This window comes from Ammospiza nelsoni, chromosome 9 (assembly GCF_027579445.1).
Source record: "Ammospiza nelsoni isolate bAmmNel1 chromosome 9, bAmmNel1.pri, whole genome shotgun sequence".
NCBI classification, from domain to species: Eukaryota; Metazoa; Chordata; class Aves; order Passeriformes; family Passerellidae; genus Ammospiza; species Ammospiza nelsoni.
In genome coordinates this window covers 2,670,780-2,741,763 of record NC_080641.1, presented here as the reverse complement: position 1 = coordinate 2,741,763, position 70,984 = coordinate 2,670,780, and the positions used below count along the sequence as shown (strand labels likewise).

Below are 70,984 nucleotides of genomic sequence, written 5' to 3'. Positions count from 1 at the left end.
GACAGATCGAAGTTTGCCTTCTTAGTTCCAGCGATTAACGAGGCTGAAACTGCACAGAGATATCAATGGAGGACATTGCCCCAGGGCACGCACAATTCTCCTGCCATATGCCAGTGGTATGTGGCCTGTGCCTTGTGTGGAGTTGGCAAGCAGTTTCCTGATGCGTGTCTGTATCATTATATGGACGACATTTTGATGGTCGTGTCCACCCAGGATGAGCTGCTGAGGATTCAGCCTCGGTTGCTCGATGCTTTGCATGCTCATGGACTGCAGGTGGCTCCAGAAAAGGTTCAAAAACAACCACCTTGGAAGAACTTGGAGGTCAAAATTCTGGAATGGACGATCTGTCACCAGGAGGTGCAATTTGTGCATTCTGTGAAGACACTGAATGATGCTCAGAAATTGGTAGGTGTCATCACTTGGTTACATCTGTACTTGGGGCTAACTGACGCACAGCTGTCTCCTCTGTCTGATTTGTTGAAATGAGACTCTGATCTAAAGTCAGCTCGCACACTGACCCCTGAGGCACTTAAGGCATTGGAGGTGGTTCAGCAAGCTGTTTCAATGCTTGCCAAGGTTATCGCATTGATCCCTCCGTTGCTGTCACTGTGTTCATCACCACTCCAGATTCGTATCCCACGGGCATCATTGGCCAATGGAGTGACAAATGGTCTGATTCCTTGCACATTCTGGAATGGGTTTTCCTGTCCCATCAGCCGCAGAAGACAGCAGCTGCATTGTTTGAGCTGATTGCTCGCTTGATAATCAAATGCCGGCAACGGTGTTTGAAATTGATGGGTGAGGATCCTGCAAAGATCATACTCCTGGTGCAATGGGAGGATTTTGACTGGAGCTTTGCAAACAGTGTGTCCCTGCAGAGTGCTCTGGAAAATTTTTCAGGGCAGGTCATTTATCATCTGCCCAGTCATAGGCTACTGCATATGGCGAAATCCACACAAATTTCTTTGCAGCCCAAGAATAGTCAGGAGACTGTGCAAGGACCCACCGTCTTCACTGATGGTTCAGGGAAAACAGGAAAAGCCATTGTTACCTGGAGGGATGGATCTGAGTGGCAGGTTCTGGAAGGCCATGAGGATGGGTCAGCCCAATTGGTTGTAACTGAGGGCTGCTGTTATGGCATTTGAGAAATTTTCCCAGGAACCTTTCAACTTGGTCACAGATTCCGCCCATGTGGCTGATATTGCACACCAGTTGGGTCATTTGGTTTTGAAGGAGGTCGGTAATCCTGCCTTGTTTCATTTACTGAAGACCTTGTGGTGTGCCATTCAGGCCTGGGTTCATTCATTCTATGTTCTGCATGTGAGTAGTCACACCAGTTTGCCAGGCTTTATAGTGGAAGGTAATGTGAGGGCTGACAAGTTGGCTAACCCAGCGTGGGGAGCGCCTCAGCCTGATACACTCGCGCAGGCCAAGGCATCCCATGGGTTTTTCCACCAAAATGCACATACCCTGCAGAAGCAGTTTCAGCTGACGCCAGCTGAGGCTCGTGACATTGTCAAGTCATGTGATGACTGCCATGCACTTGCTCCGCCTTTGCCGGCAGGGGTAAATCCCAGAGGCCTTAGGGCCTTGGAGCTTTGGCAGACCGATGTCACCCAGGTTGCCGAGTTTGGCCGGCTCAAGTATGTGCATGTCACGGTGGACGCGTTCTCCTCTGCGATGTGGGCTTTGGCTCACACTGGGGAGAAGGCTCATGATGTCCTTGCCCACTGGAGGCAGGCCTTTGCCGTTCTGGGCATACCTTCTGCAGGTCCTGCTTGCGCATTGCAAATGGTGTGGCAGTTCCTGCAGTTGTGGGGTGTCTCGCACAAGTTTGGTATCCCTCATTCTCCGACTGGTCAAGGTATTGTAGAAGGCACTCATGGTACTCTGAAGTGAGTTCTTCAAAAACAAAAACGGGGAATGCAGGGTGAAACCCCGCACAGTCGGTTTGCAAAAGTTTTGTGCGCAGTCAATCATCTCACAGTGCCACAGAACTCAAATAATCCTGTCACTTTGAATCACCATCTCTCGTTGCAGGCTGCGGACAAGGCACATCAGCATCGAGCGAAGGTTCGGGTGAGGAATTTATTCACCAAACAGTGGGAAGGTGCCTATGACCTTATCGCTTTGGGGCGCAGGTATGTTTGTGTATCCACAGATACTGGGGTATGCTGGGTACCTTCAAAGTGTGTTTGCCCTGACCTGCAACCGCAGAGACAGAATCCAGCTGATGAGCAAGATGGAAACTGTGACCAACCTGAAAGGCATCAAGCGGGTGAATTGTCAGATGCAGATGATGAGAGTGATCACTCTGATGATTCCTCTGCAAGTGGGCACTGAACATTGTTCATGTTTTCTTTTTCATATTGTTCATTTTCTTTTTTTCTTTTTTAAATGGAAAAGGGTGAGATGTCGCCCTGGTATTTTAAGATTTTCTAAGCCTTCTGATGTTGACATTCTTGTAGTGAACTTTCTCACACACTTTCTGTAAATAACTCATTGTTTTGCATTCCTTTATGGAGGAGGAGATGGTTCATGCACTGTTGGTTTGTCCAGTGTCATTGGAGAGATGGGACAGTGACCCTCCAATCCACTGTCACTTTTGGAAAACTGTAAATGTTGGAGTCAGAAAATAAACTTGCCCTTTTTACTTCACCTTGAGAACAACGAGGTGAGCTTGTGTTCTTTCGTGTCCTATAGTGACACTCCTGGGCTAGCGACTCCCTCTGAGTGGGGCCTCTCCCAGCCAGGAACTCTCCTGTTTGCTGCACTCAGGGATCCTGAACAAGGACGGAGCCTGGGCCAATCCCCCCATTCCTCCAGGCTCAACCCTTCGCCCACTGGGTAGATGCCAAAGCATCCACAGGGAACATTTCCTGCCTTCAGGGGAATTTCTCACAGGTGCCTTGCACTGAAGGTGAGGGTCTGTCCGAAAATCTTTCATTTTTGCCTCACAACTGTCATGAAGAGAAAAGACACTGAAAGGTTAAAAACTGTTGAGCCAGTTGGAAAGAAAGTATTATGCTTATTCAGTGTGTTCACAGGTGGTGTTTGCAGAACATGCCATGCTGTACTCGAAAGGGGCATGCTGCCCTTTCTGAACAATGGATCTGGACTTTCTCCCTACCTCCTGACCTGGCTGGTCTGAGCTCTGGAGTGGTTCCCCCTCTCCAAGGGAAGACCCCTCTTTCCTGTCTTCAACCACTGTGACAGACAAAGAGAGAGGTGAGTCTCTTCTTCAAGGAACCAAGACAAGAAAAACCCCCTTTGCTACCCCCTGGCACCCCCCTGGCACCCCCTTGGCACCCCCTGGGACTGAACCCCCCCAGCTCGGGGGGGGGGGGTGTGCATGAAGGGGGAAAACTGCCCAGAATAAACGCACCTGCGAAACATTCAGCCATGAAAACAATGGAATAAGCACCCCCTCCTTTTGTTGCTATTCTTTTCCCCTCCTTGGAAACCTTATTTCGGCCACCCTTCCCCCAATGAAAAATGGTATATTTTGGGGTGCAATCTGACCGTGCTTTGAGATCTCCCTGGGACATGCACCAGTGAGCTTCGACGGCTGGACCCCTAAAGGATAATGACACGTTTCGGTAGCTATACCCCACCTGACCTTCTTTCCTCCCTCTTCCCTTGTCTTACCCTTTTCTTCCCTAGATTCCCTAATCAAATGCTTATTCAGCTGTGGTTATTATCAATAAAATTGCATTTTGTTGATTTGTTACTGCAAACCCCCTGTGCCTTGTTGGTTATTTTGCACCAAAAAATCATCCGTCACCCGTTCACTCGGGCGGATCTCAACAACTGACTCTTAGTTTCTGTGTGCACAGAGGAGTGCCTGTGCTGGGGAAACGTGGCAGAAATGCTGCTCTCTGAGGGGTTTGAGTGCCTTGGATAGCTGAGTCAGTCATGCCTGTAAGGAAGGTCAAGTCACAAGGTCTAATCTAAGTTAAATGCTGCTAAGAGTTGCTCTTTTGCTAAGTTCTTAAGTTTAAGTTATTAGCTAAGTTAAATACTGTTAAATGTCATTTCTCTGTGGAATTGCAAAGTCATAAGTTAAAAGTTAGGTTAAATACTGTTAAGTGCTGTTCTTTTGTTAAATTGTCAAGTTTAAAGTATCAGTCAAGTTTATGTTAAGTCCTGTTAAGTTTGAGCTCTGTTAAGCTTTTGGGCCATATTCCTTTTATCCTTGCCCTCACTGTCCTTGTGTCACACACACACAAACACACACACACACACACACACACACACACACACAGGCAGTTCTCGGGTAATTTCTGGTTTGATTGCCTGGATTTGGTTTGGTTTTGTTGTTCCTTGTTTCCTTGGTGTGCCTGAAGTGTCCAGTCAGGAGCAGAGTGATTCTTACCAAGGAACTTTGCCATGCTGTCCCTTAATATTAAATCTGGTTTTGGCTGATCCCTTGCTGGGGACTTTTTCAGCGCTCTCAAGCCCTCGTTCATACCAGGGTGAAGGAGCCCTGGCCCAGGCTCTGGCCCTGGGGAACACGGGGACGCTGCCGGGGGGTCCCTGTCCCCCTGTGCCACCCCCAGGGCCCCAGCGCCCCATCACCGTGTCAGGCTCTGGGGTCGATCTCGTGGAACATCCTCTGGGGGAGGCTGCGGGGCCGGGGGTGGGGGGACCTGGGGGGACAGGGGACCCCGCTGTGCACGGGCAGGGTTGGACTGCTGTGGGGGGAGCTGTGAGGGGGGCCGGGGCAGAGTGACCTCCCCAGGGACCTCACACAGCCCCTGTGATGTCACACAGCCCTCTGTGATGTAACACAGCCCTCTGTGATGTCACACAGGCTCCTGTGATGTCACAGAGCCAACTCTGAGATGTCACCCTGTGATGTGATACTGCTGCTCTGATTTGGTGGTGTTCACAGGTGTCCCAGGACAAGGGAAAAGAAGAGAATCTTGACTCCATGTTTCAAAAGGCTGATTTATTATTTTATTTTATATATATTATATTAATAGAAAATTATATATTAAAACTATACTTAAAGAATAGAAGAAAGTAATTCATCAGAAGGCTAGCAAGGAGTAGAAAGGAATGGAATGATTATAAAATCTTGTGACTGACCAGAGAGTCCGAGACAGTCCTGTGATTGGCCATTAATTAGAAACAGCCACATGAGACCAATCAAAGATGTACTAGTTGCATTCCGCAGCAACAGATAATTATTGTTTACCTTTTGTTTCTAAGGCCTCTCAGCTTCTCAGGAGAAAAATCCTGGCAAAGGATCTTTCATAAAATATGTCTGTGTCACTCTGTGATGTCACAGAAGACTCTGTGATATCACACAGTCACACTGTGACATCATAGTCTGTTTTGTGATGTCACAGCCAGTTCTGTGATGTTACTTAGTCACCCAGTGATGTCACAACCCACTCTCTGGTGTCACAGAACCACCCTCTATGATGGCAGAGTCTGCACTGTGGCATCACATCCTACTCCATGACATCAGAGCCAGCTCTGTGATGTAACAATCCCTTCAGTGATGTCACAAAACCCTCTCTGTGATTTCATACTGCCACTCTGTAATGTCACAACACACACTTTGACATCACAGCCTGCTCCATGATGCCATACAGCCATGCCATGGTGTTACAGCTTGCTCTATGATGTCCCACAATCCCCTCCATGTTGCTGTATCTGCTCAATGACCTCACACAACAAACTCTGATGTCAGAGCCCAATCTGTGACCTCACACAGCCCACTCTGTGCTGTCACACAGCCCCTTGCTGACATCCCAGCTGCTCTGTGCCTCTATGACACAGCTCCAGAGGAGCTGCTGTGACACAGCCCCCTCGGGGACATCCCACAGCCCCTACCAGTGCTGAGCCCCTGTGAGCTCTGTCTGTGCCCTGCTGGTGTCCCTGAGGGGCCCTGGCAGTGCCCCAGCCCTGCTGGGCTCTGCACAGGAGCTGCTCCTGGCCAGAGCTTTCTCTCTGCAGCGCTTCCCTTGCCAGGAGCTGCCTCTGGGCCAGGAGCCCGGCCCAGCTCAGCAGCACAGACACAGCACAGGGACTTTAATGAGCCTCTGGGGCTTTGGTGCTCTTTGCATCAGACTCAGTCCCTCAGAGAGGGCTCAAAAAACTTCTCAAGGACTCAAAAAGAGAGTGAAACACTGAAGTTTCTCATACTTTAAATAGATCCATCTGAGGGACAGGACTGAGAAAGTCTCCCCAGGTTCCAGGCAGAGCAGAACACTGGTGGCATTGATGACAGATGGTGACAAGCATGGAAAAGGTGTCTCTGATGCTGAGCAAACCTGTGTCTCTGTCTCTTCAGGCTGTCGGCATCCCCTGGCTGCCCCACCTGGCTGGGCCCTTCCTTTGCTGACAGCTCTGCCTCCTGCCTGCCCACACAAAGCCTTGTGCTGCTCCAGGCTCCTTCTAGGGGATGCACCACAGCCCTGCTCTGGCAGGGAAATTCCTTTCTCCTGGTGTCCAGTCTGGGTCGTCCCCGCTGCTCTTGGAATTATTTTTTTCTTTCTCTGGTTCTTCTCTACTATGTGAAAAGGATCCACCATCTATGAAAATGATAGTGGAGCCCTGGAAAAAGTTAAAGATAGAATCTAAAATGTTACGTTTTGTGCTTTCCCAGATCAACTGCACCTGCGTAAGCAGTATGATAAATTATATAATTGTTAGATGTGATGATTGTTTAGTAATTAAATATAATTATTATATAACCAGAAGAAGAATAATGAGAAACTATTTTGGAAATTCAGAGAGGGGCTAAATTTATGTATACAATAGAACAATAGAAGTTTAATATTTAACATGAAAGTTATGTAATGATAGAATATAAAACATGATCATTTTGGATGTTTGGTCAGAGTCAGATTTGGGTTGAATATACCCCTGACACTCAGAGCTCTTAATAAAAAGCACCGCATAAAATCCCCCGTGATTATGTTTTTGGACGTTAACATTTTGGGACCCCCAGACTGGACACTTGTGGGTGCTGCTGAGCGAGTTCGTGACTCGATCACGCTCCAGCCGGCACCGAGGGATTCTCGGGGAGCCCATCGGCCGCAACCGCTTCCGCCGCTCACAAATGTCCCCGGGAGAAAGGTAAGTTGCTTTTTACTTTGGTTTGGATGCCTGCCAATAAGACGCAGCAAAAGCTACGCTTGGTTGGGCTAAAGGAATTCCTGTTGGTGTAAGCCTAGGCGCCGTTCCGTAAGACAATCGCGAAAGTGTTGCGGGTTCGGCATTTGTGGTGTATTTGAAATGGAGAAACTTAAAGGGATTTTGGGCAGTAACACCCCTATCTGGCAAAATTCTCCTTTGGGGCACTTATTAGCACATTGGAAACAGGGTAATTTTGGGGAAGAATTATGTAAAACTAAGTTGATTGATTATTGTAATTCATGGTGGCCAGAATATGCCTTGGAGAATGGCGAAAAATGGCCAAAATATGGTACTCTGCAATATAACACTATTTCATGGTTGATGTTGCTTTTTAAACAAGAAGGAAAATGGGATGAAGTACCATATGTTGATCTGTTTTTCTACTTACGGGGAAAGCCAGAATGGCAGGATGAATGTGGATTATTAGTGGTTAAAACATCTGCAAAGTGTGGGGTTTGTGAGGAACGTTGTTTAGAACACTTGGCATTAAGAGAAAGCTTGAGTAGAGAAAATTATACAGATATTGATTTACAAGTAGCTCCAATAGGAACAAGAGAACCTAACCCTATCCCACCTGTTTCACCTGTTTCACCTGTCCCTATCCCACTGCCTGCTCCTCACCCACCTAGTCCTGAACCTGTCTCATCTAGTACACCTTTCCCTCTTTATCGTCCTCTCCCATCATCACCTGATCCCTCTTCCTCGAAAGATGAGCAAAACCAAACTGTGATAGAAAGGAGAAAGAGGTATGCAAGTGAAAAAGATAGCAATGGTAATGAATCAGTGACCCCAATAGCCCATAGAAACCGGGGTCGGGCAAAGCTCGCTCCAGTTGTGCATAGAGATGGCATAAGCAAACAAAAACGGACTGTGATTGCCCCCTTGCGACAAGGTGTTGGAGTGGAAGGGCCAGTATTTGTAAAAGTGCCTTTTTCCCCGGCAGACTTAGTTATTTGGAAACAGTCAGCCAGAACTTATAGAGAAAATCCTGATAAAGTGGCACGCGTAGTAAAAATGGATATAAAAACTGAAAATCCTGACTGGAATGACATACAAGTAGTATTAGATACTCTGATGGATTCTACTGAAAAAGAAATGGTACTTAAGGCGGCAAAAGAGAGGGCAAGAGAGGATATAGTAACAGGGAATTTAGTTGTGAATTGCCCAATTGAGGATCCAAATTGGGACCCTAATTTATTGTGCCTATGAGGAAATTATGGAAATATCAAGAGTGGATCCAAATAGGAGTTCAGAACGCTGTGCCCAAAACCATAAATTAGTCCAAACTATATGAGGTTCGACAGGAAAAGAAGGAATTTCCCACTGCGTTTCTGGAGAGGCTTAAGGAAGGTTGCTTGGAAGGTATATAACAATCGCGAAAGAGAAGTTAGTAAAAAGGAGCAGCAGAATGTTTTGGCAGTAATACATGGAAAAGGGAACCCAAATTTAAGGGGACGTAACAGGAATCATCAGGGTAGGAGACCAGTTACCCAGGGGTTAAGCCTGAATCAATGCGCATATTGCAAGGGGGTGGGACATTGGAAGCGAGATTGTCCAGAATTGTTTCACCAGGACAATCAGTTCCAGCAGGGAAACGCTGCCAAAGCCATGGTGTTAGGAGAATATAACTAACTGAACCTGTGGAACAGGTTCAAGAACTCACCACAAATATACAATAGAATTTAACCCACCAATATTTCAAGTAAGGAAACCAAATAGGTGAATATAGGTTAGCGCAGGATTTGAAAGCAAGAAATAAAAAGGGCATTTATCCAGTGGTAACAAATTCTCACACATTGCTAACATCCATAAAGGGGATACATAAGTGGTTTACTGTAATTGATTTAAAAGATACCTTTCTCTGCATACCCTTTGACAAAGAAAGTAGGAAACTGTCTTTGAGTGGAAAAACCCAGGGAACGGAAGAAAGACCCAGCTCACCTGGACATGACAAGAACTCGCTGACCTTATTTGAAAACTAACTGTCAAAGGAACTGGAGATTTGAAGCGAAATTGGGCAAGTACCAAGAGACCAATACTTATTGTTGCAGTATGTTGATGATATACTAATAGCTACAGAAGAAAAAGCAACCTGTATAAAGGTAACCACTGTGATTTAAATTTCCCAAGGGCAATGAAAACTAGGTACTAACCATATCCAAGCAATTTGTGCTATTCCAGAGCCCCAGAATTTACATGCTGTGAGTCTTCCTTGGGATGGCAGGATGGTGTCGCTTGTGGATCATGGACTAGGGACTGATTGTGAAACCCCTGTATGAAGCTCAGAAGACGCAGCCATTCACCTGGGGCAAACCACAGAAAGAAGCCTTCCTAAAATTAAAGGAAGCACTGATAACTGCTCCAGCATTAGGGTTACCTGATCTGTCTAAAGATTTTCAGCTGTTTGTACATGAAAGGCTGCGCCTAGCACTAGGAGTCCTGACCCAACGTCTCGGAAGCTGTAAAAGGCCGGTGGGCTACTTTTCCAAACAACTCGACAACATAAGTGCTGGGTGGCCCCCATGTCTGGGGGGAAGTTGCAGCTACTGTGATCCTGATACAAGAAGCCAGGAAACTTACTATGGGAAGGCACATAGATGTCTATGTACCACACATGGTAACCACTGTCTTAGAGCAAAAGGGGGGCCGATGGCTATCTCCCAGCAGGATGATGAAATTCCAGGTAGTCCTGACTGAGCAGGACGATGTCACATTAAAAACGACTAACCTTTTGAATCCAGCTTTGTTCCTAGGTACCACAACTGAAGAAGGCCCATTAGAACACGACTGTGTAGAAGTAATAGAGTACACCTATTCAGCAAGAGAAGACCTGAAAGACGTTCCACTAGAGCAGTCGGAGTGGGAGCTGTTTACAGATGGGAGCAGCTTCGTGGAAAACTGAACCAGATACGCTGGATATGCAGTAACAACAGTCAATACAGTAGTGGAGGCAAAGGCATTACCACCAAATACATCTGCCCAGAAGGCAGAACTGGTTGCTTTAACCAGGGCACTAGAATTAAGTGAAAGGAAAAAGGTAAATATCTGGACTGACTCAAAATATGCTTTTGGAGTGGTGCATGTACACGGAGCACTGTGGAAAGAAAGAGGACTGTTATCTTCTCGGGGTACCCACATTAAACATCAGGATGCAGTCCTGCAATTGAAAAAGGCAGTACAAAAACCTGAACAAGTGGCAATCATACACTGCAAAGCACACCAATCAGGAAACTCCAAAATCTGTGAGGGAAATTGAAAGGCAGACTGGGCAGCCCGACAGGTTGCTCGGGAGGTACAAATAATAATAGCATTGATACCTTTGAAGCTTAATGTATCCCAATTCAATTTGCCTCCAAAACCAAAATATTCAGTAGAAGATGAGAGACTGGCACGTTTGCTAAATGCACAAAAGAATTCAGAGGGATGGTATGTGACTGCACAGGGACAAATAGTGGTACCCCGCTTGATAATGAGAGAGGTTCTACAAATTAAACATAACGAATGTCACTGGGGAGCAGAGGCATTGGTAAAATTGCTAAAGCAGAGTTTAATTTCAGTACGGATGTTAACAATGGCAAAATCAGTAATTTCAAAATGTGATATCTGCTTGAAAAACAACCCAGTGGCCAGGCGACAGGCACAGCTAGGAAGAATTTGGATAGGAATAGAGCCAGGAGACTATTGGCAGGTAGATTTTGTAGAACTACCAAGAACCCGAGGATACAAATACCTGTTAGTGGGGGTTGACACATTCTCTGGGTGGCCAGAAGCCCTTCCCTGTTGCATGAACCAAGCAAAGGAAACGGTTAAGTGGTTACTACAGGAGATTATTCCCAGATTTGGGGTATCCCTAGGGGTATCATCAGATAGGGGACCCCATTTCATAGCTACAGTAGTAAGAGAGGTAAGTAGGTTGCTGGGGATAAACTGGGACCTCCACACACCGTGGAGACCCCAGTCAAGTAGACAGGTAGAGAGGATGAATCAGACACTAAAAAGGCAAATCAGTAAAATATGCCAAGAAGCCAAATTGCAGTGGCCCCAGGCTTTGCCAATAGCACTGTTGAGGATTCGGATAAAGCCTAGGAGTGGGATGTCAGTCAGTCCTTATGAGATATTTTGTGGGAAACCATATGAATCTCCTGAGCCTAACCCTAATGTACTCGTCACAGGAAAGCAGGATGTATATAATTATGTTCTGTCTCTTGGGAAAACTTTAGCTCGGCTCCGGAGTATCCTCGTGTGGAACAGACCACTGACTCACGAGAACCCAGTTCATAACATACATCCAGGAGACGAGGTGTACATCAAGAACTGGAATGAGGAACCGCTGAAAGAAAAGTGGAGTGGACCCCATCAGGTACTACTGACCACCTTTACAGCAGTCAAAGTAGCCAGCGTGGAATCCTGGATCCACTATACCCGAGTGAAGAAAGTCCATCCTGGATCACAGACTGTATAAACTCTGGAGTGAACAAAGCCTGCAGATAAGACGTGTTTAATTGCTTTCAGAATGCTATCAGTAATTGTGCTAACATTATGGTCATTAATGTCTTTGGGATGTGGAATGCAAAATGATGAACTAACCACTCTTCATTCTAGAATGAAGAGAGAGGTACAAATATAAACACAGGTGATAAAGGTTTCTAATGCAGTTCGGGCTGAGAATGTAATGATCCGATTAGTCAAAGATTTTGCCAAAATGCAAAACACCAGCCGAATAACTGCCTGTCTGCCAATACCAAAGGCAGCAGGAGACCCAGTAAATTGGGGAATCATAACATCAAAACTACCTGAAATACAAAGGAACAAAACAATTACATGTAAACAGGTACCTGAATCGAGGCAAGTTACAGAAACAGCTCTGGTATGGGAATGTGAGGCCAAGGATAGGAAAGATCAGATGGAACCTTGGGACAGTGTGTGGTCTGTGAGTAGTCTTCAAAGATTCCAATATATGGCAAACACCCCTTGGTGTATTAAGTGGGAAGGCCCCGAGAATGAAACAGATCCAGCAATAACGAACACTGACACTAGTAGCAGAACAAGGGCAGACAAAGTAAGTTGGTGGGCATGTAATAAAACTTACGACTGCACTTTGGATGATGAAGAGATAAAACAGATGCCACCCCTGGCAATAGCCCTACAAAGTGGTTGTGCTTGCAGAGAGATTAAACATAAACAAGGCAGAGTGAATTATAGAGTAATTACAGGGTATACCAGGGTTACAGTCCGAGGTCCAGGACAATTTGTATGGGCAGCAAGTGATGGTACCTGGACAATATATCTGCCTGTAGACGGGAAAGTAAAGGAGATTACTTTAGGCCTGCCAACCTTATGTCCAATTTGGAAAAAGTCCCCATTTAATGGAAAACATGAACTTCTGCAGATAAGAGCAAGACGAGAAGTTGTAGACAATGAAGATCCAGATGACACTTGGCAAAAACCCTTTAGTGGAGTGAAATTTGGATGGGCCCTAGAGTCATTGCTTGGTCCTATAGCAAACTATCAGAGTAGAGAGATGCTCTACAAACTTACAGGTCAGGTAGATAGACTGGCAAAAGTCACCTGGGAAGGATTTAAAGAATTGAATATACAATTACAAGCCACCACAAAAATGACTTTACAAAATCGATTGGCCCTAGATATGTTACTCCTGAAAGAGCATGGAGTATGTGGATTTTTAAAGGGACGAGTTGATCATTGCTGCGTTCATATCCCAAATGTAACTGCAGATGTAGAATATGACATCAATCAGTTGAAACAAATAGAGCATGAAGCACAAGAAGAGCAAAAGGATTTGGCTACAAGCTGGTTAGGAAAAATCTTTAAAGGATTAGGGGGGAATGTGGGTTCATGGATTAAATCTATAATTGAGAGTGTGATAATCTTACTAATTGTATTCTTAGCAATTTGGTTAGTTTACAGCATCTTAAAGGGAGAGATACAGAAGAAAACGTCCTGGAACCAGAGGATAATGAAGGCACTAACACGAGATCCACGCCCACCATCTTCTGGTTCTCCAGTTCGTAACAGCATCCACGACAATGTTTACATCAACCCTGGATTTGAAGAACCAAGTACGAACTGAGGAATAAAGGACAGTATCAAATGAAAACATTTACACCTATAGTGAAGTGAAAATGCTTTCAAAGCAGGGAGAATGATAGTGGAGCCCTGGAAAAAGTTAAAGATAGAATCTAACATGTTAGGCTTTGTGCTTTCCCAGATCAACTGCACCTGCGTAAGCAGTATGAAAAATTATATAATTGTTAGACTTGATGATTGTTTAGTAATTAAATATAATTATTATATAACTATAAGAAGAATAATGAGAAACTATGTTGGAAATTCAGAGAGGGGCTAAATTTATGTATACAATAGAACAATATAAGTTTAATAATTAACATGAAAGGTATGTAACGATAGAGTGTAAAAACATGATCATTTTGGATGTATGGTCGGAATCAGATTTGGGTAATACCCCGATTCCCAGAGCTCTTTAATAAAAAGCACCGCATATAATCCCTGTGATTATGTGTTTTTGAATGCTTACACAAGGAGAAAACTTTTGTATGGAAAAATGGGGAGGGAAGGAGATTGGAAAATACGTGGTTTGGGTGGTGTTCAGCACGTTTGAGGCATGGACTTGCGAGTCTTTGTATGATCACGTATTTGATTGCCGCCCGCAGGATTTTGAGGAAATCGAGTATGCCGAGATGTGGAAGTACACTTGTATGAGTTTATACCCAGTATGAACCGTCCGACACGCGGCAAAGAGGGGAAAGGAATGGGAACCCTTTGACAATCTTCCACCTCTCTACCTTGTTCCTCTACCCCAGCCCGGACTGGCTTAGGCACCACCCATGCCTGCATTGCCTCTAGAGGCAGCAATCCCACTGGGTCAGGTCTCGGCACTGCCGCTCCCACCGGGGCCGGCTGCAGTGCCTCTCCTCCACATGAACAAGCGGCGGCACCTCCGCTCCCATGTGAGCAACCGTTGCCGCCAACCCTTCCCAAAACAGGTAACCATCCCCAAAACCAGCTCTCCCCTGGCCCATCAAACGAGGCAGTGAATGAGGAGGGCAACCATGGGAGACAGTGGGGATGAGGAAGAGAAGCCTGGCTTCTTCCCTTTACGGAGGTGCCGACGGCTCCTGGAGTGATCGGCTTCATACATGCGCCAGTTGATACCAGAGATGTGAGAATGTTCAAGAAAGAGATGGGAAAATTAATAGATGATCCTTTGGGGGTGGTGGAAAGGCTAGATGAATTTCTAGGGACCAGCACCTACACCTATGAGGATCTCCAAGTGATCCTGAGATCGCTGTTCAACAATTAGGAGAGGGACATGATCAGACAAGCCGCGATCATAGATTGGGAAAAGAGAAACACCACTGGGGAAAGCGGGAATGAGAGATGGCCAAACCAGAAACCATTCTGGAATGCCCAGATGGAGAAGGGGAGGCAGAAAATGATAAATTTGAGAAATATGATAATTCAGGGTATCAGGGAAGCCGTACCCAAGGGACAGAACATGAGCAAGGTACTCAGGGAGTGCCAGGGGAAAGGTGAAACTCCCATGGAATGGTTGGAGAGGCTCTGCAAGTGTTTGAGAATGTATTCAGGGACGGATCCCGATTCTCCGATCGGGGCGGTTTTGCTAAAAACTCAGTTTGTGGCAAAATCCTGGGAAGGCATTCTGAAAAAGCTAGAAAAGATAGATGGTTGGCAGGACAAGGGGTTGCAGGAACTGCTTCGGAAAGCCCAAAAAGTCTACATGAGATGAGACAAAGAGAAACAGAAGATTCAAGCTAAGATATTGGTAGCTGCGGTAAGGGAAGCACAAAAACAGGAGCAGGACAGAGAAACGGCAAAGAAGGCGCAGGCAAAGAAGCAGAACTCTTCCCAAGGGAAAGGATCAAATGATCAGAGGAGAGATTTTGAGTGCTATTACTGTAAGCAAAAGGGACACATCTGAAGGAATTGTCCCAACAAAGCCAAGGACCAGGCAATGTTTCAGGAAGATTAGGGGTGCCAGGGGCTTTTCAGTTTGGGGTCCAGAACACTGAGGGAGCCCTTGATAAAATTAAAAGTAGGACCCCACAGGCAGGAGATGTGGTTTATGGTAGACTCAGGGACAGAACAGACAGCTGTGCAGCAGCTGCTGCAGGGGTGCTCCCTGAGCGACAATTCCATGATGGTAATCGGGACAAAAGGGGAACTCTTTGAGGTCCCGATCATAAAAGATGTAGAAATAGAAATGGAGAACAAAAAACATACAGGAAACATATTATTGATATGGGATGCGGTATTCAATTTGCTGGGGCGAGACATGATGGTTGCCCTAGAAATCAGCTTCGCAGTGGAGAATTCCCAGCTCAGGGTGAGGATGTATAAACTCACTGTCCAGGATGAGGAGAAAATAGATCCAAAGTTTTGGTATGTCCACGGGGAAGCTGGGAGGTTGGACATAGAGCCAATCCACGTTGAAACTGAGAGACCAGAGGACCCTTTCAGTTGTTTGTGGACGTGAGCAGTCACACAGCACATGGGGTGCTGACACAGGACTGGGCAGGGGTCAGGAAACCAGTAGGTTACTTGTCGAGGCTTTTGGACCTGGTCAGCAGAGGCTGGTCCACCTGCTTGCAGGCGATAGTCACCGCAGCATCGCTGGTAGAGGAAGATAAGAAGGCCACCTTCGGCGCACCATTGGTAGTATTTGTACCACATAATGTGCAGGGCATACTATAGCAGAAGGCAGATAAATGGCTCACTGATGTAAGGTTGTTGAAGTATGAGGCCATTTTGATTCACTCACAGGATTTGGAATTGCGGACAATGACTGCGCAGAACTCTGTGCAGTTTTTGTTTGGGGAAGCTTCAGAGGAGCTTGTTCACAGTTGCGTGGAGGTGGTTGAATTACAAAGATCAGATAGGATTTAGAATAGGAAGAGCTAGATGAAGGAGAAAAATGGTTTGTGGATGGATCAAGCAGGGTGGTTGATGGGTAAAGGAGATCAGGATACGCAGTCATGGATGGACAAACGGGAAAAGCGATTGAAGCAGGTCCCCTGAGTGCCAGTTGGTCAGCACAGGCTTGTGAACGGTATGCAGTTCTGAGAGCCTTGGAAGGACTGAAGGGGAAGAAGGGAACAGTTTTTGCAGACTCTAGGTATGCCTCTGGGGTGATTCACACATTTGGGAAAATCTAGGAAGAAAGGGGGTTGGTCAACACACGGGGCAAAGGACTGATGCATGGACAACTGATCCGGCAAATTTTGGAAGCAGTAAGGGGGCCAGAGGAAATTTCAGTTTTCCAAGTGAAAGGACACCAGGCAGGGATGCAGTTCCGAACACGGGAAACAATTTGGCAGACCAGGAAGCCAAGACCGCAGTACTGATGATGGTAAGTACCCTGGAGATGGAAGGGTTCAAGGTCCCAGACAACCCTCCTCAACCCTCCCAAAATGAGATTGAAAGCTATGAGAAGATTGGGGGGAAACTGGAGGAAGGAAAGTGGAATTTACGAGATGGGAGAGAATTAGTCTCTAAATGTTTTACCAGAAGGATTTTGAGGAAACTGCACCAGCGAACACACTGAGGGGCAGAGACCCTGGCAGAACAAGTTTTGAAATTTTTCAGGTGCAGGGAAATTTATGAATTGGCCAAACAAGAGGTACAAGGATGCCTGATTTACCAGAAATTAACAAGACTAAGGCCATCCTCGGGAGTCACCCCATCGCGTATCGATGATTTGAAAGGATTCAAGTCAATTTCACTGAATTGCCCAAAGTGAGGATGTTCAAATTTGTGCTTGTAATCGTGGACAAATTGACCCATTGGGTGGAAGCTTTCCCCAGTCCACAGACAATGGCTCAGACGTGTCCAGGAAATTGCTGGAGGAAATTGTGCCCTGATATGAGGTGGTGAATTACATTTATTAGGACCAAGGAACTCATTTTACGTCAAAAATTATTAAGCAGATGGCAGAGGCGCTAGGCATTCGGTGGGAATACCACACTCCGTGGCATCCCCAGAGCTCAGGATAGGTGGAAAGGATGAATCAGATCTTGAAAGCACAGTTGTGTAAATTAATTTTAGAAACTCGGATGTCCTGGCCAAAATGCCTACCTTTAGCCTTGCTTATTATCAGGAAAATGCCTCATTCAGAGATGGGGCTCTCACCCTTCGAGATGCTATATGAAATGCCATATAAACATGGGATGCCAGTGGGACACCCCAGACTTGAGGACAGCCAGATTCAACCGTATTTGGTTGTGATACACAAAAACTTCCAGGAACTAAGAAAACAAGGGATAGTATCTCAGAGTGCTCCTCTGGATTTGCTATCCACAAAATTCAACCGGATGACAGAGTGCTTGTGAAAGTGTGGAAAGCTGTATCCCTCTCTCCTCGCTGGGAAAGTCCTTTCCTTGTGCTCCTGACAACAGACACAGCCATTTGGACGGTGGAGAAAGGCTGGACACACGTGTCTAGGGTGAAGAAAGTCGAACACCAGGAGGAAGCGCCCAAGTGGAGAGTCACTTCTTCCCCAGGCAACTTGAAACTCAAACTCCAACATCATTGTAAATGACCAACGGCGAGCGGATAGGTTGTATACTGTCTGACTGTGTATGCTATCCGTTTGTACATTTCAAGTGTGAATATTGTCAGGAGGTGTTTGTAGTACACTGTAGAAGGGGACAGAGGCCGAAGGGGTTGTGCACTCAGTGTCTGAAGAAGGAGCTTGAGCTGACTGACCAAATCCTAACCCTAGCCACAAGCCTAGGAATCATTGAATTAGATTTACAGGAGTGGTTTCATATTTTTCAGAACAGGGTGCATGGAAAGCTTAGATCAAAGGCAGAGGTTCTGGATGTGGAGTGCTGGAAATCAATCAAGGTACCGTGCAGCTCAGATGCTGTCAAGGTTTCACGGTGAGGCGCCTTTAAAAGGAGGTATGCGGCTAGGTCAGAGAATGTGTTCCCCGAAGAATACTCCTGCTGCCACGAAGATGGTCTTCCTCGCCGCTGGTGGCACCCCAGGGGGAGGAGGGAAGGGCAGAGGAGTACGCCTGGTGGGAATCCTGATTGGCCTGAGCCTAGTCGTGTGCAGGATGCAGAGTCTGCACAGTGAGGTCACAATGAGAGGTGGAAACGAGAGCTCCGCAGATGAGTGTGGAAGTTGCACTCAGGTGGTCCGAGTTGAGCAAGGGGACGGGAAACCCTCAGCATACCAAGCCCCGGAGGAGTGCATCAAGGAGCCTGGCAGGTACTGTTGGAGAAACGGCATGAGGGTCAAATTATGTAAATTGGACAGAGGGATTTGGTGTATCGATCCCAAGGCAGGGTCAAGGAACAGGCAGTCAGACAAGCACAAACATCAGATACGGAGAAGGAATGCAGAAATAATGTCAATCCCTATTTGCAACCAATGTAATCGAACAATGTGGGTTGGGGGAAAAACGGAATCAATTTTTGTAGTGTATCACCAGGTGAATCCATTGTGTTATGACAATGCAAGGCTAGGGATATGCATGATGAATGGGAAAATGTATTGGATGGGAAGAAATGTTAAATTTGATAGCAAGTTTACCTTGTGCAGGGAACCAATCATATTGGATTTGGCACAGGCAAATGATGATAGGGTGTGCCTGAAATATGACAGGGTTTCTGATTCGTGAAAAATAAAGATGGTGAGGATCCTGAGAGAAGAATGAGGGAGATCTCTCAGGAATTGAAGAGAAGGGGGTCAGAACTGAGGAAGAAATGAATTGAACAGAAAAGCTTAAAACTCCAGGAGAACGGTATTAATTACTTGAGAAACAATACGCTGATGGGGAATTACCTTAGGAACCTATTACCTAAATAGGAACATATTTATTGATTTGATGCAATAAATAGCAACTCGGATTTGTGGGGGGCTGAAGTCAGCAGAGAAATGGCCATGGAAAGAGGAAGGTTTGGCTCCAGAACAGCCTCTGAAATGGGACAATCCAAGGGTCTCAAAATTGGCACAGAGGCCTGAGGGGTGGATTTTGGACCAGAGGGTGATTGGAACCATGTTTTATCAGTCAGGAAGGAAAGGAATATACCGAGATGGTGGAATACACTCCGTGTATAATTACTCTAACAGTAAATTCAAACAATAAAGGCAAGGTTGGGCAACTAGAACCCCCTCCGGGGTACTGAAGTCAGAAAAATGAGACCAATTGTGAATGGAACAGAAAGATAGGACTTTGCTGGGTCAAAAATCCGGGAGCCAACCCTTACCAATACTTGGAGGGCCTGAGAGAATACTGGGGAGACCCAGGGAGAACAAACCTTCGATGGAAAGCCCCGGATGGAATTTATTGGATTTGCAGGAAAAAGGCATACAATGAGTTATCCCCGAGGTGGAAGGGGTCATGCACTCTGGGAATGATCCGGCCAGTCTTCTTTACTCTCCCTCGAACAAAAAGTAACCTACTAGGGGCTCCTCTGTATGAGACCCTGAGGAGGGAGAGAAGAAGTCTGAAAAAGATGATGCCTTTCATAAGTGGCAAACAAACTTGGGGGGAGGAAGAATGGCCAGCTGCAATAATAATTGATTATTATGGGTCGGCCACGTGGTCCATAAGCTCAAGATGGAAGCTACGGGTATAGGACTCTAATTTATCTACTGAACTGGCTGATTCGGCTGCAGGCAGTGGTAGAAATTGTATCAAATCACACCTCTGAGGCCCTGGATTTACTTAGTCGGCAGCACACCCAGGTAAGGGCATTTTTGTACCAAAATCAAATAGTTTTAGACTATTTGCTGGCCAAAGAAGGGGGAATGTGTGGAAAAGTCAATGAATCGGAATGTTGTATTGAAATTGATGATTATGGGGAAACCATAAGAGGATTGGCAGCCGAAATTAAGAAGGTGGCCCATGTCCCAGTCCAAAAATGGAATTCAATTTTACAATTATCCAGGTGGGACAGATTATTTGATGAGGCCTGGTGGAACAAAATAATATTCTTTGTCCTGTGTTCAGTAGCAGGAATCCCATTTCTCCCGTTTCTAATTCCTTGTTCCTAGATTGCCATTGTGAGTCAGAGAGGAGCAGAGGGAGGAGCTTCCTGAGTTGCTGCTGAGTGGCTGATTATAAGAGGTGTCTGGGGAGCACGGAAACCCGGAGCGCGGCGAACAGGAGCGGGCAAACAGGGGTATGGTGAGTCTCTGGGGCATATATGAGGCAGTTTGCGTGGCAGTTCACGCTGGCAGGGCTGCCAGCTTTCTTGCTAGTAAGGAGTCCTCTGTGCTGTTTGAGGTCTTTTTGCTGCCTAGTTGTGTTTGAGGTGTTTGTCAGTAATGGTTTCTACATGGTCTAAAACTGTAGCTGGTATAAGTGACCAAGTCGAGCCCTCCAAAAAGGATGTGTCTGTACAGACCCATCCATGCCCAGAGTGTTTGTGCTTATCGGTGATTTCAGGGAGTCTTGTGGAGGAGATCTGCCTGCGGTGTGAACAAGTGAATGACCTCCTTTCACTGGTGGCTGAGCTTAGGGAGGAAGTTGAAAGGTTAAGGAGTATCAGGGAAAGTGAAAGGGAAATAGACTGGTGGAGTTCAGCCCTACCATCTTTAAGGGAGGCTTCTGACCAAGAGACTGAGGACTTATATGCCTGCCCCTCTCAGGCAATAGAAGGGCACCTGGTAGATGAAGAGGAGTGGAAATGGGTCCCCATTCGGGGAGGTTATAACAAAAAGTCCTCCCCATCCCCATCATCCAACCAGGTACCACTTCAGAATAGATATGAGGTCCTAGATCTAGAAACCCAACTAGATGATTTAGGAGAAAATGAGAAAATTGTCTGCCCAGTGAACCCCCCAGTTATGATTCATCTGCAAGACGGATCACTACCTCTAACATCAAGAAAAAAAGAAGGGTAATCGTAATAGGTGATTCCCTTCTGAAGGGAACTGAGGGCCCCATATGTTGACCAGACCCATCCCACAGGGAAGTCTGTTGCCTCCCTGGGGCCCGGGTGCAAAATATCACTGAGAGACTTCCTGGGCTGATTCAGTCCTCTGATTATTACCCACTGCTGATACTCCAGGCTGGCAGTGATGAGATTGATAAAAGAAGTGTCAAGGCAATTAGAAAGGACTTCAGGGTACTGGGTCAGGTAGTTGATAGGGCAGGAGCACAGGTAGTGTTCTGCTCAGTCCCTTTGGTGGTGGAGGAAAATGATGAAAGAAACAGGAGAATCCGCATCATCAACAAGTGGCTTAAGGGTTGGTGTTGTTGGCAAAATTTTGGATTCTTTGATCATGGGGAAACTTTTACAGCATCTTCTCTGCTGGAACCAGATGGGGTACACCTCTCTGTTAAGGGCAAAAGGTTTTTAGCTCATGAACTGGCAGACCTCATTGAGAGGGCTTTAAACTAGGTTTGAAGGGGGAAGTGGAAGAAGATGAGCTAACTGGAAGCAGGCCCAAGGGCTGCAAGGCTAAGTTAGGGCTGAAGTCAGTAGCCCAGCTGAGGTGTGTGTATACCAATGCACGCAGTTTGGGCAACAAACAAGAAGAGCTGGAGGCCATGGTGCAACTGCAGAGCTATGATGTAGTTGCCATCACTGAAACATGGTGGGATGACTCGCATAACTGGAGTACTGCACTGGATGGATACCAGCTCTTCAGAAGAGACAGGAAAGGAAGAAAAGGTGGAGGGGTGGCCCTTTATATTAAGCAGACTTTCGATGCCATGGAAATTGAAACTAAGGGAGATGGAGTTGAATGTCTATATGTAAGAATTAAGGGGAAGGCCAACAAGGCTGACACCCTACTGGGGGTCTGTTATCATCCACCCAACCAGGAAGAAGGGGTAGATGACTTATTCTATAAGCAGCTAGGTAATGTTTCAAGATCATCAGCCCTTGTTCTTGTAGGTGACTTCAACCTACCAGACATCTGCTGGGAACTTAATACAGCAATAAAGAGGCAGTCCAGGAAATTCTTAGAATGTATGGAGGACAACTTTTTGTCGCAGCTGGTGAGTGAACCCACCAGGGGAGGAACTATGTTAGATCTGCTGTTTGCAAATAGAGATGGGCTGGTGGGAGATGTAGTGGTTGGAGGTCGCTTGGGGCAGAGTGATCATGAAACAATAGAGTTCTCAATATTTGGTGAAGTCAGGAAGAGCACCAGTAAAACTCTTGCATTGGACTTCCGGAGGGCAGACTTTGGCCTGTTCAGGAGACTTATTCAGAGTGTCCCTTGGGAAGCAGCCCTTAAAGACAAAGGAGTTCAGGAAGGGCGGGCATGCCTCAAAACAGAGATCTTGAGGGCACAGGAACAGACTATCACTGTGTGCCGAAAGATCAGTCAATGGGGTAAACATCCAGCCTGGCTGGGCAGGAAGGTTTTGGAGGAACTCAAGAATAAAAAGAGGATGTATCAGAGTTGGAAGGAGGGTCAGGTCTCTAAGGAAATATTCAAGAAGGCTGCTAGAGCATGCAGAAAAAAAATCAGGGAGGCCAAAGCTCAATTTGAACTTAGAATGGTGACTTCTGAAAAGAATAATAAAAAATGTTTTTATAAACACAATAATGCTAGAAGGAAGGGTAAGACCAGCCTTTGTTCTTTATTGGACAAGGGAGGGAACTTAGTATCTGCAGATGAGGAGAAGGCAGAAGTGCTTAATGCCTACTTTGCCGCAGTTTTTAGTGGGAAGAGGACTTGCCCTCAAGACACCTGCCTGCCTGGGCTGGTTGGTGGTGTCAGGGAGCAGAATGGTCCCCACATTATCCAAGAGGAGGCTGTCATAGAACTACTGAAATGCTTGGATGTTCATAAATCTATGGGACCAGACGGGATCCACCCCAGGGTAATGAGAGAGCTGGCAAATGAGCTTGCAAAGCCACTCTCCATCATTTACCAACAGTCAATGCTAACTGGTGAGGTTCCGGATGACTGGAAGCTGGCCAATGTGATACCCATTCACAAAAAGGGTGCAAAAGAGGATCCTGGTAATTATAGACCAGTCAGCCTGACCTCAGTACCTGGCAAAATAATGGATCAGTTTATATTAAGTGCCATCACATAGAATTTACAGGATGGCCAGGGTATCAGACCCAGTCAGCATGGGTTTAGGAGGGGTAGATCATGTTTAACCAACCTGGTCACCTTTTATGACCAGGTAACCCACCTAGTGGATGCAGGGAACGCTGTAGGTGCTGTTTATTTGGATTTCAGCAAGGCCTTTGACACTGTCTCCCACAGCATACTCCTAGACAAGCTGGCAGGCCATGGCTTGGACAGGAACACTCTGCTGAGTTAGAAACTAGCTGCATGGCCGGGCCCAGAGAGTGGTGGTGAATGGTGCTGCATCCAGCTGGCGGCCAGTCACGAGTGGTGTCCCTCAGGGGTCTGTGCTGGGGCCAGTTCTGTTTAATATTTTTATTGATGACATGGATGAGGGTTTAGAGTCTTTCATTAGCAAATTTGCAGATAACACTAAGCTGGGAACGTGTGTTGATCTGTTAGAGGGACAGAGGGCTTTGCAGAGGGACTTGGAACGGTTGGATGGATGGGCAGAATCTAATGGGATGAAGTTCAGTAAGTTCATGTGCTGAGTCCTGCACTTTGGCCACAATAACCCCCCTACAATGTTCCAAGCTGGGGACGGTGTGGCTGGACAGTGCTCAGGTGGAAAGGGACGTGGGGGTGCTGGTGACAGTCGGCTGAACACGAGCCAGCAGTGTGCCCAGGTGGCCAAGAAGGCCAATGACATCCTGGCCAGTATCAGGAATGATGTGGCCAGCAGGAACAGGGAGGTCATTCTTCCCCTGTACTCAGCACTGGTGAGGCCTCACCTGGAGTATCGCGTCCAGTTCTGGGCCCCTCAGTTTAGGAGGAACGTTGAGATGCTTGAGCGAGTCCAAAGGAGAGCAATGAGGCTGGTGAGGGGCTTGGAACACAAGCCATATGAAGAGCGACTGAGGGAGCTGGGGTTGTTCAGCCTGGAGAAAAGGAGACTCAGAAGTGACCTTATCACTCTCTTCCTGAAGTGTGGCTGTGGTGAGCTGCGGGTCGGTCTCTTTCTCCGGGCAACAACAGACAGAACAAGAGGACACAGTCTCAAGTTGCACCAAGGGAGATACAGGCTAGAATTAAGGAGGAAGTATTTTACAGAAAGAGTGGTCAAATACTGGAATCATCTACCCAGGGAAGTGGTGGAGTCACCATCCATCGATGCGTTTAAAAAGACTGGATGTGGCACTTGGTGCCATGATCTAGTTGAGGTATTAGAACATGGGTTGGACTCGATGATCTTAAAGGTCTCTTCCAACCTAGAAATTCTGTGATTCTGTGATTTTGTTCTATTAGACTGATTAATTCCGTGGTACGGGGTATGCAGATAGCAATAGTACCCATGGACCCAGACTTGGCTTCTGGAAACAACACATCCAAGATCATGAGCTTGGGAGAGAGAAAGGGTGCAAGCAACGCTGCCGAATTCTTGGCAAAATTTGAAAAACAGGTCAAAACTAGTTTGAACAATAATACTGGTTATCAGGGAATCCCACAAGGAGAACATGGAATAAGGATCTAATAAAGTTTTTCTCTTTGTAGGAGACCCTTAAAGGTGGAGGGTAGAAGTAGAGAATCAAAGAATGTATTTTATAAAGATTGTGAAATCCAAATGTGTCTCTGACCACACACAGCCTTAGAGAGGATGCCTATTCAGATTCTAAGGATTCCCAGACAGGGCTAAGATAACGATCAACACTTTAGCGTAAAAATACACGCTTCCAGGAGATGATCACTGGTATCTCGAGTCCTCAGAAACTGCCTAAGAGCAATCATCGTCCTGCAGATAACATCAATCAAGATAGCCACGCCAAGAACATACATGTGAATACATGACTTCCCCAAACGCAATCAACCCTGGCGATCAACCAGGACACGGCCTTTATCCAGCTCTGCACAGTGAAAGACCCAAACTATGAATGTGAAGAGCTGCAAAAGAAATTAGGACTCCTTCACCTCGGGCAAATAAACTGTGTAAAATCTCATCGCTGGAAGTGACTCTCATGAACGGGGGGATCTGATGTGATAGAGGTCGGATCCAGAGGTTTACCCAGCACCGATCCCGGGCTCAACGCTGTCTCTTTGGCTGTGATGGTTTTGAGGATCGTACTTTGGGCACATAAAGATAAAAAAAATATTTTTGCATTTTTGATAATCTGGCTTTCGATTGATCATTTATAGCAGGGCTGATCCCCTTGGTCCCTGCTCCCTCCTGGCAATGGCAAGAGCCGGCTGGGATGGCCCTTGCGGGGGGCTCTCCTCGGCTCATCGCATCTCCAGCTTCTGACCGTGGCTCTGTTCTTCTCTCTTGCAGCCCTGGAATGCCTGAGGGAGGACACCAGCAGTGCCGTGTCATAGCTGGCATTTGGAACACTGCATGTCCTCCGGCCAATAACATGTGGGCAATATTCCATCTTCCAGAGGCTGCAAGATCAGCTGCGCAGGGAATGGGAGACTCGGCTTTGTCTGTCGGGGCTTTGCTGGCTGCTCTGCAGGAGATGTGCAGAGAGCTGATCTGAGAGGCATTCTTTGCTGGGACCACATGAGCAAGGGGGAGTTTTCCTTTTCTTTAAAATTTTTCTTTTCTTCTTTTCCATTTTTTATCTCTATTATAAATAAATAAATTTTAGAATGTGTTATGATACACAGACTGCCAGGAGCATTCCTTTGCTACCCGGGGTCTGCAGGGCAAGAGGCAGGAAAGGGTGAAAAAGGAACATTGTGCACAGCAGCACAGCAGGCTGAGGGGTGATGAGGCCCTGAAGGGGGAAAAGGATGCTTGTGCTCAGCAAGCTGCCCAGGCGTGCAGTGTTGCAAGGAAAATGGCCAGAAGCCCCTTAGCCTTTGGTGATTCTGCTGAAGCCTTTGTGCTGGTGACAGAGCGGGTAGGCAGGGGCCAGGGCCGCAGGGATCCCTGCCAGAGCGGTGCCTGGAGATGGCCACAAGCCCTGTGCCAGGCAGGAAGCGCCATCCGTGTCCTCCTGCCCGTGTGCTGCTGGCTGCAGTGCTGAGGGCTCCCAGGTGCCTCTGGATGGGGCTGCTCTGCAGCTGCTGTGGGGCTGCGGCGCTGCTGCCGGGCAGCTTGGCCAGGCTGGGGCAGAGCCTGAGGGGACGGGGCCAGGAAGGGACAAGGGGCTGGGAAACCCTGACAGGACATGGCAGTGGGAAGGCGCGAGGGGGATGTGTGAGGGAATGGGTGGCTGTAACGTTGGCTGGGGGAGAGTGGGTTGGAGAAGGACAGAGCACTGACCCCGATGCTCACATGGCAAACAGAGAGTGTTTATTCTCAAGCTCTTCCTTCTAAAGGGCCTTTGAAAAACCCAGTCTGGATATTTTCATTGCTCTGATCCCTATGCCTTGTTAGATTCTGGCCAGTAAAATGCTGCAGCCCTGGGAGAGATGTGACTGGGCGAGGCCCCTGGCAGTAAACCAGGGCTGGTACATTCACACAGCATGAGCCAGCCTGCACTGTGACACACGGCCACAGAGTACAAGGCACAGCTCCGGGTGCTGCCCAGGAACCTCAGCTCTGGGAGCACTGTTTGCCCCAAGCTCCAGGGGCTGCAGTGGGAGCCTGACTGGGCTCTGCCCTGGGGCCATCCTGCAGGGACAGCTGGGAACAGGGAGCATTTCCTTGCCACAAATAGCCAAGCCAGGGCTGCAGGGCAGCTGCTCCAGCCTGGACTGCACTGTTGTGTGCTGTGCTCTGGGACTGGGGCTCCCCGCACAGGGAACTGGACTGGTGTGCCACAGGAGACTGAGAAGCTTCAGCTTCAGCCTAACTGAGGGGAGTACATGGGCTGGGAAGAGTGGGGAGGCTCAAGGGGATTCACAGAGCTCATCCTGCTGCAAGGATGAGGAAAAAGGAGTGGGAGCTCAGCAGTGAGGAGAGCTGAGGGCTGGAGAGTGGCTCTGAATGACACTAAAATCCCACTGGACCTCTGAGACATTACTGCTCCTCAGCCAGTGACAGGATGAGTCCCTAAGCCTGGGGCTCAGCCTTCCTTGGGGTGAGGGGCATCAAGGAAGGCAACAGTGTGATGGAGACTGCAATGGGCTGGGAACTCACTGCAGGAAAAGAGGGAGCAGTTGGGAAGTAAAAGGCAGCTGGGAGGTAGAGAACAGTTCAAAGAAGGGCTGAGCTACAGCTTCAGCAAGCTGAAAAATGTCATTTGGGGTCATCCCAGATTCATTTCAGAAGTTATTGAACAAGTTTATTTTTTGGGGGGTGTCATGTTTTCCCTTGGAGGTGTACACTCTGCACACTTGAGCTGTGCTGTGCCAAAATGCTCAAGCAAGTCTGTGATGCAGGTCACACGATTTCTTCTTTGGCTGGCCTGGTGCTGAGCTCCAGCAGAGCCCTGGCAGAGCCCAGAGCAGCCTCAGCACCTGCAGAGCCTGGCTGCAAACAGAGAAAGCAGAAACCGCCCGTCAGCTGAAGGCTCCTGTGCCCTTGTCCCAGCCGCCCGTAGTGCCCAGGCCATGCTGGCTGTGCTCAGAGCAGTGCCCAGAGCTGCCCATGCCTTCTTCCTTTGGCACAGAGCAGGAGGGCAGGACATGTGCCCAGCCTGCAGCCAGCCAGGGAACATCCACCTCCTCAGCAGCTGCCCAGAGCAGGATGCTCCTGTGCTTGCTGCCAGCTCCCAAAAGCTCTGATCCCACCATGTCAAGCAGACGGGGACCCACCTCACGCCATCACCCGCTGGAAGAAAAGCTGGTCCCAAACGATGTCCTCAGCCTTCTCCAAGGGCACAGCCCATCCACGCCACAGCTGCTCCCAAGCACTTCCTGATCAAGGCTGGAGCCCACTTAGAATGATTCCCCTAGAAAAACAAATGAACAAATTATTGAAAATAGATTACAGACAAAAAGGGGAAACAAGAAGAAAGGTAAAAACTCTTATCTCTGCCAGGGCCTTGAGGAAGGCCCAGCCCCTGCATGCCAGAGAAAAACCCACCCACAGGTAAGGGAAGCCCACACTTTCTCCCTTCCCCCCTGCACTGCCCCCCAAAATCACGGTGATCCCAAAGCAAACAAGGGCAGTGGAGCAGCCCAAGCCCTTCCTTGCCTGCACAGCAAAGCAGCTGTGCACAGGTTCTGGAGTCCCACCTCTGCTCCCACCATGGGGGTTTTTTTGTGTCGGGCTGGCTGCCCCAGCCCCAGCCCGGGGCATGGGGGGTGCTGGGGGCTGTTGGCAAGGCCAGGAGTTCACTCCCATTTCGTACCCACCCCAGCCCATCCTCCCAGCCCTGCCAAAAGCAGCTGGGCAGCCGACTGAAGGATCAGCTGCGTCCACCCCAGCAAAGGGGGAACCTTTGGTTCCCAACCGGGCTGTGCAATGCCCAAATCTGGGAGCATCCCCCTGTGTGTGGACTCATCTACAAATTCCCTGTGGAGCCTGGCTTTGAAGAAGGTGCCAGAACCCAAGTCCATCATCTTCAGCTGGCCAGTGGCCAGGTCCAGGAAGAGGTTGTCATCCTTGATGTCATCCTCACTGTCCCCAGCAGCAGCAGCCCCACCTGGTACAGCTTCTCCAGGGGCTGCTTCTCCTTCCCTGGGGGCAGATCAGGCTCTCAGGGCTCTGCCCAGGGCCCCAGCTGTCAGGGAACCAGGACAAGCAAAACCAGCTCAGATGGCAGCCACCAGTGCTGGGCAGAGCAGCTCAGCTCCAGTACAAGGGCTCTGTGTTCCCATCTGATGAGCCCTGGGCAGTGACACAGGCAGGACAAAAAAGTCTGGGTTCCTTTGCTCGTTATCACCAAGACATGTGTGCACCTGTACATTGCCAGGGCCCTGCATCACAGTGTGCCTGTGGCTCTCTCCCTTCTTCTACGGCAGATAAATATCCTGCATCCAAGGATGACAGAATAGCTCCTCTAATGAGGGCTTTTCCAAGTCCAGCATGGATAAACACTGCCTGATCAGATCTTGGCACTCTGGGCAGAGAAACCAGAAACCACTGGGCAGCTGGAGAAGGCTCCTGTTGGCTTTGTCCCACTATTCCCATGCCCAGGCAATGCTGGATGTGCTCAAAGCTCGGCCTGAACTTTCCCATCAATTCCCTGTTTTGGAGGAGAGCAGGACATGTGCCACCTCCTCAGCAGCTGCCAGTGCAGGATGCTCACGAGCCCACTGCTGTCTCCCAGCACTGGGATTCCCCCCGTGCCCAGAGATGAGGATCCACCTTGAGAGAGCCCTTGTGGCCGTGAGAGCTGATGGTCCCAGCTGATGTTCTGGCCCCTCCTGAAAGGGTGCTCCCCGCAGACCATCTGGTGCAGCAGGATGCCCAGGGACCAGATGGTAGCTGGCTTGCCATAGTACCGGCCAAAGTGGGTCCATTCTGGGGGGCTGTATGACCGTGTTCCTATGGAATACAGATGGAGTTCATCAGGGGGATGCTGCTGCTCCCAGAGCCTGGCCCCAGCATCCCAGGGCATGTGGGGGCTGCCCCAGTGGCACACAGGGTGACCCACTGCCCTCTCACCAGCACCTGGGACTTGTGTAAAGACTTGGGGTTGGGAAAGAAGCCACTGGTGATGGAAGAGGAAAGTGGAAACCATGGCAAGGCCTGACCATGACAAGGAGGAACCCACTCAGTGCTGGGAAAAACCATGCCTTCATCCTCCCTATCTGCATTGCAGCAAAAAACATTATGAACCCAAAACAAACCAGGTGAGTGAAGCAGTCCAAGCCCTTTCTCACCTGCACACCAAACCGGCTGGGGCACATATTCTGCCCCTGCCTCTCTGCTACCCCCACCAACGGGTGTTTTTGTTGGGCTGCCTGCCCCAGCCCCAGCTCTGGGCACAGTGGTGGGCAAAGGCTGCCACCACAGCTGGAAGATGGCTCCCCACTCAGCCCTGCTCAAAAGCACTCAGCTGAAATCTCAGTGCCATGAAGGGCAGCAAAAGGGGGAATCCCCACTGCCACACCCAGCTTGGGCTGTGAGATATTGGGCCATGAGATGCCGGGACAGGGAGCACACCCCTGCATGGGCTCACCTGCAAAGTGAGTGTAGGCTGCGTCTTGCAGGTAGATGCCACAGCCAAAGTCGATCAATTTTTTCTGGCTGGTGTCCAGGTCAAGCAGGATGTTCTCTGGTTTGATGTCGCGGTGCAGCACCCCGCAGCTGGTGCAGTGCCGCACGGCCTCCAGCACCTGGTGGAACAGTTCCCGCGCCACCTCCTCGGGCAGGAACCGCCGTGCCCGAATGAAATGCTGCAGGTCCTGAGAGCGCTCTGGGTGCTCCAGCACCATCACGATGTTGTTGGGGATCTCAAGCCACTCCAGCAGCTGGACCACACCAGGGAAGCCAGTGGACACCTTGGCCAGCAGCACAATCTCCAGGGGTGCGCTGGTGCCGTCAGGCTGCGGGAGGAGCACGATGCCGTCAGTGGGGCTGATGCCATGCCGGGGCTCGGGGAGCCCTCATCCAGCCCGGGATGCTCTGCGCCCTGCGCTGGCCCCACGCCCGCTCTCCCTCGGGGTGTCCTGGCGGCTTCCACCCTGCCGGATCTCGGGCTCATCCCCGGCCGGGAGCCCCGGCTTCTGCTGCTGGTCCCGCTCACTCACCAGCTCGCCCCAGTGCCGTACGCGGTTCCGTGGCACCCTTTTGATGGCCACCTGCAAGCCAAGGGCAGTAGCGGGGTGAGCTCGCCGCCCGCCCTGCCCAGCCCCATCCTCCCTCCGCCTCCTCCGCCTGCACCCGCCGCCGGCCACCGCTCACCGGGGCGCCCTCCGAGAGCTGCTTGGCCGCGAAGACGCTGCCGAAGCCGCCGCACCCCAGCAGCGAACCCAGCCTGTCCTGCTCCTTCAGGCCCTGCTGCGTCTTCCCTGCGGGCGGGACGCGGCTGTCAGCGCTAGGCCCGGGGCCAGCAACGGCCCCCGAGCGCCCCTCACCCGCCCCGGGCCGGCCATGCCCAGGCGTTCGCTCCCGGGAACACGGCACGGGAGGCTCAGGGCCGGCGACCGCGCTGCCGAGCGGCGGAGCTCGGGCCGGGGAAGCGGCAGCGGAGGCGGCGGGAGCAGCCGCGCCGCGTGTGTCCTCCGCAGGCCCCGGGAGGAGCCGGGGCTGGGTTCGGGGCCGGGCTCAGGCCAGGCGGAGGCAAAGGAAGGCGATGCCGCCCCAGCCCCAGGCACTGATGCCCGCCCAGCAGCGCCACCGCAGGCACGGCCAGAGCTGGCCCGAGGCGAGACCACGGAGGGGCGGCCGGGGCTGGGCACCGGGCAGCCCTGCCCGGGGTCAGGGGTGGGCCAGGGGTATGGCCCGGCCAGGCATGGGGAGAGAGAGCCTGGGAGAGGAGGGGACACCAGGAAAGGGGGAGTGGGAGAGGGTGCGGGACTGTGGGAGAGGGAGAGGAGAAGCGTGAGGGAGTCGACAAAGGCGCTTCTTTCGGTTTTTTTGCTGTTTTTGCTGCTTTCCCTGCCGATGCTGCTGCTGCTGCTGCTGCTGCCGCTGCAACTGAAGCTCTGGGGCCGTTTGTCCCCGTGTCTGTTTGTCCGTAGCCTGCTCGCTCCTGCGCTGAGCCCGCACTCCCTGGGGGCCGCCCCTGAGCCTGTCCAAACATGGGAACTTTGCTGTGTTCAGCCAAGACCCAGAGTCTGGACTCCTGCACAGTGGCACAGGAATCCCCTCGGTCACTGCTGTGCATTTTCCCTGCTGAGGGTCAAACACTATTGGAGCCCGTTCACTGAATTCAAAATTTTTACCTGACCCATGCACTGCATTTACCTGAACAGCATTGCTTTCCATAAAAAAACAAAAAAACAAAAAAACAAAAAAAAACAAAAAACAAAAAAAAACAGGGGAAGGCAAACTGTGCATAGCTCATGGTATTTTAGTGTCTAAAACATGCCAAGTCATGGATCTTAGAGGTGAGATCCATTTGGAATTAATAGGATGGAGAAGTAGTGCTAAGGGGAGCACTACTACAAATAGAGTTAAACATCTCAGATTGTTTCTTTCTGTTTTCATTTCATTTCCTAAAATCTGTTTCAGTTCTTCCAGAATCTTGTCCACAGTCCTGTTTGCTCTTTCTAAGAACCTTTCCTGGAGAATGAGGTTACGCTTCTGTCACAAGATGTGCCACCAACTGCAGCTGCCTTTGGCTTTCCGCACCGTGTGTGCAGCACAACTCTTGCAGCAAAGCAGGACAAATGTTTGAAGAACTTCACAGCTTTTTCTTTTTTTTTGATTGTGGGCTGGGCATTTGTGCCATTGGTAAGGTTTTCATTGTTACTATTCTACCCAAAGAAAACATGAGGGGCTATCAGGAATTGTTAGGGAGTGCAAGCCTGACTGAATGCAGAGAAAGAATCTCCAGAGCCTGCAGCCAGAAATGGAGAGCTGTGGGATAATCATTCCCACACCCCCATGGACATCTTGAAAGTGATGTAGAAGATGAAAATGGGCTGACAGAATTTGTTTCAGTGTTCAGTTCAGATGTTTCTACATCTCATGCTTTGATATAAATCAAGAGTACAGTTGGTTCATGAAAGGCACCAGAAAAAGCTGGATCTCTCAGGAGATGACTGAAAGAATCTGAAAAGGAGAAATGCAGGGAATGACTTAGTGAGCTTTGCCTGTACAAAGGATCATTTTTCCTAATAATTTCCAATCCATTTCCTCTGCTTTTGTCCTTCCTAACAAGTCCATTTTCATCCCAGATTCCGCATGAAATGGGAACCCTGAGCTTGTGGAAGTGCCTGAAAGATGCCCTGTTCCTGTGCAGGGAGGCTGAGGCTGAAGCAGGAGCCTGAGCCCTCTCTGGGGCAGCCTCCTCCCAGCTGGAATTTGTGCTGTGCTGGGAGAGGAGGAGGAGGGGGAGAGCGCTGGTGCTGTGTGGCAGGAGCAGGAGGTTTGGGCTGCAGGACATTCCGTCTGCGCCACTGCCCCGCAATGGGCAGCTGTGCCCGGGGCTGTGGGCCTGGGCCCGTGTGCGCTGAGCTCCCGACACTGCGGGAGCTCCCCGGGCTGGGCTCAGCTTCCCACTGGGACTGGGCAGCAGGCTGGGCTCCAGCTGGGATCAGCAGCAGCTGGAAATACCTCTGCACATCTCCATTTGCTACTGCTGCTTGGAAGAAGCGATGGAGAGAGTCAAGAGGTTCTGTGTTCTCTTTCTCCTGGTGGATTTTTTCATTTGATTTGACTCTCAAGAGGCAATTTCTGTGATGGCCTCTGTCAGTTGATTCTATTTCAGCAGTGGCAACAGGGCTGTGTTTGAGCACTGCAAATGTTGCCTGTGTGGCTTTAATTCTCCTTGACTTTGTGCTCAGGGATTTGTGAGCATTTCAAGATCTGCTAATCCTGATGCCTGGGACCAAAAGCCTGACTTCAGCTATTGGTGGCCGCGGGCTATGTACAAATCACCAACAGGAGGAGACTGCAGAGGAACGCGTATCGAGCTGTTTATTTTCCAGCATCAGTCTCATTGCATGGTTATGACAATGGGAAGATGCCAGCACCTCGTGTCCTTGGCAGCAGACAAAGAACTTAATGTTACAACTTAGTTGAAAAGTTTTTTGACCAATCACAAAAAGAAAAAGCATATTGACAGTAGTTCTATCCAACCACTGTAAGCACAGGTTCCTTTGGTTAAAACAATGGTTGCTTGTTTTGTATACAATACCTGCTTGTGAGCCTTTAAACACAATGCACAGATCTCCATTATTAAGCTTAGAACTTCCTAATATCTCTGTGGCTTAGGGATTTATTCTAGACAAGCGTTAATACAACAACCATTGTTCTATTTGTCCTTACTTTCTACTTCTAATATAACTTTTCTGCTAACAAATCTTATGGCTACCGCTTAGCTCTAATCACAGTTCTGCTGTCTCTGAGGCCCGCCTTTTGCAGGTTTCCCAAAACCCTCTGATTTTAAGGATTCCCACATTCACCATCATGAAAGTGCTCAGGGTAGAGCTGATCAAAAAAGGCAATTGCAGTTTTACAGATAAATTTAAAGTGGCAAGCAGAAGAGTGGCAAGAGCAGCCAGGATCTCCAATTCACAAGGCAAAGGCAGCAGCAGCCTCCTGCCGTCAGCTCAGGGTGAGTAAAACAGTGCTGAAAACAGTGCTGGAACCTGATCCTTTCTTCCTCTGAGGGCTGGCTCGGGGCAGCACAGTCGGGCCCTGAGCAGTCAGGGCTGTGTGTGGGTGCTGGTTGGTCTGCTCCAGAATTGAGCTGGAAAAAGCCCTTGGCAGCCGAGGCAGGAGCAGGCAGGAAGGGGCCGGCGCTGCTGCTGCTCCTGGCCGGGAGCCCCGGCTGGGCCGGGCCGGCGCCCCCTGCGCTGCAGCTGCTGCTGCTGCCAGAGCCAGGCGGGACTCGGGGACAGGGAACGGACACGGGGGGACAGCAAAGGCCTGGCGGCTGCAGGGATGGTGGCTCTGGGGCCGGGGCCAGCACAGAGCTTCAGCCCGCAGTTAACCCCGAGGGAAACGCTGGGGAAAGGCTCCATTTCAGCCTTTCTGCACTCGTTGCTGTGAAGGGACTGAAATTAATGGAGAACAATCAGGGCCCGACCCCTTCTCCTTTGGGAGGAGCCCCAGGCCTGGGGCTGTGAGGGGCCATGAGGGGCTGTGAGGGGCTGTGATGGAATTGGGAGGGGTCCTGAGGGGCCAGGAGGAGTTTTTAGGGGCCATGAGATTCTCTGAGGGGCCATGAAGGGCTGTTGGGGACCTTGGGGGAGGAAGGTCTCTGAGAGGCTTTGGGAGGCCAGGCACCTAATGGAAAAAAGGATCCATTATGACACTGTGGAACCAAGGAGACTGTTTTTTACAGCATAGAAACTTATGGAGTCAAAAGTCCATTGTGACTTTCTGGGGCCTCATGGAACCATGGAGACCATTATGACACTTCAGGACTCTCTGGAACCAAGGGCGGCCATTGTGACACTGCAGAGCCTCATTTAACCAAGGGCTCATTGTAGCACAGCAGGGCATCATGGAATCAAGGGGATCATAGTGGGGCTCCATGACACCATGGGGACATTCTGACTCTGTGAAACCAAGGAAACCATTGTGACACTACAGGGCTCGTGGAACTAGGAACTCATGTAACAGTGAGGAGCCCAATGGAATCAATGGGCCATTCCGTACATCAGGGCTTCATGGAGGCAAGGTGCCCTGGTGACACTGTGGGGCCTCATGGAATCCTGGAGACCATTATGGCACTTTGAGGCCTTGCTGAATCAAGGTGCTCTGCAGGGCCTTGTGGAACCAAGGAGCTCTTTGTGACACTGCAGAGCCTCATGGCAGCAAGGAGCCAGTGTGACACAGCCACACCCTCAGGAACCAAGGGTCCACTGTGATCGTGGGTAGCCCTAAGGAACCAAAGGGCCATTGTGCCATTGCGCTGTTCCATGAAACCAAGGAAAGCATTTTGACACTGCAAGGCCTCATGGAAGCAAGGGGCCATTGTGCCACTGAACAGTGAAGGAGACCATTGTGGTATTGCTGGCCCTTATGGAAACAAAGATCTGTTGTGATACTACAGGGTCTCATGGAACCAAGTGGACATTGTGATGCTGCAGGGCCCCAGGGATCCAAGAAAATGGAAAAATTCTGATTGGCTTGGCTTGACTGGTCCAGCTGACCTTGTCATGTTGAGAGTTGCTTCTCATCTAGCCCTGGAGTTCTGTGCTTTCCTTCTTGTGGGAAAGAACTCTCCTTATCCAAGGGTTCATGGCTGAAATTGGGATTTTACCTCCATATTTGATTAAGTCCAAAGATTGTCCCACATGTAACCTGCCAGAACAGATAGCTCATGATGGCTTGAGCATTTTGGGGGCCACCTCTCATCTGCCTTCAAAACACTGGGGGGCCAAGCTTTTCTTTCCATAGAAAAAGCATCTTTCAAGTCTAGGTGTCCAAAACCAAAATTGGGAATCTGCCTCCAAAATTCCCTATATCCAAGGACAGCTCTCAGACAAAAGCTGTCAGGACTGTCTAGGTTCCCTTGGCTTCCTAAGGGCCAGCACTCACCTACCTGTGAAACACTGGGGCTCTGTACTTCCCTTCCTATGGAAAAGAACTGTCCTTCTCATCCAGGTGGCCATGGACAAAACTGGGATTTGGCCTCCCAAATTCCCTCCATCCAAGGATTGCTCCTAGACAAAGGTAGCCAAGACAAACAGGTCTGGCTGGCCTTGGCCTCCTTGGGGCTGCCTCTAATCAGCCTTTGAAATACTGGGGCTCTGCCCTTTCCTTCCTGTAGAGAAGAACTGTCATTCTGGTCCAGGCACCCATGGCTGAAATGGAATTCCATCTCCAAAACTTCCCAAATATCCAAAGATTGCTTTCAGACAAAAGCTGCAAGAACAGACACGACTGGCTGGAAAGCCCAGATTAGGAACAAAGAGAAAGGAATTTCCCTCCCAGAGCAGGGCTGTGGCACAACACATTCACCAGAAGGAGTCTATGTTAGCCCCAGGCATTTTGTGGGCAGACAGAGGCAGGCAGGAGGCAGAGCTGTCAGCAAAGGAAGGGGCCAGCCAGGTGGGGCAGCCGGGGGATGCCGATAGCCTGCAGGGACAGAGGCGCAGGGCAGGGACACCGTGGGACAGCCTGGGCTGCACAGGGCACAGGGATGGGCAGCAGCTGCAAGACAGCCCTGCCAGAGCCAACATGGGCAGCACTTTGGCCATGGCTGCTGGCCCTGGGCCTGAGGCAGGAGCAGGAGACAAGTGACCCTTGCAGGGCTAGGGCCTCATTGCCTCCTTGTCCCTGCTCAGCAGCCTGGCAGGGCCCACCCCATGCTCCTGCCCTTGCCATTGCACATCCCCACATGCCAGTGCCCATCCCAGGAAGAGCCCTGAGCAAGGAGGGAGGGACAGGATCTGCCTGGCCAGGGGCTGGGGCTCAGGCCTCGGCCCTTTGCATTCCTCAAACACATCCAGGTGTGCTCAGCACCAAAGACATCTTTGCCTTGTTTGTCCCCAGCTGTCATCACTGCCTCCAATGTTCTGCTCTAACTGGAACCTGGGGACACTTTCTCAGTCATGTCCCTCTGTGGGACCCATTAAAACTTCAAGAAAATTTGGAGTTTAAATTTAATTTTGAGTTCTTGAGAAGTTGTTGAAGACCCTCTCAGGGACTGAGTCTGATGTAAACAACAGCAAAGCCCCAGGAGGCTCATTAAGGTCCTTGCGCTGTGTCTGTGCTGCTGAGCTTTAAAGGAGCAGCTCTTCCCAGGACAAGCTCCTCTCCCAGTCCAGCAGGGCTGAGGGCTCTGCCTTCAGGCACTGAGGGGACAGGAGTCAGGCAGAGACAGGCTGAAGGCAATCAGGATTGGGAAGACATTGAGCTGAGACTTCACCTGGGGAAAAATCTTCACAGCCCTGGGCATGGTGAGTGTGTGGGTGCAGGGCAATGTCTCCTGTGATCCTGGAGGGATCTCCTGGTGCCAGCACACCCCACAGCCTGGGGGATGTGTCATGAGAACTCTCCCAGTTTCTCTGTCAGCAGAGGAGGAGGAGGAGGAGGAGGAGGTGGATGTGCTGCAGAGCGGGGCTGCCCTGGGCATCGTCAGAGGGACAGGGCAAGACGGCTCCTGCTGCCAGGGACAGCTGCAGGGGATGAAGCTGGGGCTGCAGCCAGGGCTGCTTAGAGCTTCAGCTCATGCCCAGCTCATTTCTAAAGTGAACTTGTCATGAGCTCATTCAGGGCAGGAGTTTCCTGCGTGGGTCTCTGCTTTCCTGAATCTGTGCTCCCACTTTTCCCTGGCTCAGCTTGGTGGCAATGGAAACTCAACTGTCCAGGGCAGAGCAGGGGCTGAGGCTCTTAAACCATCACACTGAGGATTCCTGGGAGCCTCAGCAATTGCCTGCACCTGCCCAGCCTCCAGATCCATGCACCTTTCCATGGTGCCCAGGCTGGGGGAGCTGTTCTTTAATCCCTGCAGGGCCCAGCAGCTGCAAGGCAGGGCCGGCCCAGGGGCTGGGCTGGGCTCTGGCAGCTCTGGCAGGGAAGGAGCCCGGGGCCACAGGAGCAGCTCTGGCTGGGACAGCTCCAGCAGCAGAGCCGTGGGCAGGCAGGGAGGGAGGCAGTGCTGAGGGAAGCCCTGCTGCAGGGCAGATGTGGCACCTGCCAGGCCTGCCCTGCAGGGCAGACACTGCCCTGAGCAGCACAGCTCTTGTGTCCCCTTGCAGACAGCACAGCCCTCAGCGGGGGGCTCAGGGCCCTCAGTCCCTCCTGGGCCGGCAGAGCAGCCCCAGAGATGAAGGGCATCTCTGCAGCCATGTGCCCATTCCCTGCTGTCCAGGGCCTGAGGGCCACAGTCCTGCCCTGCTGCTGCCTGGCACGGGCTGCGCAGGGCTGGGCAGGGAAAGGCTTTTCCTCAGGCCCAGATCCCTCTCTCTCTTGGCCTTGCCCAGGTGCTGCTGGCATTGCTGAGGGGCTCTCTGCAATGGCAGTTCCAGCTGCAGGGCCAGGCCCAGCCCTTGGGCTCCTCCTGTGCATGCTGAGCACAGCAATGGGGTGTCCCAACTCCCTATGCCCGGGCAGCTCTGGGCAGGGCAGCCTGGGGCGCTGGCAATGAGCCCACTCTCCTGACTCTGGGAAAGGCAGGAGCCACTTTGTGTGCCAGGGATCCCTCTGCTCTCAGCTGTGTATCCCGGCTGTCCAGGGTAACACAGGAGTGGATTTCAGAAAAGTGCAAGTGCAGGGCAGCTGGAAAAGGTCACCTGGACAGAGGAGCTCCCCTCAGTCTGCACTAAGCCTCAGAAAACCCTCCTGCCTTGCTGGACAATCTGTTCTCCATAGGTGCAGCAGAATCTCTCATTCTACCTTCTGTTATCCCCACCCCTTCACCCAGGAAGCTCCTCTGCCTTAGCTGAACCTTCTTTATCCAAGTCCCCAATACCTGGACTGTCCCCGGCCCTCACTATTCCCCTGCACTGATTGGGGGTCAGGGCTCACTCCCAGGTGTCCTGCAGGTCAAGGTCCAGCTCCTCACAAAATATTGGCCAGCAGCAACCAGGGCTCCAGTAAAAAAGGTGAAGGAAGATCTCTGAGACATGGACAGAGGAAGGTGTTTAGTGTCAGGAAAGGGTCTAAGAGAAAGGGATTTGATTTTTCTGAGAGAAATCTCCCCTCCATTTCCCTGTCTTTCCTGCTTCTGTAGGTTGAAATTTAGAGACACAGAGAATGTCCAACAGCAGCTCCATCAGGCACTTCCTCCTGCTGGCATTCGCACACACGCGGCAGCTGCAGCTCCTGCACTTCTGCCTCTTGCTGGGCATCTCCCTGGCTGCCCTCCTGGGCAACGGCCTCATCATCAGCGCTGTTGCCTGCGGCCACCACCTGCACACACCCATGTTCTTCTTCCTGCTCAACCTGGCCCTCAGCGACCTGGGCATGATCTGCACCACTGTCCCCAAAGCCATGCACAATTCCCTCTGGGACACCAGCAACATCTCCTACTCAGGATGTGCTGCTCAGGTGTTTCTGTTTGCCTTTTTCATTTCAGCAGAGGTTTGCCTCCTGACTGTCATGTGCTATGACCGCTACGTGTCCATCTGCAAACCCCTGCACTACGGGACCCTCCTGGGCAGCAGAGCTTGTGCCCACATGGCAGCAGCTGCCTGGGCCAGTGCCTTTCTCAATGCTCTCATGCACACAGCCAATACATTTTCACTGCCCCTGTGCCATGGCAATGCCCTGGGCCAGTTCTTCTGTGAAATCCCACAAATCCTCAAGCTCTCCTGCTCGCACTCTACCCTCAGGAAACTTGGTGTCATTGTGGTTAGTGCTCTTCTGTTGTTCGGTTGTTTTGTGTTCATGGTTTTCTCCTATGTGCAGATCTTCAGGGCTGTGCTGAGGATCCCCTCTGAGCAGGGACGGCACAAAGCCTTTTCCACTTGCCTCCCTCACCTGGCCGTGGTCTCCCTGTTTGTCAGCACTTGCATTTTTACCTACCTGAAGCCCCCATCCATCTCCTCCCCATCCCTGGATCTGGCCCTGTCAGTTCTGTACTCGGTGGTGCCTCCAGCCCTGAACCCCCTCATCTACAGCCTGAGGAACCAGGAGCTCAAGGCTGCAGTGTGGAGACTGATGACTGGATGCTTTCAGAAGGATTAAACTGATTGCCAAATTCTGCAAATTACTTTTTATAGAAGTCATCTTTGATACTTCCTGTTGGTTTCTTTGCTTTACTTTTATAATATTGTCCCTAAACAAAAGCCATTTATCCTGACATATCTCATTTTGTTCCTCCACACCTTCACTGTTACCCACAGACTGTGTCAATGAGGAGCGATGCTCCTGATGGGTTTAAATGACCTTAAGGACTTCCAAGCAGACTTTTCACAGGTGATCCCCCTTTTGTTCCTTCTCTGGAGCTGCAGCAGCAATGTCTGTGTGCAGAGCTGGGGGCAGATCAGTGCTGGCCCAGCAGCTGTGCCCAGCAGGAGCAGCAGCACTTGGTGTTGCCAGTGCTGCTGCCATGGCCCTGCCCTGCTGCCCTGGTGGCCCTGGTTTTGCTGCAGGGCCTGAGTGCTCTCAGGGCCGGGCACAGTCCTGGGGGTGGCAGTGCCGGGGCTGCAGAAGGGACAGGCCATGGGCACTGCTGGGGCAGCACTGACGCCTCAGGCCAGGCCCTGGGGGCTCCAGGCTCCTTGCCCAGGCTCTCTCAAGAACACGGCCAGGCCAATGCTCAGCACAGAAAAGCCCCATGAGCAGCCCCAGGCTGGCAATGGGCAGGCTGGGGGCAAACAGCATGGCTGGGGCTCTGCAAGGGCCCTGGGGGAAGGAGCAGCAGAGCAGGGGCTGATCCATCCCCAGTGCACTGGACAGCTCAGGGCAGCGTCCCAGAGCATCCTGATGGAGCTGCCAACAACAACCCGCCTCTGCAGCCCTGGCCTCTCTCCCAGCTCACACAGGTGCCCCATCCTTGCAGGCACAGACACGGCAGCACAGGCTCAGGAGCCCCTGTTTGCATTGCACAGAGCAGGGAGAGCACCCCTATGCTGTTGGTGTGGGGACATGAACCTGAGGGAGCACAAATGCCATCAGCCCCTGGGGCCAGCAAGGGCTGGGGGACACCAGGGAAACCACTCAGCTTTGTCGTGGCCTCTGCATTCAGCCAGAAAGTTTGTTCCCATCAGCTGCGAGTTTCCTGTCTCACTGCAGATGCTGTTGCCACTGCTCCAAGGGTGGTTTCAGAGTGTGCCAGAAGAAGCAAGGTTGGAAAAGACCTTGGAGATCATCAAGTACAACCTGTTCCCTGACACCACCTTGTCTCCCTGAGTCTCCTCTTCTCCAGGATAAACAACCTCAGCTCCCTCAGTCACTCCTCACAGGACTTGTGCTCCAGACCCCTCACCAGCCTTGGTGCCCTTCTCTTGACATGCTCCAGCCCCTCCATGTCCTTCCTAATCGAGGTGTGGCCTTACCAGTGCTGAGCACAGGGGAAGAATCATTGCCCTGATCCTGCTGGCCACACCATTCCTGATCCAGGCCAGGAGCCATTGGCCTTCTTGGTCACCCGGGCACACTGCTGGCTCCTGTCCAGCCTGCTGTCCATCACTCCCTGAAGGTTCCTTTCTACCTGGCTGCTGTCCAGTCACTCTGTCCCCAGTCTGTAGTGCTGCAGGGGTTGTTGTGGCCAAAGTGCAGGACCTGGCACTTGGACTTGTTCAACCTCAGCTTGTTGTATTTGGGCCCTGGATCCAGCCTGTTCAGGGCCCTGTGCAGAGCCCTCCTACCTTCCAGCAGATCCACACTCACACCCAGCTTGGTGTCATCTGCAGACTTGCTGATGCTGGACTCAGTCCCCTCATGCAGATCATCAGTGCAGATATTGAAATCCACGCTGGCTGGCTCTGACCCTCGGCCATCCTGTGGGTGCCCTGGGATGGCACTCAAGGTGATCTGTTCCATAACCTTGCCGGGCACCCAGGTCAGGCTGACAGGCCTGGAGTTGCCCAGCTCCTCCTTCCAGCCCTTCTTGGGGATGGGCTCACATTGGCACCTCCAGTTCTCTGGGACCTCCCTGCTGAGCCAGCACTGATGGTAAATGACGGAGAGCAGCCTGGGGAGCTCATCCATCAGCTCCCTCATCCCCCTGGGATGGATTCCATCTGCTCCCAGAGACACCTGTGAGCATCTGAGTGGCTCAGCAGGTCTCCAGCTGCTTCCTCCTGGATTACAGGGGTCTGTTGTGCTCCCTGTGCCCGTCCACCAGCTCAGGACTTGTCCTGAGGACAACTTGACTTAGTCTTGAAAACTGAGGCAAATAAGGGGTTAGGTACCTCAGCCTTTCCATCATATTTGGTAACCACATCTCCCCTAATAATGAATGGAGATTCTCCTTGTACCTCCTTTTGCCATTAATGTATTTATAGAAACATTTTTATTATCCTTCACAGAAGTGGCCTGGTTAAACTTTAAGCTTTTACCTCTCTTCTTTCTGCATGACCTAACAACATCCTTAAACATTTCCTGAGTTACCCGCCTCTCTGTCCAAAAGTTGATGCACCTTCTTTTTTGCCCCATGTTCCTGCAAAAGGCCCATCACATACAGAACGTCACCTGTTGGCTAAAGAACGCCTCAGAGCAGGAAAATACAAGAGTCTATAAATTAAAAGAAGGAAAGCAAGCTAGTAAAGTAAAAGAAGAAAAAGAGGCTGGGAAGGCTGACAAAAACTGGGACCTCCCTGACCACTTACCTCGTCCTACCCTTGCAGTACCCCAAATCCTTTCTCAAATTCCTCTTTCTGTGGACCCAATTCCTCCTCCTCCCCCAGCTGTCATTCCTTTACCACCTCCTAACCCAGTTATACCTCCAACACCTTCCCCTCAACCCTCTCCTTACTCTCTTTACCCTTCACTACTGTTCCAATACCTCTACTATCTCATGCACCCCTTATTCACCAGCAAGTTCCTGCTCTGCCTCCCCCAGCACAAATGAGAAGCCAAACAACATCTCAGAATCTCATACCCAAGAGTGAAGTTACCCAGTCAGCCTCCACAGCTGATGTTGTAACACCCGGTCCAAAGAGGCTGAAGTGGAAAAATTGTTCCCCCTCAGAGAAGTTCCCATGGGCGGGGTGGCCAGTGAGATTGGATTTGTAAATGCTCCTTTGACTGCGTCCAAAGTTGGAAACTTTAAGAAAGAATTGTGAAATTTAGTGGAAGACCCAGTAGGAATAGCAAATCAAATTTATCAATATTTCGCCCCTAATATTTATACATGAGGAGAATTGTACATCTTAAACATCCTATTTTTCCCAGAAGAGACTCGAATAATAAGAACTACAGGAATGAAAATTTGTGAGCAAGAAAACCAACCTGGGCCCCAAGGTAACAAAAAATGCCTTTAGTGGATCCTGACTGGGACCCTAATCAAGAAGAGGAGAGAAGGAATATGAGAGATCACAGGTCCCTGATGACCAGAGGGATAAAAGAATCAGTCCCTAGAGGGAGTAATACCAGGTTAGTGTTTGATAGCACCTAGGAAAAAGAAAAGACTCCAGCACCATGGCTTAATAGGCTAAAGCAAAACTTCCAGATTTACTCTAATGTTGACCTAGATAGCCCCAAAGGCCAAGTCCTTCTCAACACAAAATTTGTAACTAAATCCTGGCCCGATATCAGATGAAAGTTAGAAAGAATAGAGGACTGGCAGGAAAAAAGTATAATGAACATCTGAGAGAAGCCATAAGAGTATATCTGAGAATAGAAGAAAAAAAGACAAAAACAAAAGCTAAAATTACGGTAGCCATAGGCAGAGAAAGTGTAGGAGCCAACAAGGATGGGCCAGTAGAACCACTTAGAAAAGACAAAGGTTTTATTGGACAAAAAGGGGCTAGGGCTCTACTCAGTGACAAATATTGTTATTACTGTGGAGAGAAAGGACACCTAAAGAGAAATTGTAAGAAACTCCACTTGGATGAAGCCATAGCCTGGGAGCAAGAAACTCTAGAGAACATCTTAAGAAGAGATGAGAAATATGCGGAATAGGGGTGTCAAGGGTTCTATGCTCCGGGGAATTTAATGAATCATCTAGAAGAGCCCTTGGTAAATTTCGAGATTGGTCCCCAGAATGATGAATTTGAATTTTTAGTTGATACCGGAGCAGACGAGTCATGTGTGACTAAAATACCAACAGGACTCACAGTCGGTAAAAAGGTCTGCAAAGTTCGAGGGGCCAAAGGAGAATCATTTGAGGCCCAGATTATAGAAGATGTAGAAATTAGAGGAAATTCAAGAGAGTGTTGAGCTAATTTCATTTACATCCCTAGTTAGGTTGTGATTTATTAGGATATAATTTACAAATCAAATTGGGAATTGGAGTAATGCCAAAAGAAGGAAAAATGGTAGTACAAATAATGGTCTATACAAAGGGAGACATAGATGAAATCAACCCAAATGTGTGGGCAGAGGAGGGAAAAATTGGTTGTTTGAACAGTCCACCAGTAGAAGTAGAGCTGCAGAAAGACATCCCCCCCATTCGAGCAAAGCAGTATCCAATTTCCCGAGAGGGAAAGAAAGGACCAGCCCCAATACCTTACCAGTTATTAAAGGAAGGATTTTAGAACCGTGCATGTCTCCACATAATACTCCCATACTAGCATTGAGAAAAGCTGATGGAAGGTATCTATTAGCACAAGATTCAAGAGCAGTTAATAAAAGAATGATTGTGAGGCACCTGGTAGTACAAAACCCGGACACCCTTTTAAGCCAAGTACCTAAGGAGCATGCATGGTTCTCTGTCATGGATTTAAAGGATGCCTTCTGGGTGTGTCCCCTGGCTGATGAGTGCCGGAAATGGTTTGCCTTTGAATGGGAGGATATTGAAAAGAAAAGAAACCAGCAACTAAGGTGGACAGGTCTTCCCCAGGGGTTTAGAGAATCCCTGAATCTCTTTGGCAAGCTCTAGAAGAACTCCTAGAACAGTTTAAACCTGAGAATGGGGTACATATTTTACAATATGTTGATGATTTACTTGCATCAGAGGGAGAACAAGACTAAGTTAGAAGTTCTAGCATACAGTTCTTAAATTTCTTAGGGGAAAAAGGCCTAAAAGTAACACAACAGAAACTGCAATTTGTAGAACAAGAAGTAACATATCTAGGACATATAATTGGCCAAGGGTATAAAAGGTGAAGCCCCAAGAGAATGTTGGGAATTCTCTCCATCCCTGCCCCAAAGACCAAAAGGGATTTAAGAAAATTACTAGGTTTGTTTGGGTATTGCAGATTATGGCTTCATCAGTACAATAAAAGTGTTAAATTTCCATATGGCAAATTGAACGAATCAGAGTCTGTAACCTGGACCTCAAATGACAAGAACCAGCTTCAGAATCTGAAAATTAAATTGTCCCCTGCCCCTGTACTGAGCCCATCAGACCTTATAAAGAACTTTGACCTATTTTGAATGTGGAAGAGGGGATAGCTTGTGGAGTCCTTACACAGGACTGGGGAGGATGCAGGAAGCCGATTGCATCTCTCTCCAAGTTACCAGATCCAGTAGCCAGAGGGTGGCCAGCCTTTGTAAAAGTGACAAAGGCAACAGCCACCCCAATAGAAGACACACAGAAATTAACCTTAAAGAGGAAGATCCAAGTTCATAACCTGTGGGATCTCAGCACCTCAGGACTGATGTGCAGAGTGACCGAGACCACCCTTGGGGGGGCTCGGGAGTCCTGGAATGTTGCCAGAAGTGTCTGGTGGCTGGACTTTGATCCTACACGAGAGACGACACCTGTATGAGGATGGGAGGATTTCACTGGGGTGAATGGTGAAGGGATAAGTTAATTAGTGTGAAACACAGGGTTTAAGATTTCTGTACAGGGGGGTCTAAAGAAGTAAGATGGAGGAATTGGGGCGTGTCCTGTTCTTCTTCTTCTTCTTCTTCTTGGCCTCCATCTTCTGTGGTGATGTTGGCACTTTGGGATTGCTTATTACTAAAAGTGCACTGGTTAATAAGGGTAGAAGGTATTGGGGAAAAATGATAAATATTGTATACGTAATTTCAAGTATAAAGATAGGTGACCACCCTGGGGGCTCTCAGTGTGCTCATGGCTGGCTGCTGTGCAGACCTCTGTTGGGCCAAGAGAAAATCTTTTAGATAAACAATTAATAAACACCGAGACCGAGAAAAGATCTGAAGCCTCTTCTCGTCCTTTGAAGCGCGGGCTGTCCAAGACCACCCCGGGCCTTTCCAGGTCACCTAAACAGCCGAGAAACCGACAAGTGGCGTTCGCTGTGTGGGCTACCCCCCACCAACCCTTTCGGGGGGGAACAGCCCTGAAGAGCTGAAGAGCTGAAGAGCTGAAGAGCCGAGAGGGCAGCTCCGGCCTAGGACGAGTTCCCAAGAGAGCACTGATAGCTCCTGAGGAGAGAAGCCTGAAGGAAGAAAAAAAAAAAAAACGGCCAGAAGAGTCTGCAAAAAACAGCAGTCACTGAGAATTACATCTCTCAGCTTCTGCCGAAGAAAGTTCGTAGCAGAGCAGCCCGGATCAGAACCAGAAAGGCGCCTCTGGATCCTTCTCTCGTGAACTGCTGGACGGAGACCGGGAGCCTTTGGACTACTCTGATGACAGATTCGGTGAGAAGGTCAAAAATAAGAACATGGGGGGCACACTCTCCCAGGAACAGCGGGAAATTCTGTCTGCCTTACAAGGCGTGGCTGAATCATACACAGAAGGGATCCCAAAGAAAGAATTAAAACAGTTATTATTGTGGGCGAGGCTCAATTATCCACTTGCAGAAACATGCCTGCTATTCGAAGTTGGGTTTTGGCAAGAAATTAACAGACATTTATATATCTTAGCAACGAAAAAAGATGAGACAGCGTTAAAGCTTCTCTCGCCAGCAAGAAGAATGCTAGAAGGCATTTCGGTGAAGTCGGAAAGACTGAAAAAGCAACAAAAAGTTGCAGCACCCTCAGAAGGAGGAGGGGAGCAAAGCTCTGAGAAAAAATTAGTTCTGGCCTCAAGAAGCCAGGGGGAAAGGGCTCTCAAAGAAAGAGAGCAGGAAATAATATTAAAACCTCCGGTCCCAAAACCCAGAAACCCCAGGAAACTCCTAGAGCATCCTAAAACCCCGGAGAGTACAGGGGAGTCAGGATCGGAAGGGGGGATGCAGGGGGGAGAGAAGGGATCGGGGGGGGCGCTTACTTGCGGCGGCGCGGCGGCAGAGCAGGGCGGCCAGGCTGCGGCAGTGCAGGCGGGGGGCACGAGTAAAGAGATAATGGGAGATACGAGTTCCGGTGCGGCTTTTGTCAGCGCAGCGCTGGGGGTGGCGGCCGCCCCGGCCGGCAGGGTAGCAGAGACACGCGCAGCGGGCAAAACCCGCAAAAACCCAGGGGGGGAATCACAAACCAGCGCAGGAGCGGTAAACACGGGCGGCGAACTGGGGGAAGCTGCGCAGCCCCAAAAGGCCACTGTAGTGAGACGCAGGAGGCGCACGGTTGTGACGTCAGACCCGGTGCAGAGTTCGGCCCGAATCGCGGAGCGGACCCGGGGGCCGGCGGGAGGCGGGCTATACACACCGGTGGGAGGAATGGACACAGCGTCAGAGGAGGAGGAGACAGAGTCAGGGACAGACCAAGGGGAGGAGACTTCGGAGGTGGAACAAGGGGGAGAGAGTGACGTCAGCTCGGGAGAGACAGGGAGCGGCTTGGAGAGCACGCATGCGCGGAGAGCAGAATGCGGGCGGGGGCGGGCCAGGTCACCTGTGATGTCTCGGGCGAGGAGGTGCCATGCTCGGGATTCTATGTCCCGGGGCTCCGCACCTTCTTCAGACTTGGTACCTTTAGTTGAAACCCTCGGGGTCCAAGGCTCATCGCTTCAAGGGAGACGTTTTGGTGTTCGAGCTCCATTTTCAGCTGAATTAAAAGCCAGGCAGAAGACACGGCAGTCGACCGGAAGAGCAGTCAAGCTCATTCCGTCATCCAAGCTGGGGAGGCCGGTGACAGCGCCGCCTAGTGGGTGGAGGACAGAAGTGCATGACATGCTGGAACTGTTCGGTGGAGCCACAGCGCCATCTCGTGGCGAGACTGCAACAATGCAGCAATTTTTCCCAACATTATACAAAAAGAAAAGCACTTCAAAGAAGACAATGTTAACACAACAAAGGGATTATCCATCGACTTCGGGATTTCGTGAAGACGATGAAAGTTCAGATGAAGCACAGCTACAAGGAGAAGATGTCATAAGGATCACAGCATCGGAAGGTGTTTCGACATGGATGCTGTCAGCAGCAGAAGCAGCAAAAAGCTTCTTGCATTCAGTTGATACAGCAAAACAGAAATATCAACAGGATCCTCGAGTTTCCTTTTCGGATTTAGGAGCGAGGCCAAAAACCTCAAGGCGAGAAATGAGGCACGATGAATCACTGATGACATCCACAACACCATTATTCATGCAAATCCCAATGGAACCTCAAGAAGAGGAATTTCAAGAGCCGGTGAAGACGATGGATTGGAAGCGAATCAGAAAAGCATTGGCAAAAGAAAAGCATTTATTTCCGGGATCAGGAGATCTGACAATGCTGGTGACATATGATGCCCAGGGACAGAATCCAAGGTGGGAAAGGATGGGTCATGAGACACTCAAAGACTTAGGGAAGGCGGCTCAAAATTTTGGGCTGAATTCACAATACTTCAAACAGCTACTAAAAGGGACATTCACCACATATGACCTCACGCCATATGATATTCAAAGTATTGTGGCAATGATTCTCACTGACACACAGAGTCTCATCTGGGAAAAAAGGTGGAGAAAATATCTTTCTGAATTGCGGAATAGATATCAAGGGGGCCAAACGCGAACCTCACAGAAGGGCAGCTAGCAGGAGATCCTCCAGACGACAACCCAGGGGAACAAGCAGCGCGGCTTCCACAAAGAGTGTTAAGCGACAATAACCCACACAATGTGAAAGATGTTTTAAGTCACAAGGCCCCTCAGTGGCTAACCGACTACCAAATACTAAAGTATGAAGTCATCCTAATAAGTACCAAGGGCCTTGAATGTGTCACTTCAAAATGTTTAAATCCAGCCCAGTTCCTCATGGGAGAGCTGTTAACAGACCTGGAGCATGATTGTTTAGAAATTATTGAAACACAGACTAAAGTGCAAGAAGATTTAGAAAAAGGGCCCCTCCCATATGGGAGAATTTTATTTACAGATGGATCATCACAAATGGTAGCCAGTAAACAGGTCTCAGGGTATGCAATCATAGATGGGCAGAACATGCAAGTTGAGGAAAAAGGAAAGCTACCCTCAAATTGGTGTGCCCACTGCTGTGAAATCTGTGCCCTGAAGAGAGGGCTAGATTTACTAGAAAAAGACAAAAGAACAATCTATACTGACTCCCAGTACGCATTTGGGATTGCCCATACATTTGGAAAAACATGGGAAGAACAAGGGTACCTAAATTCTAAAGGCAAAAATTTAATACCTAAAGAGCTAAGAAAATTTGTAATAGAGTCCCTGAGGAAACCAACAGAGATAGAGATAGCCAAAGTTCACATAAAAGGACATCAAAAAGGGGACATCCTTAAAATGAAAGGAAATTGATTAGCTGATCAAGTAGCAAAAGAAGTAGCCTTGGAACAAGGTAGTCCAATTAAAATTCTTATGATAGAAGGAACACCTAGTAGGGAAAGAAAAGAGGAAAGACCCATCTTTGACGAGAAAGAATTAAGAGAGTTAGAAAAGATAAGAGGACAGCAAAAAGAAATTGGAGAATGGTGGACCTCTGATGGATGGCAATTTTTAAATAAAGCTCCAGCCCAAAAGGTGATGATGGATTTACACGAGTTGACCCATTGGGGAATACAAGGCTTATGTGACCACCTTCCAAGGGATCATATGTGCATAGGAGTACCTAACATAGCAAAGGCAGTTACCAAGGGATGTTTAACTTGCCAACAAATTAATCAGAAAGTAACAAGAAGAGTACTGTCTGATCTGGGGGAAGAGAGTTGGCCTTGCAGCCATTCCAAAGTGTGCAGGTAGACATCACAGTAATGCCCCCTGTCCAGGGATACAGACACTTATTAGTGATCATGGATCATCTCACCCATTGGGTAGAGGCATTCCCAACAAAAAGAGAGACAGCCCAAGTAGCCACAAAAACAATCCTAGAAAACATCATTCCCCAATATGGGTTGATAAATAATGTCGATTCTGACTGAGGTCCACATTTTACTGCCCAAGTCTTACAAAAAGTTGTTGAAGCCCTGGGAATGAAATGGAGGTTGCACAGCCCATTGGCATCCCCGTTGCTCCAGAGGAGCAGAAAGAATGAATAAAACCATCAAAAACATGTTAACTAAATTAGTTACAGAAACCCAGATGTATTGACTTAAATGTCTACCCTTAGCACTGTTACAAATTAGAACAAGGCCTTGATCAGGTATAAGAGTCTCACCTTATGAAATGATGTTTGGACTCCCTTTCTTGAAAACCTCATATAGCACAGGAATTTATCCAGAAGGAGAGACAGCCAGCCAAAAATATCTAAAGGCTATAGGAAATGCGTTAGAAGATCTTAGGAAAAAGATCAAACCTCTCCGTTAGACACTAAGGGACATAACATCAATCCAGGAGACTGGGTGTTAGTTAAATGGTGGAACTCTGCACCTTTACCCTCTAAGTTTGAAGGCCCTTTTCAGGTCCTACTCATCACCAATGCAGCCATATGACCCAAGAGAAGGGGTGGACGCATATAACCCAGATTAAAGGACCTGACCACCTCCCACTGAAGAGTCAAAACCAATCACATCCCCTAGTAAGTCTTCTAATGAATTTATATGTTAAATTGGATTCTAAGATTACAAGCAGTACTTGAGATGGTATTGAACTGAACCTCTCTAGCTTTAGACCACATAAATGACCAACTATCCCAGACTAGAACTGTAGTGTATCAAATCAGACTAGCAGTAGGTTATTTATTGGTCGATGAAGGAAGTATATGTGGAAAATTTAAATCCTCTAAGGGTTGTTTAGAAATGGGTGACCACAGTGAAGTCATTAGAAATATCTCAAAGGAAATCTGGAAGTTAGTTTATGTTGGAAGACAAGAGTGGACCCCTACATTCGATACCAGCTGGTGGGACAATTTTTGTCATTAAAAGGTAACAGATGGAAAAAACCAGCCTTTTTCATCTTATGTGAAATTGCTAGTTTGATCCTCCTACTTTGCATGCTCCCCTGTATAATCCGAGTTGTGACATCTGCTGTACAAGCAAGTTTAATGATACTAAAAGAGCTTAATAAGAAAGAAGTAAAAGAAATCATGATAATGAATGATCAAGAACGTGAAGATGCCAAGCAAATTTACAACCAATATTAAAAATTGTACTTTCAAGAAGAAGTAATTGCTAATTGATGCATGCTTGGGCCCGACTGAACAATTAGAGGGGGAAATTGTAGAGAATTGATTGTTAAAGGAGTTGATATAAAGTTCATTGTTAAAGGAGTTAATATAAAGTTCCAATGTTAGTCATAGATTGTTTGTTGAATGTTTAATAGTTAGGTCAACTTCCGATGCTAGTTAAAGGATTTATAATTATGTAAATCCCCTCACTGTCAGGTGTTACCCCCACTGCTCCTGTTAGCGTTCAGAAGCACATAATCACAAGAATGATTCTATGCAGGTGCTTTTGTTGAAGAGCTCTGGGTGTCAGGGGTACAAACCCAAATCTGTCTCTGACATGCATTCAGGATGAACATGTTTTTATATTCTATAGTTATATAACTTTCATGTTAATTACTAAACTTATATTGTTCTATTGTATACATAGATTTCATCCAAGCATGGGCTCCTCGTGGCTCCCTCTTAAGTTTCTAACATAGTTTCTCATGATTCTTCTTATGATTATACAATAATTATATTTAATTACTAAGCAATCATCACATTGAACAATTATATAATTTATCATATACTGCTTAAGTAAATGCAATTTCACATGATTTGGCAAACACAAAGCCTGACATTTTCAGAGTCTACTTTTCACATTTTTCCAGGCTCCACTAAGTCCAGCTTCTTTCTAATTCCCCAAATTTTATGATTTTAGAACCTTTTACTATCACTCCCACTCTCATCTAAGATGGCGAACTACCCGACACCATAAAGAAGAGGATTATGTCATAATAACCAAATATGAAAATCCCATAAGACCTAACAGAAAAGAATGACCTAACAAAAACCCCTAGAACAACAAGCCACCGTGCAAATGAAGAATTAAAATAACACCTCTAACCAGAGAAAACATAAGACAACATCAGGGCAATGGTCAGAGCTTTTTGCCTTTGTCACCCTAACCAGAGCAGGCCAAGAGCAGTACAGGGACCATGGACCTGAAACCAACAGTGTCTACCCAGAGAATCTTGAAAGGAGAGAAAACCCAGCCAAGCCAGGCCTTGCTCAGCACTGCAGTTTCCTGCTCAGAGCCTTGGGCTCCCTGCAATCCTGCCCTCAAGGATCTGCTCTCACCAGGCCCTGGGCAGCCTTTGGCACTCCCTGCCGTCACTGGGGCCCAGCCATGCTCCAAGGCACTTGGAGTTTTGCTGCTGACTCCTTGAGCAGCTTCTCCATCCTTCTCTGCGTGCCTGAGGCTCCTGGAGCCAGCCCCAAATCCAGCATGGGGCTGATTAAAATACAGAAAGACCTCAGGAGCTCTTTGTCTCCCTCCCAGTGTCTTTGAGTCTCCAGGGCTTGTGCAGGGATTGGAGTAATTTGGAGTTGTCTTCAGGAGGGAGATTCCAAAGTGCACATCTTGATTTTTGGTTTCAGTCAAGGAAATATTTTTTTACTTTTCATTTCAGCGAAGAGGGGATAGAAGCATTGCCCAGGTGATCTTGATGCTGAATGTCTCCTTAGGAAGGTCTGGGCAGGGAGAAGAATGAGCCCCTTGCAGGCTGAGCCTGTTTGGCCAAGCTGCTCCTCACCCCCAGCCTCACCATGTGTGACATCACACACCTGGGGCTGACATCCCAAAACATTAAAAAAATTCTGCATTTTACTTGAAAATTAGAATATAATAATTAGTAAAATTGTAGTAATATTTTTCTTATTTATTATACTCTTATTCAAAATTCTTATTACCCAATTTCTAAAGTGATATGAAAAATCAATGCGTTTTTAGCTACCAAAAAATTATTCCTCATTCGTTCTAAGTCACAAAATTCCCTTCATTAATTGTCAGCTATCAGCTATTGATTTCTCCTTCTTTATTCAAATAATTTAGCACTCTTGTCATCTTTTGTCCTATTTTCTCACACAGACTCAAGGGAGGAACTTTGGGGTCCCTGGAGACATTTCTGGGGCACATTTGGGGCAGTTCTGGGTCGGGGAGGTAATTCAGAGAGAACTTGAGGGTGTGGAGGACACTTGGGGAAGCCGGGTGGGCACTTGGAGGGGTACTCAGGGATTCTGAGGGACAGTTCGGGGTCCAGGGGGGCCCCTGGAGGTCAGAGAGGGGAATTTGGGGCCCTACGGAGTCCGGGCGTGCCCTTGGGGGACTTGAACGGGGCTCTCTGGGGCACGGGGGGTGAAGGGAGTTGAAGGCGCGGGGATCATACAGTTTGATGGCACCGCGGAGCATCACGGGAGTTTTGGGTGCAGCCGCAATGGCTCTCGGTGGGGCACGGGGCATGACGGGAGATGAAGTCTCGGCTGGAATTGCACTGTACAGGCGCTGCAGAGGATGATGGGAGCTGTAGTCCCACAGGTGTTTTGGAACACGATGTTTGGGGGTCCGGGAAGGCACTTGGGGGACACTTTTGCGTCCGAGACGCGAGTTGAAGTCCTCGGGGGAACTTAAATGGTTCGAGAGCCCTTGGGGGGAGCTCGGAGAGCTCTAACCAGGCTCTTTAGGACGCGGGTCACAGCAGGAGTTTCAGGTGTGGGACTGTGTTCTGAGGGGCTCTGGGGCCGCGTGGGATGAGAGGAGATGAATTCCCAGAAGTAGCACTACCGGGCATCTGTGGGGTTGGGAGCAATCAGGGGGTCCGGGGAAACTTTGGGGGGTCCAGAATGGGCGCTGAGAGGGCACTGAGGGATCCTGGAGGGTCTGGACACTTATGGGACAGATGGGGGTGGTTGCCGCAGGTTCTGTGGAGCGCAGGGCATGACGAGCGTTTTAGTTGCAGCTCCAGTGGGGCTATATCCGGATGCGGGGCATGATGGGAGATGTAGGCAAATAAAAATAAGGTGCCAATCTAGGCACCGCCCGTAGTCCCGTATCCCTGGTGCTGATTGGCTGCGAACGGTGATGGGCGGGAGCCTCGGCAAATGGGATGCAGTGGAGGCGAGAACAGCAAAATCAGCCTTCTCCAGTCCTTCCCACTACAGCTCAGTTCACTCCCAGTACAGACCAATATAACCTCAGTAAAGCCCAGTTCATCCCCAAGTAGAATCCAGTACAACCCCAATACCCCTCCAGTTCCTCCCAGTACAGCCCAGTCCATCCCAATACACCTGAGTAGATTCCCAGTTGTTCCCTGTTTCTCCCAATGTCATCCACAGGATGCCCCAGTGTCCCCAATCTTCTCTGCAATAACCCCAGTGTCCCCAGTATGTCCCAGTCCCCCCCACTGTCACTCCCAGTATGTCCCAGTCCTCCCCAGTGTCTCCAAGGACAGTTTCATTTCTCATGGTGGCCGTGGCAGCCAAACCCAGCAGTGGGGTCAGTGCAGTGCCCATGGCCACAGCCCCTTGCAGTGCCCAGTGCAGCTTGGGCTGATGATCCACCCTCACAGCTGGCACAGGGCAGCTCTGCAGTGCCTTTGGTGGCACCTGGGGCTAGCACACACCTGAGCAGTGTGTCTGTTTGCACTGGGGAAAATCAGGAGTTTCAGATTGCTTCAAAAATCCCCCAAAAGGGAAAACCCCTCTGAGGCTGGGTGCAGCCAGCTCTGCAAGCACAGCAGGGCCCAGGGAAGTGAGAACAGACAGGATGGGGCTGGGCAATGTGGAGCAAGGTTGTCCACACTGGGTCAGAGCTCCAGGCACAGCTCCTGTGAGCAGGCCAGAGCTGCTGAGGAGAGACCCTGGGTCAATATCAATAACAGAATTATGCAATCAACTCTGCTCTAAAGAGAAATAAAATAAAATACTTTATTTAAAATAGGGATATGTATTTCATACAAGTTCTTTGAAATCTTTCTCCATAACTGGACTAGGATAAATTTAATGATTCTCACAGGGCATTGATGTTGTTTACATCAGACTGAGTCCCTGAGAGTGTCTTCAAAAAACTTCTCAAGAACTCAAAATTAAATTGTAACTCTGAACATTCTTGAAGTTTTAATGGGTCCCACTGAGGGACACGACTGAGAAAGTTCCAGTTGGAGCAGAACACTGGAGGCAGTGCTGACAGCTGGGGACCAAAAGGCTGAGCACACCTGGATGTGTTTGAGGAATGCAAAGGGTCAAGGCCTGAGCCCCAGCCCCTGGCCAGGCAGATCCTGTCCCTCCCTCCTTGCTCAGGGCTCTTCCCGGGATGGGCACTGGCATGTGGGGATGTGCAATGCCAAGGGCAGGAGCATGGGGCGGCCCCTGCCAGGCTGCTGAGCAGGGACAAGGAGGCAATGAGGCCTCAACCCTGCAAGGGTCACTTGTCTCCTGCTCCTGCCTCAGGCCCAGGCCCAGCAGCCATGGCCAAAATGCTGCCCAAGTTGGCTCTGGCAGGGCTGTCTTGCAGCTGCTGCCCATCCCTGTGCCCTGTGCAGCCCAGGCTGTCCCACGGTGTCCCTGCCCTGCGCCTCTGTCCCTGCAGGCTGTCGGCATCCCCTGGCTGCCCCACCTGGCTGGGCCCTTCCTTTGCTGACAGCTCTGTCTCCTGCCTGCCCCTGCCTGCCCACACAGAGCCTGGGGCTGATACCAAAATGGTTCATTCCGTTTTTACCCTGCCTGTGAACTTCCAGCACAGGAACAAGGCATGCAGGGGCTGCTTTCCTAGCAAGGATGGTTGAAAGAGGAAAAGAAGACATCTGGCTCAAGGGGGCAGGGATAGAGAAAACAAGGAGTGAATCTGGGAACTTGGGGTGGGTTCTATGGAAGTGGGTAAATTGTAATTCACATTTAGGGACTTTATATAGGTATCACACTGGTAGAATTCCATGTCCACATAGGGTTAGGAGTTATCCCATGTTGGACCTTAAGCCTGAATAAATGATTGTCTCTGAAATAGCAGATTAGTGTTTGGGAGCCTTATTCTGATATTTCAGAGATTTGGTGACAGCAGGGCCTCACAGAAGCAAGGAGTCAGCTGTGACACTGAGCAAACTCATGGAACAAAGGGTCCATGTGACACAGCAGAATCCCATGGAACCAAAATCCATTTTGGCCATTGGGGCCTCATTGAACCAATGGTCCATTGTGATAGTGCGGATCCAAGGAGACCATGGTGACCCTGAGAAACCTCTTGGAACCAAGGGGCCATTGTGACACAGCAAGGCCTGGTGGAACCATGGGTCCATTGTGACACTGCAGAACCTCACAGAACCAAGGTGACCGTGTTACACTGTGGAACCTCATGGAACAAAGGGTCCATGGTGACACTGAAGAACCAAGGAGACTGCTGCTGGCAGTGTGAGAGCTCATGGAACCAGAAGTCCATTGTGACGCAGCAAGGCTTCGTGGGACCAAGGGTGCCTTGTTAAACTGTGTGGCCTCATGGAACCATGAGCCATTGTGACACAGAGTGGCCACACAGAGCCAAGGGGCCACTGTGACACTGCAGCCCCAAGGAGACCATTGGGACTGAGGAACCTCATGGAACCAAGAGTCCATTGTCCCCCTGTGGGGCCCTGTGGAACCAAGGGGAGCACAATGACATTGCGGAGCCTTATGGAACAATGGAGACTGTTCTGACCCTTTGGGACCCAATGGAACCAAGGGGCCATTAGAGCATGGCAGGGCCTGGTGGAAGCAAGGGGACTGCAGTGAACACTGTGGGTGGCCATGGGATGAAGTGTCCATTCTGACTCTGTGGGACCAAGGATACCATTGTGATGCTCTGGGGCATCATGGAACCGAAGGCCCATTGTGACCCTGCAGGGCCTCATGGAACCATGGAGGCCATTTTTACACTTGGAGGCCTTGTGAAACCAAAGGGCCATTGTGGCACTTCAGAGCCTTGTGGAGCCAAGGGGACCACAGTGACACTGTGGGCTCCATGAAACCAATGGTCTGTTGTGACATTGCAAGGCCTTATGGGATCATGGAGAACATTGTGACACTACAAGCCTAATGGAAGCAAGGGGCCATTGTGAAATTATGGAGTCTTGGCAGGCCAAGGGGCAGTTGTTACACTCTGTGGCACCATGGAACCAAGGAGTCCATTGTGACACTCCAGGGCCCCTGGAACTAAGGATCCATGGAACAGTGCAGGACCCCATGGAAACAAAGGTCCATTGGGACATTGTGGGGCCTCATGGAATCCTGGAGGCCAGATGACACTTGGAGGCCTCGATGACACTTGGAGGCCTCATGGGATCAAGGGGCTCTGCAGGGCCTCATGGAACCATGGAGACCCTTCTGACATTGGGAATCCCCATGGAACCAAGGGTTCATTGTGACACTGCAGCACCAAGGAGACCCCTGTGATACTGCCAGGCCTCATGGAAGCCAGGGACCATTGTGACAGTCTGGAGCCCCATGGAAACAAGGGGTCAGTGTGACACATCTGGGCCTGATGGAACCAAGGATCCAATATGACACCATCACTGTGACACTGCAGGGCCCCATGGAAACAAGGGAACAGGGAACTGGTCTGGTTGGCTTGGCCTGACTGGTCCAACTGCCCTTGGCATGTCGAGTGTCTCCTCATGTACCCTTGAAACCCTGGGGCTCTGGGCTTTCCTTCAAATGGAAAAGAACTGCCCTGCTCATTCAAGCATCCGTGGACAAAATCAGATTCCCCCTCCAAAATTCCCAATATCCAGGGATTTTTCACACATAAAAGCTGCCATTACAACACGTCTGGCTGACCTTGTCTTCCTGAGGGCTGGGTCTCACCTGCCTTCAGACACTGGGGCTCTGTGCTTCCCTTCCTATGGAAAAGAAACATCCCTCCTGCACAGGCACCCATGGCCAAAACTGGTACTTGTCCTCCAAAATTCCTGCCTTCAAGGGTTTTTTCTCCCAGACAAGATCTCCCAGTAGAGACAGGCCTGCCTGGCCTTGGCTTTTGGTGGTTGTCTGAATTCTGCCCTGAAACACTGGGGCTCTGCCCTTTCCATCCTAAGGGAAAAGAACCATCCTTCTTCTCCAGGTGTCCATGGCTGGAATTGGGATTCCACCTCCAATAGTCCTATATCCAATTATTGCTCCTACACAAAAGCTTCCATTACAGACAAGTCTGGCTGGCCTTGGTCTCTGGTGCCTGCAGTTCATCAGCCCCTGAAGCACTGGGGCTATGTGCTTTCCTTCCTATGGAAAAGAATCTTCTTATTCCTCCATGGCCAAAATTGCTACTCCTCCTAAAATATTCTCTACATGAAAGGTTTCTCCCAGACAAAACCTGCCTGCTCTCACAGGTGTTGTGGGCTCTGATGGCCACCTGTCATCTACCCCTGAAACACTGGGGCTCTCTGCCTTCCTTGTGATGGAAATAGAACAGTCTCCTCATCCAGGGACCATGGCCAAATTTGAGATTTGGGCCCTAAATTTCATATATCCAAGGATAGCTCCCAAGCAAAAGCTGCCAGGAGAGACAAGTTTGGCTGGCTTGGCCTCCCAGGGGCTGCTTCTCATCTACCATCAAACCCTGGGGCTCTCTCTTTGCTTCAGATGGAAAAGAAATGGCCTTGTCATCAAGGGACCAGTGGCCAAACCTTGTATTCTACCTCCCAAATTATGTGTATCCAAGGATTTCTCTCAGGCACAAGCTGCAATTCCAGAAAGGTCTGGCTCGCCTTGGCCCTTGGTGGCTGCTGTTCATCTGCCCCTGAAGCACCGGGCCTCTGTTTTACTTCCAATAAAAGAGAAGAGAATTGTTGCTCACATCAAAGTGCCCATGGGCAAAACTGAAATTCGGCCTAAAAAATCCCATCTATCCAATGATTGCTCCAAGGCAAAAGTAGCCAGGACACACAGGTCTGACTGGTCTTGTCCTGAGGTGATTTTCTTAGCCTATGAGCAGAATGTTTTCATTTGCCAATATCTTGGAGAGGGCCCAGAGATTTCCCAAGGTGGGGTTTGGAGGCCTCAAGCACATGAGCACAATATAGGGACAAAGCATCTCTGTGCTCAGTGGGGTGGAGACTGAGGACAGCAGAGGAGAGCCCTGGGAGGGACTGGAGGGTGGTTTCAGAGATGGTGGCTCCTTTTGACATAGTAGAGAACAGACAGAGAAAGAAAGAATTAATGCAAAGGACAGATAGGGAGGGCCAGACAGGACCCAAAGAGAAAGGAATTTCCCTCCCAGGGCAGGGCTGTGGTGCAGCACATCCCCAGCAGGAGTCTGGGTCAGCCCAAGGCTTTGTGTGAGCAGACAGGGGCAGGCAGGAGGCAGAGCTGTCAGCAAAGGAAGGGCCCAGCCAGGTGGGGCAGCCAGGGGATGCCGACAGCCTGCAGGGACAGAGGCGCAGGGCAGGGACACCGTGGGACAGCCTGGGCTGCACAGGGCACAGGGATGGGCAGCAGCTGCAAGACAGCCCTGCCAGAGCCAACTTGGGCAGCACGTTGGCCATGGCTGCTGGGCCTGGGCCTGAGGCCATGAGGGGACAAGTGACCCTTGCAGGGTTGAGGCCTCATTGCCTCCTTGTCCCTGCTCAGCAGCCTGGCAGGGCCCACCCCATGCTCCTGCCCTTGGCATTGCACATCCCCACATGCCAGTGCCCATCCCGGGAAGAGCCCTGAGCAAGGAGGGAGGGACAGGATCTGCCTGGCCAGGGGCTGGGGCTCAGGCCTTGACCCTTTGCATTCCTCAAACACATCCAGGTGTGCTCAGCACCAGAGATACCTTGGCCTTGTTTATCCCCAGCTGTCATCACTGCCTCCTGTGTTCTCCTCTAACTGGAACCTGGGGACACTTTTTGAGTTGTGTTCCTCACTGGGACCCCATAACAACTTAAAGAAACTTCAGAGTTTCAATTTAGCTTTGAGTTCTTGAGAAGTTTTTTGAACACTCTCTCAGGGACTGAGTCTGATGTAAACAACACCAAAGCCCCAAGAGGGTCATTAAAGTCCTTGTGCTGTGTCTGTGCTGCTGAGCTGGGCTGGGCTCCTGGCCCAGAGAACCAAGAAGTGCTTCAAAAAGACATTTCTGCTTAGGAGCAACTCCTCTCCCAGCCCAGCAGGGCTGGGGCACTGCCTGCAGCCACTCTGGGCACAGCACAGAGGCACAGAGAGCTTCAATCAGTCCAGGCTGGGAAGGTGCTGAGAAGTGCCTGGGGCACAATCACTGCCAGCCCTTGGCACAGAAACCTCTGGCTGCAGGACAATGTAGCTGCAGCTCCTGGAGCCATCTCCTAAAGCTGGAACATCCAAATGCCTGCAGACTCTGTGAGTAAAACTCTGATTATTTCTGGTGCAGGGGAGGTGAAATGCTCATGGAGCTTTGACATGCTGAGGAATGCTGGTCAGTCATAAAATATTTCCAATACAAGGATTTCATTAAAAATTAGGACATTTCCAAAGACTTTGTCTTCAGTTTCCGAATATTGGAGAATGGCAGGGAGCGGGGGGATTAACATTAAAGATTAATTATGAATTATTAATTATGAAATTTTACAAGTGTCTGAGACATTTGACCTGTTACTTTCAGTGATCAATAGGTACACAGGAGATCCCTAATGTGTTTTCAGCCACTCTGCCCACAGACAGCACCAACATCCCCTTTGCTGGAGCCATCAGGCTCAGTCTGAGCTGTCCTTTGTCCCATCTGCAAACAGAACCTGCCCCAGCCAGTGCCCTGCAGACAGGGTTCTGTAGGGCCAAGGAGAGGGCACAGAGATTTGGGGTCTGTGAGTGCTGGCAGGGAGGGATCAGGCACAGAGAAACACCTGCAGGAGGGAAATCTCCAGGAAGCAGAGAGAAGATCAGGCAATAAGAGAAAACAAAACCCAGCAATGCTGTGGCAGGGAGAGTTTAGAGATGTCCACAGGATCTCCTCCAGTGCAGCCCATCCCTCTGAACAAGCCCCCTCCCTCCTGTCCCCCAGGCAAGCCTCTGCCCTCAGGGCTGGGGCTCCAAGGCGTGCAGCCCCTCCTGTGCAGGCAGAGCTGCAGCAGAGCCGTGGGGCAGCTCTGCAGCCCTGGGCCCAGTTCCCTCTGCAGAGCACAGAGCTGGGAGCAGCTGCCTGGCCCTGGGGGCTCTGGAGGGGGCACAGCTGGCTCAGGGTGACACTGTCCCCAGTCCAGGCTCTGCGCAATGCTGTCAGTGCAGCCAGGGAAGGAGCTGCATCTCCCTCAATCCAATGCCATCATAGGACACCTGGAATCTCCCTGAGATTTCAGTCAAAGCTTTGAGCTTCCCTGCAGGATACAAACCTGTCCTGTAGCATCTCTGTGTTATCTAAAAGCCCCATGGTGAGACACAGAAGGTCTATGATGAGAAAATGCTGTTGGGTTGGTGAAATTAGCCCTGTCCTGGGTACAAATGTGGGGCTGAGACCTTGAAAAGGGGATGGACATTTGGTGGACTGTGGGGATCCATCTGCTCTCAGCAATGTCAGGATGGTTTTTAAAGGAAACATGGGAGGGTGATCATCCTCTCTCTGGGAAAGGTGAAAGCCCAGAGAATCCTGGAACAGGACAGGGTGACAGACCTCCTTCCCTCCCTCTCCACTCACCACCTTGCCTCAGAGAACTCAGTGTTCTCCCTGAGGGCAGCAGAAATGCAGAGTTTCTGACATCCAAAAATATTCAGCAGGGGAGATGAATAAAAGCTGTAAATAACACTAGTACTTTTAAACAGACTTTACCATTCCTGTTCTCTGGCAGTGGGAGGGCAGATGCTGACAGGGCCTTCTGTGTTAACAGAGACTCAAAGAGGAACATGAGGACAGGTCCTTGTCCCTCGCCTATGTCTGCACAGCAAGGCTGAACTAAAAAAACCTCTGTGTGTACCTGCCCTGAACCTGAAGTCCCAGTCATGCAGCACCAGCCAGGGCTCCACACTTGGAGCTGAAGGAAAATCTGCTGGAAAATGAAAAGGGTGTCAGAGTGTTACAGGAGAAGGATCTGTGGGAAAGCCTTTAATTTTGCTGGAAGAAGTTTCTCCCAACCGGTCACTGACTTTTCTCCATGAACAGCTTCCAATGGCCAGAGACAGCAAATGTCTAACAGCAGCTCCATCAGGCACTTCCTCCTGCTGGCATTCGCACACACGCGGCAGCTGCAGCTCCTGCACTTCTGCCGCTTGCTGGGCATCTCCCTGGCTGCCCTCCTGGGCAACGGCCTCATCATCAGCGCCATAGCCTGCGGCCACCACCTGCACACGCCCATGTTCTTCTTCCTGCTCAACCTGGCCCTCAGCGACCTGGGCTCCATCTGCACCACTGTCCCCAAAGCCATGCACAATTCCCTCTGGGACACCAGGGACATCTCATACACTGCATGTGCTGCTCAGCTCTTTTTCTTAGTGTTCTTCATTGGAGCAGAGTTTTCTCTCCTGACCATCATGTGCTACGACTGCTATGTGTCCATCTGCAAACCCCTGCAGTACGGGACCCTCCTGGGCAGCAGAGCTTGTGCCCACATGGCAGCAGCTGCTTGGGCCAGTGCCTTTCTCACTGCTCTCATGCACACAGCCAATACATTCTCCCTGCCCCTGTGCCATGGCAATGCCCTGGGCCAGTTCTTCTGTGAAATTCCCCAGATTCTCGAGCTCTCCTGCTCCAAATCCTACCTCAGGGAATTTGGGCTCATTGTGTTTAACATTTTTTTACTATTTGGTTGTTTTATGTTCATTGTTTTTTCCTATGTGCAGATCATCAGAGCCGTGCTGAGGATCCCCTCTGAGCAGGGATGGCACAAAGCCTTTTCCACCTGCCTCCCTCACCTGGCTGTGCTCTCCCTGTACCTCAGCACTGGCACATTCGCTCACCTGAAGCCCCCTTCCATGTCCTCCCCATCCCTGGATCTGGTGATGTCACTACTTTACTCGGTAGTGCCTCCAGCCCTGAACCCCCTCATCTACAGCTTGAGGAACCAGGAGCTCAAGGCTGCAGTGTGGAGACTGATGACTGGATGGTTTCAGAATCATTAAACTGCTGGCCAATGTTTGCAAATCACTTGTAATAGAAGTGATATCTTATAATTCTTGGTTTCATTTTGGAGGTCTGTGAAAAACACTTATCACTTGGTTTTGACATTTTACGAGTTTATAAGTAATAAAGTGTTATAAAATAGTAATATAATTAGAGTAATAAAAATTTGGACAATTAGGATTTAGGACAATATGAGAAAATAAAAAACAAAGAGTTATGGACAGTCTGGGTACCTCTTTCTGGGAAAAATAAGACCAAAAAGGACACAGAGGATCAACTCTTAAAAACAACAGCCTGTTGAATATTCATACATCACATACATGATGCATAAATTCCAATTAAAGAAGGTATTCTTTCTGTTAGTGTGAACTTCTTCCTCTTAATCCTAACAGCATCTTCAGGGCTGAGCGAGGCAAGAAGAAGTTGGATTCTTCTGATAAGAGAGCAATAAATTCCTCTATAAAAGATTTAGGTGTCCTGTGGCTGCTATATGATGAAAGTCTTCTCTTTGAAAAGAAGTACCATAAATACATAGTTTCTATTTTAACATCATGTTAGAACCTAAAACTGTATTTAACACAAAACTTAAAAATTAATGCAACATAACTTTCTAATGAAACACATATAATATTCATTTTAATATTTGCAAAAAGCCAGTATAAAATACACATTTTTCACAAGGTCCTTTTCCTTTGTTTTATGTTTTAATATTAACCCCAAAGACAGGTCATTGTTTCTGCCATTTCTAATTTTGTTTCTCTCCATCTTCCTGGTGGCCACAGACTGTGTCAATAAGGGGCTATGCTCTTGGTGGCTTTAAAGGAACTAAAGGATCTCCCAGCAGAGTTTTGTGCAGAGATGCCCTTTTGTTGCCTTCTCTGGAGCTGCAGCAGCAATGTCTGTGTGCAGAGCTGGGGGCAGAGCAGTGCTGGCCCAGCAGCTGTGCCCAGCAGCAGCAGCACTTGCTGTTGCCAGTGCTGCTGCCGTGGCACTGCCCTGCTGCCCTGGTGGCCCTGGTGTTGCTGTAGGGCCTGAGTGCTCTTGGGGCCGGGCACAGCCCTGGGGGTGGCAGTGCCGGGGCTGCAGCAGGGACAGGCCATGGGCACTGCTGGGGCAGCGCTGATGCCTCAGGCCAGGGCCTGGGGGCTCCAGGCTCCTTGCCCAGGCTCTCTCAAGAACACGGCCAGGCCAATGCTCAGCACAGAAAAGCCCCGTGAGCAGCCCCAGGCTGGCCGTGGGCAGGCTGGGGGCAAACAGCATGGCTGGGGCCCTGCAAGGGCCCTGGGGGAGATGGGAAGGAGCAGCAGAGCAGGGGCTGATCCATCCCCAGTGCGCTGCACAGCCCAGGGCAGCGTCCCAGAGCATCCTGAGGGAGCTGCCAACAACTTCCCTCCTCTGCAGCCCTGGCCTCTCCCCCAGCTCACACAGCTTCCCCAGCCTTGCAGGCACAGACACAGCAGCACTGGCTCAGCAGCCCCTGTTTGCATTGCACACAGCAGGGGGAGCACCCCCATGCTGTTGCTGTGGGGACATGAACCTGAGGGAGCAAAAATATCATCAGTCCCTGGGGCCAGCAAGGGATCGGGGGACACCAGGGAAACCACTCAGCTTTATCCTGGCCTCTGCAGTCAGCCAGAAAGTTTGTTCCCATCAGCTGGGAGTTTCCTGTCCCACTGCAGATGGTGTTGCTCAGAGCTAGGGCTGCCTTGCAGCCACCCCCAAACTGCCCTGAGCATTTCCTTTGCTTTCACCTTTGCTTTCTTTACTCTCCCTTGTCCAAATTTTTTCCTCTTGCCCAGCCCTGTTCGCTCCCCTGCAAACAGCTCATCCCTGGTTGCCCTTTCCTCTCTGGCCCTACTCCCCATTGCAGTTCCTGACTTGGCCCCATGGGAACGTCCCTTGGGCAGCAGGATCATCCTACAAGTGCTGCAGGAATTGTCTGCAGGCTCCTGCAGTGCCTGGTGCTGCTCCCTTGCCAGAGTCACCCCAGGCCAGGGGGGCACATCTGGGCTGCTGTGTCTGGCTCTGGGGCTCCCTGTTCTGGGCAGTGAGGAGGAGCTGCAGAGGCTCTGCAGGACTGACAGGATGGGCTTTGCGGCTGGCAGGAGAAGCTGAGGGACCTGGGCTGCTGGAGCTTCTGAAGAGGAGGCCCAGGGCTCCTTCTGCAACTGCTCCAAAAGTGGTTCTAGAGAATCCCAGAATCAGCAAGGTTGGAAAAGACCTTGGAGATCATCAAGCCCAACCTGTGCTCTGACACTGCCTTTTCTCCCCTGAGCCTTCTCTTCTCCAGGATAAACAACCCCATCTCTCTCAGCTGCTCCTCACAGGACTTGTGCTCTTGTGCTCCAGACTCCTCCCCAGCCTTGTTGCCCTTCTCTGGACATGCTCCAGCCCCTCCATGTCCTTCCTTAATTGGAGGTCCTGGACTGGACACAGCATTCGAGGTTCTGCCCAACCTGTCCTGAGCACTGGGCTCACCATTCCTGATCTAGGCCAGGAGCCATTCTTCTGTCCTGGGGGTCTCTCTGGTGATTCCTGGTGGTCGTGGACCCCAATGTTCCAGTGGGCCTAGCTGAGCTGGCAAGACACGGAGGCTGCTGAACTTCCAGTTCCCCTTCTCACACAATGGGCATTGTTTGGTATCGATAGGCCTGGGGTTTTGGAGTACAAGCTCCAGGTGTCAGCTCACCTGGTGAAGACAATTGATCATCAGATAACGTGGTCACAGAGTGGGTTATGTGAGGTCATTGATCAGCCATGACATCACAGATCCAACTGTGACATCACAGGGCAGAGATCTAACATCACAGAGCTGACTATGACATTAGAGACTAGCTGTGTGACATTAGAGAATGGGCTTTGACCTCACAGAGCAGTCTGTGACATCAAGAGGGGCTGTGTGACATCCCAGCAGGGCTGTGTCAGGTCACTGGGTTGGTCACTCTGCCCCAGCTTCCCCTCACAAGTTTCTCCCAAGAAGTCCAAAGCTGTTCATGCCCAGCAGGGTCCCTGTCCCCCGGGATCTCCCCGGCCCACCTGAAGCCACAGCCTCCATCAAAGGATGTTCCACAGGATCCACCCCAGAGCCTGACAGGGGACAAGGGGCCAGGGCTGTGTGACCAGGACATCAAGGACGGGGATTATCCAGGTCACTGTGGCCTGGGTTGGGTCCTCAGGGCAGGAAAGATGTCTGGCAGCTGGAGCAGGGTCTGGGAAGGGCCTCCAAGGTGGGGCTGGAGCCCTTGGGCTGTGAGCAGAGGCTCAGGGAGCTGGGCTGGTCCAGCCTGGAGCAGGGAAGGCTGAGGGGCTCTTCATGCCAGCCTGGCAGTGCCAGCGAGGAGGGGATGGAGAACACAGAGCCAGGCTCTTCACCGGGGGGCCTGGTGGGAGAAAAAAGCCAATGGGTGGAAGGGGAAAGAGGAGCTATCAGCCAGGACATGAGGAGTTGATATGAGTCAGGCTGCTTTCTGCATTTCCTCAACAGCAAAAGCAGGCTGACCTCCCTTCTCCCATCCACCACTGACAGCTTTGCAAATCAGGAATTGTTCAGGCTGTTTGGCCCCCAATCCAGGACGAGAATCCTGATACAAGAACTTAATTGTGTTTATATCTATCACAGAACCAGCTTTGTCTGAAATTAATTTTAGCACAGAAATCACTTGTGGATGGTGGACTCATCAGACACTGATGGGACATTGCACATAGCTCAGGGAGCAGTATGATTGTTATGACATTTTGTCCTGTACAACCATGGTCCGTTGGCCATGTAGAGAAACTTTCTGTGCCTCTTAGTCTCACCAGTTCCTGACCCTGAAGGACACAAGCCATATGAGTTGTTGTCGCAGACATTTTTTCATAGAAATCCTTTCTTTGGTATTTGTTCATCTTCCGGGAAGCTGAGGTCCCAGAAGAAGAATGTAAACAATTGTTATCGGCTGGTGTGGAATGTAACAGGTGCAGCAGTGATTGGGCTTCTGTGAGTGTTTGGATTTGCTGACCACTTACAGGAGAGTTTGTCCTTGCTTTCTGCTGGACACAGAACTTTGTTATTCATTCTTTTCTATGCTATTCTTAGCTTAGCAGCATCTGCAACTTCTCTCCTTGTTCTTTTTAGTATAGTTATAATGTATTATATATTATATATCAATAAATCTAGCCTTCTGATCATCAGCCAAGATTCTCATCCACTTCTCTCACCCATGAAGACCTCATCAGGTCGCTGTAATAAGTTGTGGTTCCCACTCCAGTGGTGGCACCTGGAGCTCCCTCCATACCCGGAGGATAGCTGCCTTGTTCCAAAAAGTCCCTGGCAAAATGGGACAGGCTCTGGGGATCAGGAGCAGGGCACAGCCAGGGATTTGGGATGGTTGTGAGCCCAGGGCGGGACCCAGCCCGTGGCCTTGGTGAACCTCATCCAATTGTCCTGGGCCCATGGCTCCAGCCTGCCCAGATCCCTCTGCAGAGCTTCCTGCCCTCCAGCACAGCCTCACTGCCCCCCAGCTTGCGCTCACCTGGGAACTGACTGAGGGTGCCCATGATGGCCTCATCCAGATCAGAAATAAAGAGATTGAACTGACCTGGCCAAAATCCTGAGCCCTGGAGACACCCCTGGATGTGACTCCATTCCTCAGCTGCTCTGAGTGCCAGGGGTTGGATGGGGGAAATGGTGGGGAGGGGGTAGGGACAAAGTCTGATTGATTGTCAGCCAAGAAAGGTCTTGATTTTTAGTATCGAATCAGACTGCATTAGAAAGTGCTGGGGGTCAATATAAATTGGATATTGCAGATGTCCGTCTATAATGAGGAGAAGAAAACTCAACCAAACAATTCTCTCTTCATTGTTTTCAATACAGTATATTCACTTGGAATTCACTTCTGAAATTTGTCTAATTAACCACAGAAGAATTAAAAGTTGGAATGATTCCCAAGGGCTTGTCTTGTTCAAGTGTTTTGAACAAATATTTATGAGCATTTTCCAGTGAATTCCTGAACTGAATAGCTCAAGAAAGAAGAGGCCTCTGGAGGAGTAAAATTCATCAGCAACCCCCAAGTGGCTGAGGATCCATCCCCATCAGAGCAGCAATGAACAGAAATGGGCACAGCTTTGTGGCTGCCCCAGCTTTGGCATGGGCCCTGGGCCTGGAGCAGGAGCAGCTCTTGAGGGCCCCAAGGCCGGGGCTCTTGTGCTGCCCTGGGCAGATGGGATGGCAGCAGGGGCTGCAGAGCTCTCAGCACCTCAGGCAGAGCAGAGCAGGGCAGCCAGGGAGCCTCCTTTGGCCTTGGCCAAGCACCTTCCCCCATGGCTGGGGCTGAGTCCTGTGGCAGCTGCAGCTGCTGCTGTGCCCTTGCCAGGGGCTGAGGCCATGGGGCCAGTGGCCATAGCAGCCTGCTGAACCCCTGGATGTCTTCAAATGCATCCAAAAATTGCACATGAAAAAGGAAAAGACCTTGTGGGTTTGGGCAGACAAAAATGAATTCTATTAACAGCACCAACAGAAGGAAAAACTGTTGTTGAAATACTCCCACACAGAGTGACAAAAGGTTCAAAACTTGAGCTCAGGTTTATTTGTGCAAGTTAAATAGTAATAACAATAACAATAACAATAACAGTAATTGATTTCAATACTTATATATAAGACAGTAATTTACATTTTTATGTATGTAATTAAAAATTGACCCAGTGAAATATGGCTGACAATTATAATATGTAAGCTTTAGCTGCTCACTGTGACACTGAATACCCCACAGAAATGGTCTGGCCAAGACCCAAATATCAGTGGTAAGCTTAGTGTGATTTTATACAAAGAATAAAGGAGGAAGGGAAGAAATTGGCTATTTTTATAAGATTTGCTGATGTTGTGATGTGGAATGCTTTGTCTGTTACTCTGAAAAACGCAGTGATTTAGACTGCTGGGTTTTTCATATCCCAGACAATCCACAAGCTGCAGGACTGGTTGAACAGGTGAAGGGGTTGTTAAAGGAGCAGTTGAAAAAATGAGGAGATGGGAACCTGTCCCAGATTTGCTCCATGCCCTTAACAATGGCCCATGGGGAAATGGAAACCCCTTGCATGGCTGCACCAATTTACATTAATGAGCTAAATCAATTATTAGAAGAAATAATAAGTGATGCTTTTAAGATATCCAGTAGCACATGCTGTGAGCTCCAACAAACACAAATGGGGCTCTGCAGAACCTCACGGCCTTGGATTATCTGCTTGCTGGCCAGGGAGGAACCTGGGCTATTCCAGGACAGGAATGTGGCAGGAATGTCTATCAGTGCTGGGTTTGAGGTCCAACAATCAGGAATCACCTCAATAGGAAGATCTGGAGAACAGTGGCAGAAGGAAGAAAATTCTTCCTGGTGGGATTGGCTCCCAAATTAGAGGCTGCTGTGAAATAAATTTGTGGCAGTCACTGTGATCATTGCAGTGTGAGCACTTGGTGTGTTATGATTTAATGTTAGAGTTGTTGTGACACCTTGTGCTGGACATGGAGTACTGAGACTTGTCTAAAGAGAGACACAGTCTCAAGAAAAAACAGAGGCATTTGATAAAGAACAGAGAATAGCAACTAATTAGGCATGTTTTAAAAGGAATGCAAATTATAGCTCTGAGTAATGAACTTGAACAGCACTTAATTGAAGAACAAGAGGCAATGCCTTTATACCTAACAGCTAAATCTAAACTGTGTTATTGAAATTGTTCTGAAGGTTGCAGTTCATCTGTAGGTCAAAGCACTGATTGAAGCACTGAGGCCTCACCAGGCCCTGACTGAGGCCTGAACAACGGGCCCTGAGGCAAAGCTGAGCTCCAGATGAACCTTCCAAGCAAAGGTTATATTTGTATCTGCTCATTAATGAATTTATCTTAATGAATTTACCTTAATGAATTTATATTTATATTGCTAATATTATTAGCAATGTGATCTCTGTATGTGTTCATGGGTGAAATGTGGATTTACCTTTCTGTATTTAAAAATCAGACAAGACCCATCTGGCTTTGTTTGGGGCTGAAGGATCAAAGTCACCTCCCTTGGTTCCTCCTGGGCCCTGGCCAGGCTTTGGGAGGCCAGGCTGTGGGGCCAGAGCCGGCTGGGCTGGGCTGGGGAGAGGCCCTTGGTGCTGCCCAGAGCTCAGGCAGCTGGCAGAGCTTGCAGAGAGCTGGGCTGGGCTCAGAAAGCCTGGCCCAGAAACCATCAGTGTCCATCTCAGGCTGGCTGAGCGTGCAGGGGCAGGACTCAGGCAAGGCCTTGTGGGGCAGGGCCAGCGCCTGTGCAAGGCATTGCCAACAGGCAAGTGGCCCAGAGAGGAGGCTGCTCTGTACCCTGGGTGTCATGGACAGAGCAGGGAGGGGGCCCAGGACATTTGTCAGCGCCAGCCTCTGTGCCAAGACCTTGCCAGCCCTGGCTGCTGAGCCCAGCTTTGGCCTGGGCTGAGTTTGGCTGTGGCCCAGCTCCATCCTCCTGTGGGGCTCAGGGCCTGTTCCCGGCCATGGCCAGCCCTGGCTGCCTCTCTGCTGGCCCAGAGGCCGGCAGAGCCCAGGGCAGGGCTGTCTGTGCAGCCCCACAGGTGCCACGGGCTCTGCAGGAGCTGGCAGAGGCTG

The 70,984-nt window shown here is 49.8% G+C and overlaps 2 protein-coding genes, 1 long non-coding RNA gene and 1 pseudogene across 3 annotated transcripts; 2 read left to right on the top strand and 2 right to left on the bottom strand.

Moving 5' to 3' along the window:
* Positions 1–29,040: 29,040 nt before the first annotated feature.
* Positions 29,041–31,489, bottom strand: LOC132077192 (serine/threonine-protein kinase pim-1-like; annotated as a pseudogene).
* A 539-nt stretch (positions 31,490–32,028) lies between these two features.
* LOC132076599 (uncharacterized) lies at positions 32,029–45,893 on the bottom strand. Its single transcript, XR_009418944.1, has 2 exons — positions 45,756–45,893; positions 32,029–32,752 (listed from the first exon to the last, which is right to left on the bottom strand). It is a non-coding gene; the product is annotated as an uncharacterized LOC132076599 (long non-coding RNA).
* LOC132076637 (olfactory receptor 14A16-like) lies at positions 39,356–40,288 on the top strand. Its single transcript, XM_059477809.1, has one exon. It carries the CDS (start codon positions 39,356–39,358, stop codon positions 40,286–40,288), a length of 933 nt encoding a protein of 310 aa, XP_059333792.1.
* A 16,555-nt stretch (positions 45,894–62,448) lies between the features above and the next one.
* Positions 62,449–63,381, top strand: LOC132076941 (olfactory receptor 14A16-like). The gene has a single exon (XM_059478358.1). The coding sequence runs from the start codon at positions 62,449–62,451 to the stop codon at positions 63,379–63,381; it is 933 nt and encodes a 310-aa protein (XP_059334341.1).
* The last annotated feature ends 7,603 nt before the right edge of the window (positions 63,382–70,984 follow it).

Coding starts and splice junctions, on each gene's coding strand:
- LOC132076637 (XM_059477809.1), top strand. CDS start 39,356: ATGTCCAACAGCAGCTCCATCAGGCACTTCCTCCTGCTGGCATTCGCA.
- LOC132076941 (XM_059478358.1), top strand. CDS start 62,449: ATGTCTAACAGCAGCTCCATCAGGCACTTCCTCCTGCTGGCATTCGCA.